The following is a 71,065-nucleotide window of genomic DNA, read 5'->3' as shown; positions in this document are numbered from 1 at the left end:
TCAGAGATAAGATGGGGAAATCAGATCATCTTGGGACTCTTGTCCTGTTTTTTCAAGACACTTCTACGGAGATGAGAAGCCTTCAACTTAATGCCATGCCTCACCTGGCTTAGTAGTCACGGGGTTGGGGGGGTGGGGGGGGGGGGGGAGAGAGCACCTAAAAGGTAGGTAAACTTGAAGGCAGTCCTCAGACCCCACAGATCCCAGTGTGCAGTGTGGTATGAAGAAAGCACGCAGGGGGCCAGGCCTGGGCACTGGGGAATGCTCCTCGAACCTAGGAGAAAAAGCCACAAAAGGCAGAGCCTTGGTTCTGAAGGCTTTGTCTGTCTCTGAGCACTTTGGGGGACCAGCCGCTCTCAGTGGATACCAGCGCGGGTGCTCAGGGCCAGCAGCTGATCACATTGCAAGAAACGCCTCCCCCACACAAAAGTAAAGTTGTGTAAGCTTGTATTTGCAATGGCTGCTTAAGAGGCATAAGAAACATTCCAGCCCTAGCTGTTTGGCTCAGTGGATGGAGTGTTGGCCTGTGGACTGAAGGGTCCCCGGTTCGATTTCAGCCAGGGACACTTGCCTGAGTTGCAGGCTCGATCCCCAGTAGGGGGTGTGCCGATCGATGATTCTCTCTCATCATTGGTGTTTCTGTTTCTCTCTCCCTCTGTTTCTCTCTCCCTCTTCCTTCCTCTCTGAAATCAATAAAAATATATTTTAAAAAAAGAAAGAAAGAAACATTCCAGTGGTTTTACCTGGGACCTGGGAAAGGGGCTTGCAGGATTGAGGGTCTGGCAGGGTCTGGGTAGGTTCAGAGCATCCCAAGGGATGGGTCATTGTCATCTCCATTAGACAAGGCACTCACTGAGCTCAAGGTCACTGTCTGTCTGTCATACTGGGGGCTCTGTAAAGGAAGGAATATGTCCTCCCCAGCCACTGCTGGGTATGGGGGTGGGGGATCCCTGTTGTGTCTGTCAACCTCGATGATCACCTCACTGAGTCCTCCCCTCTGGCCACTGACACCTGTCCCAGACTCTAGCACTCTTAAGCTGCAGACCATGGTGAGCATGAGCTGCGTGGGAGCTGAGCCACGGCTGAAGTGGAGGCTCCAGAGTGGACCTCACCAGCTTTGCAGAAAGCACAGTCCCAGTGTATGCCTGTTATTAATAGCATCCTCCTTTACTCTTAAAAGTGTCTTCAGTTGTTTGTTTGTTTTTAAATATGTTTTTATTGATTTTTTTTTTTTTGAGAGAGAGGAAGGGAGAGGAATAGAGAGATAGAAACATCAAAGATGAGAAAGAATTATTGATCTGCTGTCTGCTGCATGCCCCCTGCTGGGGATCAAGCCCGAAATCTGGGCATGTGCCCTGACCAGGAATTGAACCTCCATCTCCACGCTCAATCACTGAGCCATACCGGCCGGGCAGAAGTGTGATAAATTTTATGGTCACTACTTCTAAATAACATGCAAACAGAGTATTTCCTAAAGATCCTGCAAGGGAGAGTCAAGACTACTCCATCTTTGGTCTCCCAAATGCCTCAGCTCTCATTCCGCAAGCACTAATCCAGCACTTCCCAGGAGGCAGCAGACAGGCCCCTGGCCTCAGGGCGCTTCTGGTCCAGCCAGAGAGGCAAGCAGTCATGCACAGAGCAGCGAGCCTCCCCAGGAGGGGCTGCCTGAGTGCTCAAATGAAGTCACAAGCGCCTGAGAATTCCTCCTCAGCTTCCCCCAGGACTTTCCCTCAGGTAGAAATATGGTCATTGCAACAATGACCAGGACGACAATAGCTGCCCATTTGTGTGCCCATGCTCAAGAGGTAAGCACCTTCCTTGGGGAGTTTCCGGACCAAGGTGGGGAAATGACTTTCACTCTGCCCTGGGAGACCACAGTCTTGTGGGAAATGCAGAGCTACAATCCTGGTAATTCCCAGACTGATTAGAGAAATTAGCCAGGCACATCACCAAGAGGTGGATATACATTCTTTACAAAGCCCTGTGAGAGAACGGTCCTCATGCCTGTTTCACCGATGAAAAAGCGGAGGTTCAGAGAGGTGATATACCTCACCAGGGCCACAGAGTAATTCAGTGGCATGGCTGGCATTCCAGCTCCAAGTCCCATCATGGTTTGATGGGCAATGGAATTTGGTGACTGAGCTTAAGGGAACGACTGTACATTTCAGTCTGTTTCCATCTGAAAGACAAAGGTTTTCCATGCCCTGAGGACTGCTGCAGTTGCCATGCCTGGTACGTTGTGGCCCCGTGCCCATCACAAGTCCTGTGCATTCAGGTGACTGTTTCCTCACCGGCACCAGGTACTGCCTCCCAGACATTCCATTTGGCACCTAAGCAAAGGCTGGGCTGCCAGCAGCACTCAGGGCTAGGCTCCATCCCAGCTCTCTCCACAAACACCTTAGCAATTCTAGTGATGCTGACTGAGGTTCCCTTTGGAATAATAGTTTGATTTCCTCACCTTATTAATTTTTAAATCTTGTTAAATTGTCTGTGTCTCTCTAGGAAGACTCAAATCTTTTTTGGAGCAAGTTAATAGGGAAGCCAAGTGGGTGGGGAAGGGTCAGAGACCGGCGTGGGTTTGCCTGTGTACAGAGCACGCTCCTCACATCTCTGACCAGCACCCGTGACTGGTCCCATGATATTATTGCCCTGGTTACTGATCAATATCCCTGGTGCTCTGGCTATATAGGCATGAGTCAGCAAACAGCGGTCCTCAGCATTTGCTTAGCTTAGGGTGTTAGCCACAGGACAACCACTACCTAAGGAACTTGTTAAAGAGATAAGAATCCAGGCTCTGAAACAATCAAGGTTATGTACAAGGAGCAACCAAGGATCATATAGGAGAGCAAATAAAAGCCATTTCCCTTTTCAGAAGAATGTTCTTTCCTCCAGAACAGAGGGAAGTGGGTTTTGACAATGATCTTGGCTGAAACTTCAGGCCACAGATCACTGGGAGGTCATGAACGTAGCTCTGGCATCCTGGAAACCCAGAGTGCCTGTCCACATTGATCTGACAACTCAAGAGAACCCAACTTCCTCTATTTTTAAAATTTTTATTTGTTGATGAGAGAGAGAGAGAGAGAGAGAGAGAGAGAGAGAGAGAGAGAGAGACATCAACTTGCTGTTCCACTTGTTCATGCACTCATTGTTGATTCTTGAGCATTTCCTGACTGCAGATTGAACATGCAACCTTGGTGTATTGGGACGATGCTTCAGCCAATTTAGTTCTGGCAAATGGCCCACAAACACAAGCTCTCTGTAATTAGGAGTGGGTAGTGAGTGCTCCGTTCTCTCTTGCTCTGGTGCAGTGACTCGGGAAGCCATGTGCAAGAATAGCTGAGTTACAGGACAGAAAAAGTATGAATGGTCAGTCATCACATGAAGGACAGCTGTCCACCAGGACTCTATGATGAGCAAGAGACGAACTTTGGTTGGGCTAAGCCACTAAGACTTCAGTATCAATTTGTCACTGTAGTGTGACCTGGGCTTTCCTGACTCTGAAACACCCCAGAGCACTGATGGGGAGCAGAAGCTGGGAGAATGGAGAGCTTGTGACCCTCTCCATACCCCCTTCCCCCCTCCAAATATCCACTCGTCTTTCACTATCGACAATGGGACTTGTTTGATAGCCTTGCTTCATCATCTAAAGATGAGGCCAAAAGCAAATGGGTCAGAGACTACCTAGTCAACATGCCATGGAACAGAGAGCAAATCTATGGCTTAGGAGGTAATGCGACTCCTCACCCAAGCTCACATAACACATGGGCGATAGGACTGATACCCAGGTCTCCGAGGTCCTAGGCCCAAACATTCTCCTTCCTCTCTTCCCATTGGCCTGGGTCTTCATCACACCTGAAGGCCGATAGGCATGCTATTCTGCTTCTTTTGTGATAAGAAGAAACTGATCAGAATCTTGAAAATCAAAAGAAAGTACAGCATAGCTTCAATGTGCACCAGGGCATTATTTAAGAAGCCTAGAGGGTTATTAATTCTCTGGGAGAATGCGCCTGTGCTTCGTTCTATTTTATTGGAGCCTAGACACTGTGAATTAGCTGTAGATTTCTGTTGCCAAAGTAGACGATAACCCCAGTGGTTATATTTTACTGCTCTATAGGACATTAACCAATTTTAATTTAGCCCAATAATATTCTCTCTCTCTCTCTCTCTCTCTCTCTCTCTCTCTCTCTCTCTCTTCCTCCCTCCCCACCTCTCTCGAAATACCTTTCTTAATGGATTATATCAAACTAAGTTCCTCACACACTCTTAAAACTAGTTTTACTCCCTTACCAGTTCTCTCATCCAATAGTTACTTTTTTGAATAAAATGTGTGACCCATGTTCATTCTATATTTGTAATGAAAATCACAATTTTAAGTTTTTCAAAATTATATTTTGGCACTTAGGTTTTCACTCCTGTACCACCCCCACTGCCTTGCCTGGTGCCCCCCTAGAGCTGGAAATCATGAATGTCCACTCAGCGAGGGACTGAACTGGGGCCTAACCATCAAATTCCCAGATCACAGAGCTGCATTTGATCAGGGTCTTTAAGGCTTTGATTCAGAGAAGGTCTGAAGCAGAAATCTCAGGCACCAGGAAATGTTGGGGCCTTTGTGAGCCTTGCCTGAATTCCCTCACATGCACTAACCCCATCTTCACATAGAAACGTGGTACTTCCATCCCTGGGGGACACACCTCTAGCTCAGTGGGAGAGGGTGGGAGAGACACATTTCTCTGAGGGCCCCTCGAACAGACCCAACCGTGACCTGTGCATTCCCTCCAAAGTTCAGAAGGAGAGTAAGTGCCCCCCCCCCCAATTCCATCTACATAGCTGGCCATCTCTGATGACTCACCCTGTCCCTCTCCTACTTGCTCGAATTATAGTCCTTCAGAGGGACATGGCTTATAATGGTGTCATTCCCTTCTAGAAGGTCTCATAGGGGCTTCTTGTTCTGTTTTCCCTTCCACCTATAGGCATGGCCAGGACCTTACAAACTAAGACAAGTTCTCATTTCACCCTCCAACGAGGAGACCCTCACCCCCGAGGAAGGTCTGCTGATGCTGCTGAGCAGTTTCTTCCACAGGCGCCGTGTCCTTGCTGAGTCCAGAAACGCCACTGGAGCTGCAGGCAGCTTCGTTTTGGTCTGTCCTTACCAGCCACAGCCCGGTGCTTAGCATTCAGCACGAGGCTTGGGTGGACGGGGTGCATCGGATCTGAAGCAGCTGCTTTATATTCAGAGTGGAGATTAAATTAACTGCGCAGAAGTCAGATCTCGCATTGCTCGTGTTTGCTTTCCCTGAGCAGTGCGAGGACTTGTGCTTTGGTACATCCAAATTCCTGATGGGCCAAGCGCCCGATTGTACTAGTGATGATTTTGTGAACGTCGGCAGCTCCTGGCAGCTGTCAAAGGGTGATTCAGGAGAAACCTCGTGTCCTTCAGCTGGTCCCGGGCAGTGACAGGTGGGAAGCGGCTGCCCTGGGCTCAGAGGGCCTTTGGCTGGGTTGGGTGACTATCCCAGCTCTCCACGCCCCTGCCCCAGCTGGGCCTTAGGGAGGCAGCAGGCCTTCAGAGGCCTGTGTGCTGGACAGAGCTCTTTAATGGGGTGGATACTGGAAGGGGGTGGGGGGGGGTATCTAGATGGAGCAGGCCTGGCCCCTGCGGGTCAGTGTAGTGATAATGTGGATGAGTTGGGAAATGACTACATGCGTTTATCATATCTTTCTCTCTACTTGAATATGCTTGAAATTGCTGTGGTTAAAAGTTATTTTGTTGCTATTTTTTTAAGAATAGATTCTATTTTCTTTTTTAATATATTTTATATATTTTTAAATACATTTTATTGATTTTTTTTTGACTTTTTTTTACAGAGAGGAAGGGAGAGAGATAGAGAGTTAGAAACATCAGTGAGAGAGAAACATCGATCAGCTGCCTCCTGCACACCTCCCATGGGGGATGTGCCGGCAACCAAGGTACATGCCCTTGACCGGAATCAAACCTGGGACCTTTCAGTCTGCAGGCCGATGCTCTATCCACTGAGCCAAACCGGCTAGGGCTGTTGTTATTTTTTTTTTAATGGAAGAGACTTTTTTGTGGACCAGAGACCTGGGAGATGAGGAAGAAGGACCTGAAAGTTCATTGTTAGGGAAGCCCCTAAAGCCCAGGCAGGCCCATTTCTTCCCACTGCCTGCCGCAGGGGCTAACAACCTGCTGGAGGAGCCCCAGGGATTAACAACCTGCTGGAGGAGCCCCAGGGGCTAACAACCTGCTGGAGGAGCCCCAGGGGCTAACAACCTGCTGGAGGAGCCCCAGGGGCTAACAACCTGCTGGAGGAGCCAGGCGTCTGGAGCCAGGCTCTGCCGCTGATGACACTGGGCGAACTGCTTGAATGGGAAGTTCCTGTGTGGCTGTGATCCAACATGTGTCACCTACCCAACATGCACCCTACTTTTTGCCCTTGCTGTCAGAACCCACTGTGTTCAGCAACATGCTGGGCAGAGGTGAGCTCACACCCTGGGAAGGAATCCTGCCAGTGATTGGTTCAGGGGTGGCCATGTGACCCAGTTCTGGCCAGTGAAATGCAAGGAACAGTCTTTGGGGTGGGGCTGGACTGCTGAGCAATGGCCCAGTTGCACTAGGAGCTTCCTGCCGCTGCCGCCTGTGTGAGCTGGCATGTGTTTGCAAGGGCCGGGGCCTCCTTTTTCTCTCTAACCGCGCCTCCTGTGACCTTTGCCCGCATCCCACCTCTCCAGCTCCGGGCCTCCTTGCTCTCCTAGGACATGCTGAGCAGGTCCCACCTCGGCGCATTTGCACTTGCTGGTCCCCTTCGCCGAGCGTGGTCTCCTCGGGGTCTTCACTGGCTCCTTCTCTCACGTCCCTCAGCTTCTGCGCTCAAATGTTAGGTTCTCGGGGAGACCTTCCCCTCCACCATTTAAACATGCCCTTCTCCGCCTCCTCCTCTGTATCTTCACCCTCCCCTCGTCATTGTTCTCTGCCACACGCGCCACCAGCACACGCGCCACCAGCACACGCGCCACCAGCACACGTGCAGTTTTCTTGTTCATGTTGTTCACTGTCTCCCCTCTGCCCACTGGATGAAGCTCCCCAAAGGCAGGGTTCCTATCAGTTCTATTAGCTGCCGTGTCCTCAGTACCGAGACAAGTGCCCCACACATAGCAGCCTATTAAATACTGGCTGAAGGAATGGATGACCGGATACCATACCTGAAGCGTTAGCAGCCACCTGTGACCACGAGGGGACGCGAAGGACATCACAGAGAAACAGCCCCTCATCACCGGGCTGACTTCACTGCCCTGCCCGAGTTCTCGTCACTGAGGCAGTAATGTCCTGATAGTTTCAGCCGCTTCAGCTGGGGAATTTTTTACTGGTGACTGAGAACATCCTAATGGATGCACCCTTCGGAGCTGCGGGGTTGCGAGCCAAAGGAGGCTCCAGCACAGACCCTCCGAGGAGGGTGGGATGCGGCTCTGCGTGTCACAGGGTGGGCGGCTAGCGCCGCGCAGCTGACTCCCAGCTGGTGCCCAGTGCGCGCAGGTCTCCGTGTGTCCACCGATGCAAGGGGCATTCATACCTACTCTCACTGTGGACCCAGTGTCCGGAAACTTCAAGGGATGCATGCTTTGGTGTTCAACAAGCCGCCTGTCTGTCAGCAGGGTGCTTTGTAGATGAATAATAGCGGTTTGGTGGTCTTTCCGGGGCAGGTCTGATTGTGGGAACACGGTCAGAGGAGCGTCCCACACATCACGTGTAAGTGGGGAATTCCGAGGGCGGGGAAGCAGAAACCCTCACCTTGCTAGGGGTGGAGTTTGCAGCATCACAAAGATAACTACTAAGGTGACATGCACCTTTCTCCTCAGGCCCAAACCAGCAAGGAAACGGGCTCACACAACACACACGTGCACACACATACACACATGCAACACAACACACAATGCACAATATACACACCCTCGATGCACATACATACATGCACACATAATACACATACATACACACACAATACACACATACACCTCCCACACACATAAAAACGGTTACTTCCACAAAAAGACATATTTCCCTCTCTTTGAAAGACTGCAATGTTTCAGGAAAAGGTATTCTGAGACCAGACGCTCCCTGGCCTGTCCCCTGGCCATTAAGGAGTCAGAGTGGCCACACAGGGTGGGCCTCAGCTCCGCAGGCCAAAATTCTGTCTCCACAGGAGGTCCCAGAGAAGCAGTTAGTGGAATGATGGGATGTTTTTCCCGCTACCGAGTACTGGGTGTTCCAGATGTCCCCAAATACCCAGCTACCCTGAATCCATTCCAAGCTCCGTCTGTCATCCTTATCTTAAATCTAGTTGCAATTTAGCTGTCAGTTTATTTCCCCAAGTAAGAGCAGTAAACAGGACCGGAATGAATCCATCAGCAAGTGCTCTGGTGCACACAGGAGCTGTGGACGGATGGATAACACACTGGAAGCTAAAGGCCAGCTCCTGGGCCTCACGCATGGCTCCCTCCGAGACTTGGGGCACGGCCTCCAGAGGCCTGAGATACCGACACTTCCCTGCCTGGAGGGGACCTGCGTTTTCTGCCTGGAGGGGACCTGCGTTTTCTGGGTGCTGAACTGCTTGCATGGCTCCGCATCTGACTCCTCCTGCGGGGAGCTAGCCGGGGTGTAGAGGAAGTTCCTGATCTCTGGGTGTGGTCAGCCCTGCTCTCCTAACTCCTGGAGAGAAGGACGGGTGCGTGAGACTCAAGCTCTTGAATCATTTTACAGCGAACACGGTTGGGCAGCTTCACAGGTGTGTCCCCCTCCTTTCTGGGAAACAGAAACAGGGGGCCTTGTGCTTCAAGAGAGGGTGGTCCCCTCGTGTGCCCCGGGGAAGGAGCTTGATTCTGTCAGCAAAGCTATGTTGGTTCCTTCCCCCACACACACACACACAGTTGAGTGGGCATGTGACTAAGTTCTGGCCAAGGCAGCGGGAAGGAGCCTCCACTGGGGAAGGGGAAGGAGGGCTTGGAAAGGTTACTCTCATTCTTATAAAGGGACATTCTCCCTTCTGACCCCTGGGTCTGAGGGGCCTTTGGTGTGAGGATGTGATGTCTGGAGTTGCTGGTGCTATTTTGTCCTGCTGAGAGGAGGAATTAAGTGCTGAGGATGGCAGGTGGGAAAACAGCTGGGCCATTGAGGGCATCATGGAGCCTCAAAATTGCCCAAACTTGGAACCACTCTATTTGCCACTGTGTTACCGAGAGATAAGGAGGCAGCCAAAGGGATGAGTGGGAACAGAGCAGCAGAGGTTCCCTCACCCAGGCACTGCGGACCACCCGCGAGGCAGACAGAGCTCAGGCTTAGGCAAAAGCAGAGTCGTTACAGAATTATTGTGAAAGTGTTTGATTTTCAACCTTTTCTCCAAAAAGAATTCAGGTAGCCATCAAAGAGGCAGGGGCATTTGTTGGACCTTCTTGTGGTTGCTTTGCAGTTTCATTTGGAGGGGGCCTCGGGACCATCCTGGGGCTGCAGAAGGGCTCTCCTCCCCAGGGAGGCAGGTGAGTCGATACAATTCTCACGAGGGAAACAATCAGAGGTGATTCAGTCCGGTCAGGCCTCACACATTCACCTGCGCAAAGCATCCAAGTGATGGATGGGCAGGCCTTGGCCGCCTGGCGCCAGCACCCACTCGCTCTGAGCCCGGAGCACAGCCCCAGGCTGGCGGGGCTCACAGAGCACTGGCCAACACTGACACGGAGCCAGGAAGAAGCCATTTTTATTGTTACTGTCATCATTAATCCTTTAATTAAGGTCTCCTTTATTCAGGTCAATATCCTGCCCCTTCCTCCCCGCCCTCTCTTCCAACACCCTTTCGTTGGGCTGGTTTCTACCAGTTCTCCCAGCTCAAATTCTAATTAAAGGGAGCGACTAGCCTTGACTCTCAATGAGCCCCTTGGGCAGACCGCGTCAGAACCCAGTCGCTGCGCTCTTGGTGGTGCTGTTTAGAAGGACGGTATTACTGTTTGAATACACAGCCCCTATTCTGGGATTTCTTTTTTTAAATTGATATTCAGATATGAAATCACATGTTGCACAGGCATTAGGGCCACATCACTGACGATATCAAGACAAAGCAAGCGAAAGCTACATGGCAGAGACAACCACATCTTGAGCCGATTCACCGTTGAGCTTGCATCATTTAAGACTGGGGGTCCCAGACTGGGGGCTCCCAGACAACTGGGAGCTCGTCTGCACATCAACCTTCTTCTGTTTTATTCCATTCATGTTATTTTTCTAAAATGCCGCCTCCTCCTAAACAGAGGCCAATGCTTTCTTGGTGCCTGGGACTCATCATTGTGGTGAGCAGTCAGCCAAGGGTTGGTACAGGACACCCTGCCTTCGCACGCTAGGGTGTAGCCCTGCTCACAAGCCAGACTTTCAGAAATGTCTGCAGGTATGGGGTGCAGCTGGGAGAGAGCCGGTTGCTGCATTTGCTCTTTATCTCATTATAGGAGGTGGTATTACCCTTGTCCTCTCAGTTGATAACTCTAAGACAATTAGCAACTTTATTTTTCACCTATTCTTCCCATCCCCTCTTTTAGAGTTGTATTTTATGTACATCATCAGAACATATAGCACTGCCTGCTGTGCTGTGTCTCTCACGGCATCATTCCTTCAGATCCACAGTGAGCACATAGTCAGCACTTACCGCCAGTCCTCGCGTTGGTGTCTCCCAGTCAGTCAGCCAAACATTTTGGTTGCTTGAAGTTGTTTTCTAACACATTCCTATGAAATGAGACAGGCCGAGAACATTGCTGTCTCTCTTCCCACCTGGTGAAAACTGCTGCTGCTGGTTTCACTCTAAGAGCAGTTGGATCTCAGGTCACTTGGGGACCCATCAAATGTTGAAAGTCTGATGACAATTGGACTTCCTTTTCCTTATGATGTCTTCTTGTCTGGATTCCCAATGGGTTTTTTCCTTTTAAAGTCCAGTAATTTAATAGACGGTGCCTCAGTGTTGTCATGTGTGGTCCATTTGCCTAGATATGTGCTCTGTCCTTTCACCCTGCTTCCAGCCTTTTGGTATCTTAACCCAAGAACGTCCTTTGATATTTGTTCTGTTCCATTGTTTTGTTCTTTCCATACTTTTTATCTCTCTCATGTTTCCTGGATACTCTAAAAGATCTCTTTCTTGTTGGTATTTCCATCTCCTACTTGTCTTAAGGCACTGCCTGCTGTCATTTGTTCCTTTTTTCTTCACTGTAGTTCAGTTTTCATTTATAATTTCTCCTCTTATTTCTAATTCTTTCCTGAACGTCAACCTCTCTTTTCAACTCTTCCTTTTTTCTACTGATTTCATTCCTGGTCCTTCCTAGTTCACTTTTACGTGGTCCTGTCTGTCACTTGTAAGTTCCTTTAGTCACTTGGAGGGGAGGAGTGTGGCTTCACCGGGTGTGGGGGCGGCCCGCTGAGCCTGCTTTCATCATTGGCGTGGCCACGTTATTCTGTCTCTCTGTTTCTTCTTATAATGACCTCGTATGTATTCTTTGGCAACCCTTTTCTGTTGCTCATTTTAAAGGAAAATGACATTTCTTACACTTCTAGGAGTGTGAGTGGGCCAGCGCTTCACAGCTCCAGCTCCCCCTTTCTGTTGCTTTTAGGAAGCAATCAAAAGCTTAGTTTCTACCTTGTGATGTTTGCCTCCTCTACTTCCTTTGTCTTGGATCTTTGCTCTCCTACACTCCTATCTTTGCTCTGTGGCCCCTGTCTTGCTCAATTCAGTTTGAATTCCACCCTCAGCACTTTCTCCCCAGGGTGGGGCTTCCTCCCAGAAGGCTTCCTGCATGTGGTTTTTGTGTGTTCACAGGCCACAGGACTCCTACTACGCTGGTGCCTCAGGGAGGCCTCTGTGTGCTCACCCATCGACGGATTCTGCAGCGCCCTCTGGTGTCTGCTGTTTTGCCCTGAGCACCGTGGTGGACTGGAGTTCTGCTCTCAGGGCTGTCGGGCCTTGTCTTCCTCCTGCTTAGATGCTGATAATAAGCAGGTCTGGTGGCTGCCGGTTACCAGACCTGCTTGTCCCCACCCACTCACATGTCCGGTTTTGTGCACATATCTTTTCACTCAGTTTTGTTGTAGATCTGTCCTGGGTTTTTAAGTTTGCAATCCTGGTTGCTGTATATGCCTTAATAGAGGACTTACAGAAATGTTAAAACATTTCTGGCCCTGCTACAGCCATCTTGCTAGAATCTATCCCAAGTTACTTTGAACATAGTTAGTTTGCTGTTTTTTTACAGTAAACTCCTCAGAAGACAGGGGCCCTGATAACCCACTGCTTAGGGCAGACAAACAGTGGGTAGGTCTACATCCTTATTAATAGATTTAAAAGCAATACATGGTCATTTCCCTCAATTAGGAAACTAGAGACTAGAATATAAGTCTTTCAGCTTTAGCTCCTACTCGAATGAACTCACTTTTTGGATATTTCTTCATTCAAATTCCTCAGAGAACACATCTGATTGTCCCATATTATTTTTTCATGTTTAAGAAGCCCATCTTAAACAATCAAAGGATCAAAAAAGAAATCACAAAGGAAATTAAAAATATCTGAAACAATGAGAATTAAAATACAATAATCTAAAACTTATGGGGTACAGGGAAAATAGTGCTAAGAGGAAAATTTATAGCTATAGACACTTACATCAAAAAGAAGAAATAACTAAAACAGGGTGGGCAAACTTTTTGACTCGAGGGCCACAATGGGTTCTTAAACTGGACCGGAGGGCCGGAACAAAAGCATGGATGGAGTGTTTGTGTGAACTAATATAAATTCAAAGTAAACATCATTACATAAAAGGGTATGGTCTTTTTTTTTTTTAGTTTTATTCATTTCAAACGGGCCGGATTCGGCCCGCGGGCCGTAGTTTGCCCATTGCTGAACTAAAATCAACCACCTAACTTTACAGCTTAAGGAATTACAAAAAAACAACAACACTAAACCCAAAGCTAGAGAGAAATAATAAACATTAGAGCAGAGATGAATTATGTAAATAAAGAATACAAAAACAATAAAGGAAATGAACAAAACTAAGAGTTGGTTCTTTGAAAAGATCAACAAAATTGACAAACCTTTATCTAGATTGACTAAGAAAAGAAGAGAGAAGACTCATCACAACTAATTCAGGAGTTGGGGGAGAGGGGCAAGGATGGGGGAAGCATTTGACAAAATTCAATAGCCTTTCAGGATTAAAAGAAAACACATTTGACACAGTAGGAATAGAAGAAACTATTTCAGTATAATAAAGGCCACATATGAAAGGCCCACAGCTAACATCAGACTCAACGACAAAAGACTGAAAGTTCTTCCGTCAGTAAGAGTAAAACAAAGGAGTAAAACAAAGGTGACTGCTTTTATTGCTTCTATTTAACATAGAACTAGAAATTCTAGCCAGAGCAATTAGACACGAAAAAGCAATAAAAGGCATCCAAATAGAAGAGGAAGAAACAGAACTATCCCTATTCACAGATGAGTTGATTTTATAGGTAGAAAATCCTAAACAAATATTCTAACCAAAAAAGTGTGTTAGAACTAATAAATAAATTCAACAAAGATGCAGGATACAAAATTAACATGCAAACAGGTACATGTTTATACCCTAACAAAGAATGATCTGAAAAGAAAGTTAAGAAAACAGTTTCATTAACAATAGCATCAAAAAAAGACTAAAATCCTTAAGAATAAAGTCAACCAAGGAGGTGAAAGACCTGTACAACGAAAACTATGACGTATTTATCAAAGAAAGTGAAGAAGACACAAATAAATGGATGTTCTGTGTTTATAGATTAGAAGACTTGATATTTTTAAATGCCCATATTACTCAAAGCAATCTGCAGATTCAATGCAATCCTCAAAAAAAAAAAAAAAAAAAAAAAAAAGGAATCCTAATAGTATTGTTAGCATAATCAGAAAAATCCACCTCAAAATTCATATGATGTCTTAAGGGGCACCCAAAGCTAAAACAATCTTTGGGTGAGGGAACAAAGTTGGAAGTCTCATGCTTACTGATTTCAAAACTTATTACAAAGCTATAATAATCAAAATAGCATTGGACCAGCATAAAGACAGACCCCAACCCCTAAGAAAATAACCCCACAGTGGAATAGGTTAGAGAGCCCAGAAATAAACCCTCAGACATATAGTTAAATGATTTTCCACAAGGTGTCATGACCATTCAATGGGGATAGGAAAGTCTTTTCAACAAATGGTTCCGGGAAAACTGCATGTCTACATGCAAAACAATAAAATTTAACCCCTACTTAACACCGTATACAGGTTAACTCAAAATGGCCCAAAGACCGATGAAAGAAGTAAAATTACATCTTAGAAGAAAATAGAAAGGAAAGACTTTATGACATTGGATTTAACAATGACTTTTTGGATATGACACCAAAAAGCACAAGCAACAAAATTAAAAAAAAAAATTGTACTAGGTAAAAATTAAAAACTTCTGTGCATCAAGGGACACAACTGAGTGGAAAGGCAACCTATGGAATGGGAGAAAATATTTGCAAATCATATATTTGATAAGAGGTTAGTATCCAGAATGCATAAAAAATATTACTCAACTACAGCCAAGAAAAACCCCACTCAACTAACAACCCAATTTAAAAAACTGGTAAAAGAACTTGAATAGACATTTCTCCAAAAAAGATATACAAATGGCCAAAAGGCAAATGAAAAGATGTTCAACATCACTAATCATTAGGGAAATGTAAATCAAAACCACAGTGAGGTACCACCTCACACACATTGAGATTGAGATGGCTACTATCAGTTCTGTGATTCAGGATTTTTAGAAACATGTTTAAGCAGATCAGGTTATCTCAACCTTGTCACTCTTGACATTTTGGATCAAAAATGTCTCCAGACATTATCATATGTCCCTTGGGAGACCAAGCTGCCCCCGGAGAGAACCACTGACTCGGTCACACAGAAATAAGTGAAGAGCCTGCTTATCCCATAAAATGTATGAGAAATTCGTCCTTAATAAGAGCATCCTTCAAAGTGTTGTGTTTAAGGAATTGCACAGAGCTATTTTGCATTCATTATCAGCAAGAGGTAAAGTTTTTCTTTAGAATTCTCTTACCCTCTCCTTAAGAATAGCCTTGTATTTTTCTCTTATAAATGATGGATTCACACACACACACACACACACCCCTTACCTAGGCATAGAGTGACTTTTCTTTCTACTGCCATTCAAACATGATTTCAAGAAAAGAAAACAACTGATTGAGAATTTAAAAGATCGTACAGGAGTAATATGACGTATGAAACTAAACTGGGACCCAAGCAACCTGGGTTCTAGTCCTCACTCTGTCACACCCAACCCTGCAACTCTGAGCAATTCAGTTATTCTGGGCCTTTATCATTTCCTCTGCAAAGGTGAACATTGGTCAGATGGTTTTCCTTACTTGTTCTCATTAATAGGTAAATGACTAACACAGCAAGCTTTGTTGGCTGCATACGTATTGCAATAAGGTGGTTGCAGCAAAGCAATAATGTGCAACAAAGTAGTTGTATCACTGTTGGAAATGATGCTTTCCCTAAAGCAAGAAAACATCTAGCCTTGAATGCCAGACTGAGGGTTCTACATCTGTGTAAGGTGAGAAACATAGAAGGTGCTAGAGCACACATTCCATCATGGAATGTAAGGTCATCACAGTGGGAAGGCATGTTAGAGAACACCCTGTCCTCTTCTCTCATTTTATTTTATTACTAGAGGCCCGGTGCACAAAATTCATGCACTTCGGGGTAGGGGGGCGGTCCCTCAGTCTGACCTGTGCCCTTTCGCAGTCTGGGAGTCCTTGGGGGATATCCCTGTGGTAGGTGGCCTAAGCGTCAGTTGGGCATCTTTACCGCTGCCATGGAGGCGGGAGAGGCTCCCACCACCGTCCGCTGCTCTCACCCGCTGCTCTCACCAGCCGCTCTCACCAGCCGTGAGCCTGGCTTCTGGCTGAGCGATGCTCCACCAGTAGGGGTAGCTCCTGTGTTGAACATCTGCCCCCTGGCAGTCAGTGCGCATCATAGCGACCGGTCGTTCCACCATTTGGTCAATTTGCATTTTTATTATATAAGATTTTTAAAAAATATTTTTTATTGATTTCAGAGAAGGGAGAGGAAGAGAGAGATAGAAGCATCAATAATGAGAGATAATCATTGATCAACTGACTCCTGCATGCCTGCAATCAGGAAACTGAACCTCAGCCTCTGGTTCATAGGTTGATGCTCAACCACTGGGCCACTCCAGTTGGGCCTCTTCTCTCATTTTATAGAAGGATCCCGAGGCCTAAAGAGGGGAGGGGACTTGTCTGCTTCTTATTGCAAAATGCCTAATCAACACGGGACTTGAAAGCATGGGAATAATGGGTTTTTGGAGGCTGCACATATTACTCAGTTCTGTGCACCTTCAGGGTCAGTTTACTGACACCACGTAGCACTCATCCGTGTCTCCTGCCTTTGGCAGAGGAAATAATTTATTTCCTGATGTATTTCTACAAACAAGTCCCTTGATGAGCAAGCCAAACACAAAAAGAATGTCAAGGGCCGGTAACGACTGAAAGACAGAAAACCTTCACTGGTGGAGACAAAAGACCAAGACTACACAGGACATTTAACAGGGAAAATTGAGTACAGAATTATTAACGAGTGTCAGGGGGGTGTTGCCGCAGACATTGCTTCTGAGGGTGAGGAGGACCGGGAGGTGCAGGAACAGCTGGCGGCAGGCGCGGCTGGGAGCTGAGGCGAGTGCCCTGGGTCGCTCGGAGCCCTGCTCACGTGCAAGGCTGGGATTCCAATCTCGCTGGAGAGTTGGGGCTGTGGCCACTGGCTGGCGGGGTTTGCTGAGGTGACACAGGTAAGGATGGTCAAGCAGGAAACTGTCCTGGAGTGACCATGCAACTTCCAAAAGGGAAAGCATTGAACGGTCCGGAGCACCGGAGGGACTCGCTAGGGAGCTTCCGGGAAGCCGCCCCATAGGTGCTGTGAACTCACTGGGAGCCAGATGAGGTGCCTGCGGAGCTCACTGGAAGCCATCAGCTGGGCTGAAGGACACTCCAGGGAGGCCGCACACTTCAGGAGCAAGGAGGAGGCAAAGCCTGAGGAACCCAGAAGCACCTCCTCCTGCGGTGTACCGCCGGCGCCCTCTGCTGGCACAGCGCAGCATTGCGCCAGTTGGGAAAGGAGAAAAGTTTATGAGATTTCGGTTCCAGAATCACAGGAGGGCTAAGAAGGATGGATTAGGAAAGGCGAGACAATAAACTAATAAATGACACATTTACAATCACTGAGGTGGTAGTCACACACACACACACACACACACACACACACACACACACACACGTTTCCAAATAACACAATACACCCACAGGTGTCCAGGTAAAACTATAAAATAAGCACTTGTTTTCTTTGGTTCCCAGTCTCCTTGGAGGCACAGACTCTCCACCTGCCTGGAGTTACCGGGAGGCAACCACACCCCGTGGCCCTCAGCCGTGCCCTGAGGTCCAGCCTTTCCAGTTGTCTTACCATCTTCTCTCAGATCTTCCGTGAGGGCCGCTGCACTGGGTGTTCTCACAGATACTACAAAAGCTGGAAACAGTCTTGTTGGGTCTCAGAAACTTGCGGTATTGGAGACGAAAGGAAGCTTAGCTCGGGGACCTCATCTGGGCCTGCTCCTGCTATCCCAGGTACAGCCTGTGAGTGCCTCTTCTCACTCTCAGAAGTCTCCTTCTTCAAGTGATAAATCACAGGACCCCAGTCAATCCACTCCCCACCTCCATTTACAGGAGAGGAACTCTCCCACGTTGATGGTAAACAGGAGGCCCTTGGGTGGTGGAGAGGACTGGACTTGGAGCTACTGTGTGACTTTGGCGGATACTAAGCCCCTCTCTAAAATGACCACCAGGCTGTGATGCTGGAACGACAAAGGGAGATAATGTACGCGGAGCACCAGGCACAAGTTGTGGCCAGAGGGATGAACCAGCCCCCCTCCCATAGTTTCAACGTCTGCCTACCTCTCCCATCTCCTGTCACATCTTCTCATAGTCTCAAGGTCATCTTTCAGAACAATCGCTGCTAACAGGAGAGCTGAAGGGGGGAATCCCAGTGTGTTTAGAGAGGAAGGTTGGGACTGTAAGTGCACTTGACTTGCTAAGCCGGAAGGAATGTTAAACACTCTTTCCAGTTCATGCCTCTCTCTCCCCCTAAATTCCCTCTTCCTGAAGCCTACCAGGTGCTTAAAGCAATGGACGGAAGCAAAAGCCTCCCCCTGGGAAGACTGGCCCAGCTCAGGTGCAAGTTTTCCCTGGGAAAGAGCATTCCAAGATTGCCACCTGGTGGCCAAATTATAGAACACACTCCTTGGCCAATTTGATGACCCACCAGGTGGGCAGCTACCCAAGGGCCGTGTCTAAGAGGACAAACACAGGCGGGGATCCCTTGCGAGGGACACGTGGCGATGGCTGCTAATGGGGGCTGCTTGGGAGCACGTGTCTGTGGAGCACATCCCTCAGGACACACTGACGTTCACTCAAAGACTGCTCCGCCAGGTCTGCTGCCCTAACTTCAGGACAGGTTAGTCTAGGCTTTCTCAACCTCAGCACCATTGACATTTTGGGCCAGATAATATTTTGTCATAGGAGAGACTGTTCTGTGCATTGTAGGAAGTTTGGCGGCATCCCTGGCCTCTACCCACTAGATGCCAGTAGCAACCTCCACCCAGTTCCCAGTTATGGCACCAGAAATGTCTCCAGATGTTGTCAAATGCCTTTGGGTGAGGGGACTGGTGGGGGCGGGGGGTGCCCCAGGTTGGAAACCATTGAACTACTCAACTGGTTAGATGTTCATTTCACAAACTTCCCAGTTCTTAGCAAAATGACGCGGAGGGCAGTGGACTCTGTCCAAGCCGGATCGGCAGGTGAACAGTGTGTGGGGTCTGAGAAGGGGAGGTAAACCCCTCCCCCAGGCTCCGCCCTCCAGACCACCCCTCTTTGAGCTTTGCCCATGGCCCTCTCTTCTTAGCGCGCCTACTGAAGAGATCCATATCATCTCCGCCTTCCTCTCCCTCCGGTGGCAATCCAATTAGGCTCTTTCTACAATTAGCCAGTCATAATTAAAGAGGAGCAAAGCCCACGTGTCATCCTAAACCTCATCCATTAAGTAACAATGTCCAATTTTGAAATCCCTCTTCAGACAGGGAGACAGGGTACATGTGTGGGATAAGAATTCTCCAGATGTGAACCTACATTTAATTATGCTGTGATTAAAGCTCAATCAGGGGCAGTGCTGGACAACATCGTTATTCGGGTGTCACCTTATTGAAGAGACAAACAGCTCAGTGCCTCTCACAGGGATGCTGCCTGAAGCCTTAGGGGAAAAAAAGGAGTCGTTTGGACCACCCTCTGGGTTTCAACGGTCTTCCAAAAGCACCGTGTGGTCCATGGCTTCCTTGTCACTTAGAACTCTTCAAAACTGTTCTGTCCAAACATCCAGTCAGGGCAGGAAAGGGCATTTACTAGTAGATGTCTTGTCTAGTAATTTACCAAGTGCTTTGAGGGGCAGGTGCTTTCTGCACAGTCTCTCATTCTTTAACCATAGGCAGTGGGAGTCGCCCGTATTCACAGGTAGGAGAACCAGAGTGCAGGGAAGTTAAAGAACCTGCCAGTCACCCAGTGTGAAACGGTAGGGCCAGAACCTAAGCCAACCAGCCACCCCCAGAGTCTGTGCTCATTACGTTATACTGGCATTTTGAAGTAGTTTCCCAAATGTCTGATATTTGACAGAAGAAATCTTACTCTGTTTTTTATTGTGAAACAAAGAAAACCAGGCTATTCCGAACTCTCTTTGCATGCACTATGTTAGCAGGGACGCCAGGGAGCAGGGAGGCTCCATGTTGAACTCATGGGGTTGGAGACAGAGTGGCTTGTTGGGTCATTAATTAAGGTGAAGGGCAAGGATGTGGGTGACCCCAGGGAGCTGAGACCTGCACCTGAGCCCTTGCTTAGTTTTATAACATTATCACATTCTAACCCACTGGATGGGTCGCTGCCCGCAGCTGACCTCTGAGCACCAGCTGGTGGTAGAGCTGAGAATGGTGCCTGGGCTGCTCTTCCTCTGCAGAAACGGGCACCTGCTCTCTGCCCTCCCAGTGGAGGGAACTCTGTCTCTTTAGGATCAACTTGCCTACATTTCCGGCCAAAGCTCTGCTCTGTGAAGGTAGTTGAAAGCCAGGGGTAACCTGGGGGGTCTGAGACTCGTGGTGCGGTTTGCTGCCCAAATGGAGTAGCCATGAGCTGGAGAAGGGGAGCAGGGCCCATGTCCAGCTCATGCAAGGTTGGAGGATGAGTGGCTTGTTGATTCATTCATTCATGCATTCATCAAAAAAACCTACTGTCTTCCAAAAGGTATTTGAGGCAGCTTAAAACATGTCTAATGTTGAAGATTAAACCAAAGAGAACATAATACAACCACATTATAAAAATGAAAGTTTCTACCTTTCATATGCCTACCTTTGGAACCAGCAATTTTATCTCTAGGTCTTTAGCCAAAAGAAATCTATACTAATAAAAGGGTAATATGCTAATTAAGCTGGGAGACCTTCCAGGAGACTGGCCGGGGCGGGCAGTTGGGGGCCATGAGGCTGGCAGGGGAGGGAAGTTGGGGGCAAGCAGGCCAGCAGGCAGAATGGTTAGGAGCCAGCGGTCCTGGATTGCAAGAGGGATGTCTGAGGGGTCCCAAATTGGAGAGGGTGCAGGCTAGGCTGAGGGACACCCCCCCCTCCCCTGTGCACGAATTTCGTGCACCACGCCACTAGTAAGTCTATATATGTCCATAACACACTTGACAAGGATATTTGTAGCATCTTTATCCAGATTAGCCAAAAATGGAAATGTCCAGGTTTCTATCAAAGGAGAGTGAATAAAAGAAACTATAGTACATTCATACAATACATTTCTATTCAGTAATAAAATGGAACAATTTTTGGACCAATTTACTAACGTGCATGAATCTCACAGAAATTACATGGAGTGACGGAAATCAGACACAAAAGTGTGTGCATCTATGAGTCCACGTATAAGCGGGTCAAAAAGCAGCAAAACTAACCCATGGTGCCTGCGGTCAGAGCAGCAGCTGCCTCTGGTGGGGGAGCATGCAGGGGAGTGAGTGTAGGGAACGTTTGGGATGATGGAGACGTTGCATATCTTTTTATTTATATTTATTTATTTATTTAAATATATCTTTATTGACTTCAGAGAGGCAGGGAGAGGGAGAGAGAGATGGAAACATCAGTGATGAGAGAGAATCATTGATCGGCTGCCTCCTTCACGATCAGGGATGGAGCCTGCAACCCAGGCATATGCCCCAAGCGGGAATCAAACTGACCTCCTGGTTCACAGGTCGATGCTCAACCATTGAGCCACTGCGGCCGGACTTTTTAAAAATATTTTTAAAATTTATTTTCAATCATAGACGCTGCATATCTTGATGTGAGTGTGAGTTAAACAGGTAAATGCATTTGTCAAAACTCGCCAAACTGTACACTATATGCTACATGAAGAAACCGACAACAAAGCGGAACGAGGGAAGCAATGAAACCTCTGTGATTGCTTTGAAACCAAACAAGTAAAGGAAGGTGCAGTCTAGAGCCAGCCGGGCTGCATGGGACCGTGGCCCAGGCCTGAGAGCTGTGGGCCTCAGGCACAGTGATGGCTGGCCAGCTCTCAGGGCTGGTAACAAGACACACTAGCCATTCAGGAGCCTGCCCCTTCCATGGAGACGGAGGACAGCCTCCCCCGTGGGGCGCTGGAAGTGTGCGGAGCACAGTCAGACCCCGAGAGAAGGGCTCCAGGCCCCGGATGAGGTGATTCCTGCCACCCCGACAGAGGCATCTACCCCCTAGGAGTGAGCCACTACATGCCGCTCAGCCTTCAGGGGAGGGAGCTTCCTAGACGGGGCTCTCAGCGGCGCCCCCTGCCGGTGGGAAGAGTATCAAACATGGCTTCTTGGGATTTCAGTGAAAACCAGGCTGGGGCTGGGCTTTCCCAGCCTTGCCAGGGCCATGGCGCTCATCAGAGTGGACCCCTGAAGCGGGCACACAGAGTCCAGGGCTCGTCCTGGGATGGAGGTGAGAGAAGTCTACCAGCTTGTGGAGAAGCTGCGATTCAGGTTCAGGAAGGAGTGAAGGGGGCCTGGGAAGGGGTGGAACTGTGGAGTGGGAACCCAGGCCCAGGAAAGGGGGCGCCCCTCCTGCTCCGCTCCTGCCCTTTTCCTCCAGCATCACCTCCATCCTTGCCTCCTGGCTTCTCGCCCAGGGAGAAGGCTGCTGGCGACTCTGCTCAGAACCGGAAGAACATCCGTGGAGCTTGCTCTGCCCGCTGTGAGGTGGGGCAGCCCCTGGGAAAGGCTCACGTTGAGGCTTTGGAGAAGGGCTGATTGGGTTAGAAGGCGCCTCCACTACACAGTTGCCGGGCAACCTTCAGGAAGGCTCTTTGCTCCTGTGCACCTGAGTTCACCATCTATAGCACAGGAACAAGAGTCTGTCCTTCCTAAGGTTCCGAACTGGGTGGAACCTGACAGTAGGGCTCTGCACACATTAGGCGCTGCATTGAAGCTCCCACAGCGAAGACAGACCCACTGGGAACTTCTGGCCTCTTTATGCTCTGCCGGCTGATGAGGTCAGTGAGTGCCATTGGGTGTTTTACTTCTTTCAGCTAATGGGCCAGGTGAGCCCCTATTAAGAGCCAGGTGTTGTGCTAGGACCCTGGCACACAGTGGGGAATAGAGTGGGTATGGCCTTGCCCTTGTGGGGCCCACAGGCATCTCTGGAGCCACTGGGGTCTGCTGGGGTAACAGCAACCCCCACTTCCCTCCAGGGACTTCTCAGGAGAGACCCTGACACTCCCCTCTCCTCAGACCGCATGGCACACCGGGGTGGGGCTGTGGCACACGGGGCCTGGGCTGGCGTGGGAGCTGCTCACAGGCATCAGCGGGTTCGGGTTCGGAGAGTTCTGGCTGAGACCGCCGCTGATGCAAGTGACAGAGATAACTGCCTGGTTATCTGGTTACTGCTGGCTCTTGTCAGCCACCCTGGCCTCCTCCCGGCTCCGCTTGGGGCTGGGAGCCACAGTACACCCAGCAACCCAACGAGAAGCCACCCCACACTGTGAGCTTGGAAAGCAGCCCAGCTCCAGGGCTCCTGTGTGGGGAATTTGCCCTCCTCACAGCCTTGAGAGCCAGCAATGGCCTTTCCGAAGATGGGGCTCATGCAGCCGCCAGCGACCAGGTGGAAATGATGTCTGAGAACCAGCAGGTCCTGGGAGAAGGGGGTGGGGAGGGGGCTTTAGTCCTGACACACCTCCACCACCAGAATAGCAACTAGATGTCAAGCATTCTTTATATAAGGCCCCTGATCCTCTGGAGCCAGCTGCATGTGGAAAGTCAGAGTGTAGGGTTTAGGGAGGTAATATGGTGTAAACACTGTGCAGAACCTGGCATCCCAAGGGGTCTGAGCAGGACCCCACAGTCAAGCACACAGACAGATGAGTGTGCAAACCAAGCCAGGGAAGCAAAGATGACAGACTTCACACGCTTTCGGGGAGGGTTGGCTGCCAGGTGGCTGGACGGCGGCCACACAGAAGGGAGTGTGGAAAGTGCTAGTTGCAGAGATGGTATTAGCAGCAGTGGTGTTGTCTCTACGGCTGTTTCCTAGACCTTGTTCAAGTGAGGGAAGAACCTCTAGAAAACTGCTTTGTGTTGCTCTGCGATATGCAGTTCAGGTAAGACAGCGTTTTGCTAGGTCAAGGCTCACCCCACCCACCCCCTCCCCACAGTGCCCTGCAGATATGGTGGCTGGGGCAAGGCCTGTGTGAGGAGAGGTGCCTGGAGTCCCCCCGCTCCCTGGAGCACCTGTTCCCCGAGGTGGGCAAGGACCACGCCCCGCCTTGGTGGAGCCCCGCTGGAGCTGAGCACCAGCCTGGTGCTTCTGCCTGAAACAGGAAGAAAATGCAGGCTCCCTTCCTCCTCCCGCGCTGGGGCTGTTCTTCTCTAGCTTCAGGTGATTCCAAGTGTGTGAGGGGGCTGGAGGCATGGCCTCAAGGAGGGGACATGGGGACACAGCTGGGCAGGGGGCCTTGAGGGGACTTCTTGGCTCCAGGGCAGGACCCACAGAGCAGCCAGCTGGGTGCACAAAGGGCATGATTCTTTCATTTACCCCTGACCTTGAATAAGGGCAGGCAAACGGGAGGCAGGGCCCATGCTCTGGCCAGAGCCTCAAGGAGCAGCTAGGGCCCTGGTGGCCTCAGCCCTGGCCTCGGGCCACGGGAGAGACTCCAGGGCAGGAGGGGGTTACAGGGGGGTCTGAATTTCCTGGGGACTGGTCCAGACACTAAATGTTAACTGCATTGCTAGAGAGCATCTTCGCACTAAAGTGTAGGAACTGTGACAAAAGAGAAGGGCATCTGAGATGCAGGCAGTCAAGGATGGCAGTTCCAGCCTCCTCGGGCAGCATCTCCACCACGGCTAGTCTTGGAAGACCAGGGCTTTCTTAGTGAGACTTCTGACATGCACGCTATGCTACGTTCACGTGATTATTGCATTGCGTCATTCAAAAGACCCTTTGAATAAGGTCCTGTCATTCCCTTTTCACATTTGCACTCAGAATGGCAAGAGCCAGTGCTGGGGCTGGGATTCGAGACAATCTGCTGAGTCTGAGGGCTCGCCTCCTGCTGCTGCCTGTAACCTGGACCACAGGAGCGTGTGGCATCTCCTCAGTGTGTCTGAGAGACCAGGGAGGTGATGAGACGACCAAGAGAATTCTGGGAACCTACTCGTCCCTTAACTTTACCTTCTGTTTTTAAAAAACAATGCAAGGCCCTGGCCAGTGTAGCTCAGTTGGTTGGGTGTTGTCCTGTACACCGAAAGGCTGCTGGTTTGATTCCTGGTCAGGCACAATGATTCCCGGCCAGGGCGCAGTTCCAGATCAGGGCACAGTTCCAGGTCAGGTCACATGCCTGGGTTTGGGGTGGGGGACATGCAGGAGGCAGTCTCTCTCTCTCTCTCTCTCCCTGTCCCTTCCTCTCTCTCTAAAATTCGATAAAAAATATATTTTTTAAAGTCATTCCAAGGACTGCTAGTCCAAGTCACACAGCCAGCACCTGCTTGTACTTGTAGATTTGTAGATAACTTACAGTTTTCAGAGTCCTGCACATTGCCTCTGGCAGTGATCCTCTCAGTGAGAAGGCAAGATCGCGGAGGAAGACTGTGTCTAGTTCCCGAGCTGGAAGAGAGGCTCCCTGAGAAATGCGCCTCCCCGCGGGCAGGCCAGCAGCAAGGACTCCACACCAGGCTCCTTGTCATCCACCCCTTCTCCCCACCTCACCTATTCTGAGTGGTGGAGGTGTGTCAGGAATAAAGCCCCCCCCCCCAACACGCACACACACCTCTACTCCCCCCACCCCCTTCTCCCAGAAACTGCTGGCCCTCAGACACTGTTTCTACCTGGTTGCTGGCGGCTACATGAGCCCCATCTTCAGACAGGCCATTGCTGGCATTCAAGGCTGTGATGAGGGCGAATTCCCCATACAGGAGCCTTGGCGCTGGGCTGCTTTCCCAGCTCACAGTGTGGGGCGGCTTCTCATTGGGTTGCTGGGTGTATTGTGGCTCCCAGGTGGAGCTTCTGATGCTGATTAACATAGAAACTGACCATTCAGAACCTAATCTGGGTGGTCAGAAGGCAGAAGGCAGAACCTAAGGTGGGGGCTGAGGAGGGGTTTTAAGGGCAACAGCTGTTTGGTGTAAGGTGTAAGAAAGTGGTTCAATTTTTTAATGACCGGTTTGGCAGTATAGGGCATATGGCTGGCTATCAGTCCAGATATAGGGATTATGTATTTTTGTCTGCCAAGAGCATCTCCTCCTGCTGAAAAGGCTTCCCTCCCTCCCCCATTTAAGCAATCCTATCCTATATAATCTATCTACACTAATAAAAGGGTGGGGCTGAGGCAGTTAGGGGTGACCAGGCCGGCAGGGGAGGGCCGTTGGGGGCAAACTGGCCTGCAGGGGAGGGAAGTTTGGGGCGAGATCAGGCCTGCAGGGAAGGGCCATTGGGGGCGACCAGGCCAGCAGGAGAGGGCAGTTGGGGGCGAGATCAGGCTTGCAGGGGAGAGCAGATGGGGATGAGATCAGACCTGCAGGGGAGGGCCATTGGGGGCAACCAGGCAGGCAGAGGTGGTTAGGGGCGATCAGGCAAGCAGGCAAGTGAATGGTTAGGAGCCAGTGGTTCCAGATTGCAAAAGGGTGCAGGGATCGGGCCTAAACTAGCAGTTGGACATCCCCCAAAGGGTCCCCAATTGGAGAGAGTGCAGGCTGGGCTGAGGGAACCCCCCTGTGCATGAATTTTGTGCACCGGGCCTCTAGTATATAGATAATGGACTGATACTGTCATAAATCACTGGGCTCTAAGAGTCAGTTTCAGGAAATTGACATCAAAGGGAACCAGGTAGCACAAGCATGTCAAACTCTCGGCCTGTAGCCCGCACGCAACCCAAACAAATATTTTTGCAGCCCAGTCAATATAACAGTATGTAAGAAACATTTTAATAAAAATTTGTAACTTAATTTTTACAATATCCTGTTACACATAATTAATAACAAACTACAACGTTCTCTAATGACTGATAGCTATAATCGTGTTGTATTCATTTCCCTTATGCACTTTACGCTCAGGAGCACCATATCTCTCCACTAATACTAGCAGTGAATATTTTGTCAGTGACTGCCATGTCATTAGTCTTGTACTGACTTGTTTGGTGTGCACAACAGGAAATATTTCACTTTCGGAGAACAAGAAAAATAGGTTTATTTGCTTTACGCTTATTAATTTGTGCAGTTATTTAGTGTCTGGTAAGTTAATGTTCAAGAAAAAATATTAATTTTTATTAAAATGTTCTATTATTTTAGGTTAACAATTACTCATTTATTTCAGCCCTTTGTATTCAGCATGTCTCCATCGAAATAAACCCACATTTCTATGAAAATTGAAGCTTTTGTTTTTTTGCGGCCCACATATACTTAAACCTTGCTTATCTGGCCCGTGTCAGCCTTTGAGTTTGACATGCTAGACTCTAGCATAACAGTGATGTCTTCTGACTCCAGGGACAAGGAAATCCTTGGGGGATTGTGCTTTCATCAAACCAACCATCGTAAAAAAATCTTAATAGTGAAAAGTGAGCTCATGTAAAATCCAAAAGTCAGGTGATTTCAAGTATTTTTGTATCTGGTAACTAGGTGAGGAGTTCATTTGGGGAATCTTTTTTTAAAAACCTTTTTTATTTTTATTTTTATATTAAGTTGAAAAGCAATATTATATTAGTTTCAGGTGTATGACATAGTTATTAGACATTTATATAACTTATGAAATGATCCCCTCCATAAGTCTGGTACCCACCTGATATACATAGTTATTATAATATTATTGACATGCGATATTTTATGTTTTCTTCCCGACTGAACTTCTCTGCTGCAAACTATTAAGGGCACAAATGTTGATTTAAGTACCTGCACTGGAACAGCTTCTATGCATGCTCTCACTCCTCGACACAGTCGAGCCCCAGCTGGGGACGGAGTACAGACCCAACCCAGCCACTTCATTGACCTCCCAAGAGTGTGACTTCACATGTTCTGTGACTGGTTTTTAAAATGTTTTGATTCACTGAGTACACTATGGCAGAGTCCTGTTCATACCCGTATATAACCTCATACAAAAGTTTCATGAAATGATTCTTACCCTTATTTGTAGTTGCACTCTGTCTTCTTTCTTTGTTTTTAATGCCAGGCATATCCCACTATGTTGATTTCAGAATTAATTGATAGATTAGGAGCTATGGCTTGAAACACTGGCTAGATAGGAGCTCTCACCCACCCTCTGTCCAGTCGCCACCTGTTTGCGACATGAGTCAGTCCTGAGTCTCGACTTCCAGTTTTGCTCTCTGTCCTGAGCTTCGAATTCTAGTCCCCAGCTGCCTACTAGAGGAGCACAATGTGAAGGTAACTCAAGCAGAGCTCAGCGCCTGCTCCCCCCTCCCTGCCAAGTCTCCCTCCCTGTGTCCCCATCTCCTGAGAGGATCACGCTTGACCCAGATGGCCAAGCCAGAAACTTGGCTGGTGTCCCCTCCTTCCCCCTCCTCACCAATATCCTTTCTCAATATGTCTTGAATCTACCTGCTTCTTCCCAACACCACACCCTCTCCTCCGTGTCTCTGAATGGCTCCAGCAGTTGCTAACCGGTCTTCCTACTTCCCAGCACGGCTCCCCAAGCCAGCCCCACAATGGAGAGGAGCTCTTCTCCGCTGTGAGTGTCAGCAGCCGCCTCCTGGAGCTGGTGGCAGCATGGCTCCCTGTGCCTGGGGCCCTCTCCCCCCCTCACCTGCCTGCACATCTGCCTCTGCGTGGCCCCTGCTCACCCTTCATGTCTCAACCACTCTCTCTGCTCACTATCATGGCTCCAAGTCCACCAAGACAGCAAAGTCCGGCCCCGTCTGACCCGGACCCTCCGTGTGTTCCTGCAGTGCCTTGCCCTGCTTCCCCAGCCCTTCCCACCCCGGGCTGCATTTTTCTTTCTCTCTCTTTGACAAAGCCACATGAAGACAGAGCACACCTGTCTAGTTCCCCACCAGAGCACCAGTGCCCAGCCCAGTGCCCAGCAACAGAGATCTGCTGGGTGAAGAAATGAATGTGGGCACAGCCTTCATTCTATTCATCATAAACATTCTTCCACAACATCATTTTAACACACACTGCCTGGTTTATTCAACTGTTTTTCAGGCATTTAGGGAGTTATTTTTTTCTGATTCTATATATATCATGACAGTGAGCATTTTTGCACACAGTTCTCAACACACAATCTTATTGGGGGAGAAGAGGCTAAAATTCTTAAACATGGAATTGCTAGGTCAATTTACATTGTCAGACTGCCCTGGGAAGTCTGAGCTAATTGGCAATATTACAACAATATCAAAGAGTGCTCATTTTTCCTCATTCCCAGCAACACTGGGTTTCATTTTTTAAAACATCTTTTCCAACTTGAAAGGTAGAAATTCATAACTCCCTCTTGTTTCATATGGGATATTAGCATTAGCCGGTCTACAAAATCTATTTATGTATTATTCATTGTACGGAGGCTACAGTACACACGAGATGATAGCTGTGGTTTACCGCGTGTCTGCCTGTAGGCACTCACACGGAGAAGGGGGGAGACGTTACCACAGGCACGAAGAGAAGTTCCATCAGCAGACTCCTCACCACAACTCTGCAGAGGGTGAGTTACATCTCGTCTACAGAAAGCAGACTACAATAATGTAATCCTAAATTAATAATTACACATGATTATAAACGTGAAGATATCTATTGTGCAATTACTACGTGCCAGCTATTGTGCTTAGCGCTTTCAAAGTCCCATTTGATACTCACATCAACCTTATTTTACATACATAATATGTAATCATTTTAATTTATATATACACACATATTATTTCTATAAAGTCATATATGTGTATATAGATGTACATTTTGACAAAGATACTAAGGTAATTCAAGGGGAAAGGATAGACTTTTCAACAAATATGCAAAAAGGTATTCCTTGACTATTAGGTGATACTACATATAAGATTTAACTCGTAATGAATCATAGATCCAAATGTAGTAGCTAAAACTATAAAAATTATAGAAGGAAACATAGGGATAAACTTTGTGGTTTTGGGTCAGTCAAAGACTTCCTAGCTAAAACACTAAAATACATGAACTGTGAAAGAAAAGATTTTATCAAATCGGGCTTGATTAAAACAAAAAAAAGTGGGCTCTTCAAAAGACACAACTAAGAAAATGGAAAGACAAGATTTGATTGTATGTAAATTCTACCTCAATAAAGCTGATTGAAAACAGAAAGAAAGCAAGCCTATCATAATCCAGGAATTCGACGTGGATTTATGAATAAAGCATCTTCTGTGATGTTCATCACAGTCTTGTTCGTAATAGCTCCAAACTGGAAACAACCAGAATGTCATCCACAGTAGGACGATGGCTGGGACACATCACCAGTGCGTTATTACTCAGCACCGCACCTCCAGGCCCTGGTGCACCCCGCAGACACAGGACCTGGAGAAGTCGCTGCAAGGCAGTGCCTGGGATAGCTTCCCTCCATGGCCCTGACCTGGGGTGACCGGAGCCAGAACACTCCATGGTAGGGATTCGGCTGCGAGGGCCCGAGGGAGCAGGAAATGCTGGGTTCCCACGGGCCCACCTGTGGTGCTCGCACAGGTGTGCACACGTGTAAAACGTCCGTAAACTGCACACTCCGGATTTGCACATTTTACTGTCCTTGCTGTACCTCAGTAAAACAGTTAAAACACCTAGAAAAATATGAATTGCCTTCCATGCCAATCCTTTGATTTTAGACTTGGCAGACTTGCAGACCAGCTGGCCTGGCAGGCCTCCTGCTCTCTATGGAAATGAGCGGAGGGGTGGGGCACAGGGTAGCTTGGCTGCACTTCCTTATGAGTGAAGACTTGTCTGAGAATTGTCCTGAAGGTTTGGAGAAGCACTCTGTGCGCCATCACGTGCCCCTATGCATGTGCTAATTCCAACCATTTCTTATCTGTTCATCGGATCAGATTTCCCAGCCGGCAGGCAGCCAGGCCCTGGAGCCAGGAGGAGGCCTAATTGCCATCTCTCGGTCTGAGGACCTATTAAAAGTCCTTCAAGCAGACGCTGGAGCTGCAGGAGTGGTGCCTGTTCGGGGCAGCACTCAGAGGGCCCTTCTGCCCTTCTGCTGCCACGCACTCTGGGTTCTCGCCTGGAAGTGCCAGCTCACTGTCGTCGGGAGCCCTCTTTTCGGTCTGCCCATCCCAGAAAGTCTTTATGGAAAGTGCAGGCCCTGAGTCCCAGCTCCCAGAGCCTGAGGGGAGGAGTCAGAGCTCACAGAGCTCACCACAGGCTCCCTGGAGAGACAGGCCCTGGGCTGAGTTTGTCACTGCATTACCTACTGTAATCCCCTCGGTGACCTTATCTGGGAGAAACAGGAACAGTCAGCATCCCACTCTGGAGAGGTCATGTTTGCCCAAGGCCACACAGCGAGAATATGGCAGAGTGGGACTTAACTCCAACTTCCCGATATGTGGGTCCCACACTAAGGGTTCCACTCACCCAGTGCTAAACCAAGCCCTTTCCGCAACCTCTTCCCTTCATGCTCAGCCCCAGGCCCCTCCCAAACAGAGCAAGTGCTGGGACGGAGGCTGGAGCTGTTGGTAGATGAGCTGTCTCGTGGAGCAAACAAGGGCTTGGAGACCCTCCCTTTAACAAGCCCATATTTTGTGGGGAGCGGAGGCGCCCAGGTCCTCTCCTGGGAAGCACTAACACGTTCACTTGGTAGCTGGTGAGTGAATCATGGGACTCCCAGCGCCCAGGCCTGAGGCCCTGATGACAAGGCCAAGCAGAACGCCATCTACAGGGGACAACAGCCTAGGAAAAAGGCTCTGTTAAAACAAATTACTGGTGCAGTCCAGCAGCTTAGAGCAACTACTGTTGGGTAAAAATGGTGGCCCTTCTAACTATCTGTGCAACCTGGGGAAAGTCACTTAACCTCTCTGAACCTCAGTGCCCTCATTTGTAAAACAAAGATATTAGAAGACATATCATATGTTCATAGATAGGAAGACTCAATATTTTGAAAATGTCAATTGTCCTCAAACCAATTCATGGAGGCAGTGCAATGCCAATAAGTTCCCAGCAGGACTTTTTGCATAAAACTTGACAAGATTATTTTTTAAAATATATGGCAGTGTGGCTCAGTGGTTGAGCTTCAACCTATGAATGCGGAGGTCACGGTTCAATTCCATTCAGGACACATGCCACGGTTACAGGTTTGATCTTCAGTAGAGGGTGTGCAAGAGGCAGCCGATCAATGATTTTCTCTCATCATTGATGTTCTTACCTCTCTCTCCCTCTCCCTTCCTCTTTGAAAACAATATAAAGATATTTTATATATATATATATATATATATATATACTAGAGTCCCGGTGCACAAAAATTTGTGCACTCGGGGAGGAAGGGGGGGGGCTTAGGCCTGCTCCCAGTGGCAGAGGGCAGGCCCAATCCCTAGGTGCAGCCCCTGGTCGGGCTCAGAGCAGGGCCGATTAGGGAGTTGGGGCGCCACCCCCTGTCATGCACAGAGCAGGGCGGATCGGGAGATTGCGATGCCACCCTCAGTCACGCTCAGGGTAGGGCCGATTGGGGGTTGGGGCACCGCCCCCTGTCACACTCAAGGCAGGGTCGATGGGGAGGTTGCGGCGCCACCCCCTGTCACGCACAGAGCAGGGCCAATCCGGGGGTTGGGGGCACCGCCACTCTCACCCACAGAGCAGGGCCGATCAGGGGGTTGGGGCGCTGCCACTCTCACACTCAGGGCAGGGCCTATGGGGAGGTTATGGCTCTACCCTGTCACACACAGAGCAGGGCCCATGGGGGGGGGGGTTGGGGCCCCGCCCCCTGTTACACACAGAGCCGCAGGGCGATCAGGGGGTTTGGGCGCTGCCCCCTGTCACGCTGATCCCGGTGCCGGGAGGCATATTACCCTTTTACTATATAGGATAGAGGCCTGGTGCATGGGTGGGGCTGGCTGGTTTGCCCTGAAGGGTGTCCTGGATCAGGGTGGGGGTACCCACTGGGGTGCCTGGCCAGCCTGGGTGAGGGGATGATGGCTGTTTGCAGCTGGTCACACACCCTTCAGGGTGGGGGTCCCCACTGGGGTGCCTGGCCAGCCTGGGTGAGGGGATGATGGCTGTTTGCAGCTGGTCACACACCCTTCAGGGTGGGGGTCCCCACTGGGGTGCCTGGCCAGTCTGGGTGAGGGGCTGAGGGCTGTTTTCAGGCTGGCGGGTGACTGAAGCTCCCAACTGCTCCTTTTTTTCTTTTTTTTTTTATTCTGGGCCAGCTTTAGCTCTGGCTCCATCTCTGAGGCCTCTGCTGCTGAAAGCAGGTATCTGGTTTGTTTGGGTTCTATAATCGAAACAATGTATAACTCCAGCTCTGAGATCCCAGCTCGCTGAAAGCAGGTTTCTGGGGTTTTGTTTAGCTTCTATATTTGTTACAATGTTTCAAACTGCAAGCTCAGAGGCCGGCAAGGCAGGCGGGAACGTTGGAGTCCTCCGTCACTGAAGCAAGCAAGCCTCATGTTCGCTTCCAGCTGCCTGGCTGCGGGCGCCATCTTGGCTGGCAGTTAATTTGCATATCGCCCTGATTAGCCAATGGGAAGGGTAGCGGTCGTATGCTAATTACCATGTTTCTCTTTTATTAGATAGGAGATATATATATATATATATATATATATATATATATATATATATAGCAGTCCAAACGAGGGCTACAAATGGTGAAGACAGGCGTCGAAAAGAATAGGTTGGGCGTAATTTGATATCAAGGCTTATAAATGACATATGAAACGAACTAGACCAGCCGTGGGCAAACTATGGCCCACGGGCCGAATCTGGCCCGTTTGAAATGAATAAAACTAAAAAAGTAAAAGACCGTACCCTTTTATGTAATGATGTTTACTTTGAATTTATATTAGTTCACACAAACACTCCATCCATGCTTTTGTTCCGGCCCTCCGGTCCAGTTTAAGAACCCATTGTGGCCCTCGAGTCAAAAAGTTTGCCCACCCCTGAACAAGACTCTAGCATTAGACTTGCCTGTATTGGGTTGTGACATGACACAGTGGTGTTGCAGGCAGCAGGGAGGAGGCCCTGGGGTTGGGACTCCTGGTTATCCAATCAGACAAGATGCAATTGGATCCCATGTCTCCTGGACTTGGGGTAAATTCAGGTGTATTGAGGCTTTACAGCTGAAAGGCATGACCTCCAAGGTCTTCAAAGAAAATATAGGAAGTCTCTTCCTGACTTTGAGTGTAGGAGGATTTCTTCCACAAGAGACAAAACCCACTAACTATAAAGGAGAGATTACGAAACCTCACTACATGAAAATTAAGAACTCTATTCAGCAAAAGATACCAAAAAGAAAGTGAAAAGACAGGCCATAAACCCAGAAGAAGACGTTTGCAACATCTACAAGTGGTAAAAGTAGTATCCAGGATATATAAGGAGTTCCTGCTAATGCATACGTATACTCCTCCGCTCCCCTCTGGCCTGTGACTGATGGAGCTGAGTGGCTGGAACAGAGACCATAAGGCCCACGAAGACAAAAACATTCACTGACCAGCCTTTTACAAAGTTTTCCCGCCCTGGTCCACAGGCATTCTTTACAGCCTCATTTTGTTCTTACCTACAACTTTTTTCTTAATGCACAGCACTTTAAATAGACTTTATTTTTGGAACAGTTTTACATTTACAGGGAAATTGAGGACACAGTACCAAGTTGTCATATGCCCCTCTTACATCAGATGGTGCATTTGTGACATTCACACATGATTAAGAACTAAAGTTCATGCTTGGTTCACATTCCTTCACTTTGACCCATTGTCTCCTGTCCAAAGACCTCATCTGGGAGGCCACATTCCAAGTTCCTGCCTTGTCTCCGTAGACTCTCTTGGCTGCGACAGTTTCTCAGACTCTCCTTGATGACCTTGACCTTCCCTAAGAGTGTTGTCAGGCATTTTGTAGGCTGGCCCTCTACTGGAGTTAATTTGATGTATTTCTCATGGGTTATGGGCTTTGGGGAGGAAGCCCCAAGAGGTAAAGTGCCATTTCCATGATTTTATCCAGGGTACATGCTAATATGACTCATCACTGCTGACATTGACCTTGACCTCCCGGCTGAGGGAGTATGTCAAGTTTGGTCCCTAAGTGATTCTCCCCCAGCCCCTGCCTTTGCACCCTGCACTCTTTGGAAGGAAGTGCTGTGCACAGCTCACATTTGTGGGGTAGGGATGTGTGGTTTTATTCCTTGAAGGTGAAATTATTTGGAACTTTTATGCAAGGGAGAGTTGCCTCTTCCCCCCATTCACTTCTTTATGCAATCAATTTTTTGGGTCAGTATGGACTCAGGAATATTTCTTTTATACTTTGGGTTATGCTCCAATATTACTTTTTAAAAAATCCAATAGTACTTTCTACTGTAACTCAAATCATTCCAGCTCTTTCTGCTGCTCCTTTGTCCCTTTGACACACCCTACCATGTCAGCTGTTACATTTGTGTGAACCCTTCCTTAATCTCTGGCAACACAGGGTGCTCCAGGTGTACCTTGTATACTTCTTGTCCTGGTTCTAGAATCAGCCACTACTCCAAGGAACCCTGGCTCCTTATTAGAGATGGTATTGGAAACCACCATCTGTGTGCTGGGATGCTTATTGCTACTGGGGTGTCACTAATTCTAGACCTGTCCAGCTTGGAAACGTGTGTGTACTAATCAATATGTATACACATATCCTATATAATAAAAGAGAAACATGTAAATTGACTGTACCTCCGCTACACTCACCAGCCAATCAGGAGTGGGTATGCAAATTAACCCAACAAAGCTGGTGGGTTAATTTGCATACATAGGCGCTGGGCGGAGAGCAGAGCGGGAGAGCCAGCAGAGAGTGGAGCGACTTGGTGAACTTGGCTCTCCAAGCTGCCAAACGGAGAGCAGAGAGGGAGAGCTGGCAGCTTGGAGGACTTGGCAGAATGTGAGGCCGTGGGATGGAGACAGAGCAGGAAGGGAAAACCAAGAGCGCAGGGAGCACCAGGAATGCTGGGAATCATAGTTCTGGTGGCAGACGGATCTCCTAGACACTAGAGCAAAGTGAGCCTGGAGCAAGTCACTGTTGTGGTGGGGGATGGGGGGAAAGCAAAGGTTAGATACATAAATAAAATCAGAATGTCTAGGAAAAATTAAAGGGAAGATATCCTAAAGCTTCCAGGAAATCTCCACCAATGAAGCAAAGAAAAAAAAACACCTCTATTATTCTGTGAGCAACAAACCAAACTGGGTTGGGGGTCTCAGATAATTAGCTCATATGATTGCAAAGACAGAAACTCCCGGATTGGAGAGGGCTCCCCCTGAGGGCTCCCAGATTGGAGAGGGTGCAGGTTGGGCTGAGGGACCCACCCCCAGTGCACGACTCTTCATGCACCGGGCCCCTAGTCTATAAATATTTCTATATGTAACCATCTGTGTGTATATTAAGGTAAACATAAGTTCATACTGAGGTCTCCAACTCTAATCCATTATTACATGGATCATTCTAGTTTCCTCCCTCTGATTACCTGTAAGTGCCCTCCAACAGTGGGAAACCTGCCTCTCACCATCTACCATCCATTCACTTAATTGTTCCACTCCAGTGTGTATGTGACGCGATATCGGAATTATCCATGTATGCCTGCATAGAAACGACTTTATGAAACAGGGCGCAGTGTTCCTGGGCTTAGTCTGACTTACTTCCAAAGTTGCTTATGTCAGCACCTTTCCCCCACCCCCATCAGTGCATTCACCCATTTGTAAATAGTTAGATTCTCTTGTCACTGTCTGTGTTCCTTCATAGAATGCCCAGCCTTCTAAATGATCTTTACAATTTTATATATATTAAGGTTCGCTCTTTGTGCCATAATGTTCCATGGGATTTGACAAATGCATACTGTCATGCACCCATCATCACAGAATCACACTTTTCGGTAGTGAAACAACTTCATAACAGTTCCACCACCTATTTGAGAATAGTTTCACCACCCTAAAAAATTACCTGTGCTTCACCTACTCACTGCTCCCCCTAAGCCTTTAGCAGCCTCTGGTCATTTATTGTCTCTTAGAAACACTTTTACATCTGTAGACTAAGAGATATAAATGGGATGCTCACAGAAGCGAAGAACTTAGAAGGACTCAATGTCCACGGACAGGAGGGTGAGTAAATCAATTGAAGTCTATTCCAATAATGAACCTCACACTCCAGTCCAGTTACACGCAACAGGGGTGAATCTTAGAAAAGAATAGCAAGTGAAAAAGCAAGTCCCATTAGACCACATGAAATCATTTCTTGAACCTCAAACACAAGTAAAACTAAACAATATACAACAAAACCAGTATTTTTAGAAGCAATGAAATAATAAACACATAATTTAGGGTAGTGATTCATCTGGGCAGAGGCAGAGGAACAAGATGGGGGAGGAATGAATATGTGGGACCGTGTTCCGACTGATGCTCTTGTTCTTGGGGGTAGTTCATAGGTGTTCCCCACATAGCATTACGATTTTAAATTCACATGTGGAGAGGAATAAAAGAAGAGATTAGCAGGAGGAGATATTCTTCTGTGAGTTTAGGATTTCTGAGTGATTGGCTCATCCTGTGTGGTAACTCCAGCAAGTAGGGGACTGGGGACCTCCACGCAGCCTGTGGATGGTGTAGTAGCAGGAAATGGCCGCACGATGGAAGCAAAAGCCAATTTTTGGAAACAAGTCAACTAGGACTCCCAGCATTTTCTCTGCCCCAGTTCCTATTGAGCAGAAAGGGAATATTTCTGAAGCTCTGTAGTTAACAAGAAAAGGAAACTAATGAGCAAGCCCTCAAAATAGTTTCAGAATGGAAGGGAGTACCTAGATCAGCACCATCTGATAGAAATATAATGTGAGCCCTGAATTCGAGCTGTGTAACTTCAAATGTTTTAATAGCCACATTCAAAGAAATGGAATTAATTTTAATAGTACATTTTGTTTAACCCAACGTATTAAAAATATGATCACATCAACATGCAATCCACATAAAAATGTTAATGAGATTTCTACATTCTTTTTGTTGTGTTAAGTCTTTGGAACCTGGTATGTGTTTTACACTGACAGCCCAGCCATATTTCAAGGGCTCCACGGCCACAGGTGGCCAGCGGCCACCATACCGGGCAGAGCCCAGACAAAGTCACATGTGTCAGCTCTGAGAAGCAGTTCACAGACCAGGGTGAATGTACCCCAAGTGCAAGGATGACTGATCAGAGAGCAGCAAGACAGCCTGGACAACCCGCATTCTTTGCCACCCTCTGGATGATGCCTAATTTTCCACCTTTTAGGCTTCATATCCTTTAATCCCTAAATGTGGCACATCCTTCCCCTCTTTCTCACGGGTCAGATATGGGATCTGAGTTTATGCCAGGATGTGAGCCAGGAGGTCCTCCCTCCATGGGAAAGGGTGCAGACCGAGATGGAGAACCGGCTTCCCTGGCCGGCCAAAGGCCAAGGTGACCCTCTCCACCTCCCCATCCCGATGAGCTTCCCTGACTGCACGGGGGATGCTCTGGAGAGCGGGATCTGCAGTCCACCCAATGAGCCCGGGGAGGTGTGCTGGAGGAGGCCAGCCTGCCTGCTCTCCCGGCCCCAGACCCTCATCTACACCTACACGGGCTTGAGCAATCTCCACTGGGCCGATGGGACCATTTCCACGTTCCCCACCCCCTCGAGGCTTTGGGAGAATTTCAGTTGGGTGGTTTCTACAGGCCTTTGACCTTTCTACTCTCTGGACTCCTGCAGGGAGGGGGGAGGAGGAACCCAGTCTCCCAGGCTACTCACTGTGGGCCCTGACTTCCTGCTTTATCTGGAGGAAATGCTGAACATGTCAGCTCCCAGGGCCCAACAGCCCACAGTGGGGAAACACCCGCATTTCTGGAGAGACTGTTTCCATGTCTGCCATTGTGTCTACAGGCCCCTGGGGGAGAAGGACTCACCAGACCCGAAGACAACCCCGTTTCCTGAACAGGCTGCTCAGATCAGTGTTTGTGAAAGAATTCACCAAAATTATTCAACAAAATACGTGGGTACCCACAGCCCATGGCAAACCAGCAGGCAGTGAGGAACTGCGGAGGCTGAATACAGATCCGGAGTCCTGAGCGTGGTGTTGAGGAGAGCACTAACTGAAGCCTTCGAGCTCGGCGTCAGGGCAGCGCGGGAGAGCCCCCCACCAGCCCTTCCCCCACCTCCAGCCCTTCCCCCACCTCCAGCCCTTCCCCCCACCTCCAGCCCTTCCCCCACCTCCAGCCCTTCCCTCACCTCCAGCCCTTCCCCCCACCTCCAGCCCTTCCCCCACCTCCAGCCCTTGCCCCCACCTCCAGCCCTTCCCCCACCTCCAGCCCTCCCCTCACCTCCAGCCCTTCCCCCCACCTCCAGCCCTTCCCCCACCTCCAGCCCTTCCCCCCACCTCCAGCCCTTCCCTCACCTCCAGCCCTTCCCCCACCTCCAGCCCTTCCCTCACCTCCAGCCCTTCCCCCCACCTCCAGCCCTTTCCTTCCCCCTCCCTTGCCCGAGTCACGCCCAGCCTGCCCAACCCTCCTGGCTTCTCTGGCTAACCCAGCGCCTGGCCCCAGTCTCCCTCCTGACTGCACTCCCTACCACCAACCAAAAGGAATCAAAATGCCAAAAAAAATTTAAAGTTTGATATAAAATTCTGGAGGGGGACTGTCTTCTGGTGAACAACATCTTCATGAAATCAAAAACGAGCAGACAGCAGTGTGGGGAAGGCTGGGGTGGGGCGGGCTGGGTGGAGGGGGCGGGGCAGAGGGGGCATCTGTGATACTGTCAACAATAAGAATAAGTGACAAGAAAGGCTCAGTCAGCACCTGTTGCTACAAACTTCTCTGGGGTGTCAAGTGTCTCACTTGGGGACTTAATCTGATTTGGAAACAAATTCTTTCTGATGCAGCAGGAACTTCAGGGGGTCTGAATGACACAACAATGACAAAATCCCCAAACTTGTTAAAAAGTAACAAAAATAGTGTATGTGCATTTTAATCCTCACTTTCCCCTTCACGAAGGTGACTGTTGGGGTGCAGCCTCCACCCAGAAAGTAAGCTGGGAGTGGAGGGGGCATTGTCCTGGAGCCGGGGCCGGACACAGTGGCCCAGCGCACACGTGCCTGTGGTCGCCTTCGAGGCTGCGGGAGTGGGCAGATCCTACGCTGGAGCCGCAGGATTGGGGCTGTGGGGTTGTGCATATGGATTTTCCTCCTCATGCGAAGTGGCAGCGTGCGGCAGGGTGGTGTGGCAGGAAGGGCAGGTGGGCAGCCTCACCTGCGGCTTGCTGGCTCGCTGGCCTGGCGGTGTGAGCTGCCTGCGGGGTCACACGCGGCTGCCTCCCGGCTGGAAAACAGGTGTGGGCGCTGCGCACGGTGGCACCCACGCTTCCCACCGTCAAGCATTTCAAAGCAAAGCCCATGTTCACACAGGGAAGAGTAAAATGGAAAACTACAGAACCCGTTTCACCTGTGTGTGCGGTGCCTGTGAGCATGTGCGTGGTCAGTGCCTGGCCTTGGAAACCTCCTCCGCGGCGGCCTGAATCCCCCACAGCCAGACCCCACCCGCACACTGCCCTGTTCATTACATTCAGGCTTGGTGACTTAAACAAAGGCTAGCCGGGACTCACCTGCTCCCTTCAAAGGGAAGGCATTTGGGTTATTGAAGCCTAATGCAAACAAAACAAACATGTTGTGTTTGAAGCATAATGGAGGTGACACTTTCTTCTTCTGAAGATAAAAATGTCAGCTATTCTCTTTGTGGGTGAGAAGGGGTGTGGCTCCAGGGAGCAGTAAGAGCCCAGCCATCCTGGAGGACGGCAAGGGTGGAACTATTCTCTGAGCCACTGAGAAGTGGAACGGGGCAAGTTCAAGAGTGGGGAGTGTCAGAGTGTCTGGGCGACTCTACAGAATCCCTGAAGGGCCCGGCAACTTCTGGGGTGAGAGTTCCCCGAAGCCTCAGCGGTGAGTCCCTGCAACTTACGGCCTCAGAGCACGCGCTGCCCCAGGCCTCCAGTCCAGCGGTGCTGGTGCTGGTGCTGGTGCTGGTGCTGGTGCCGGTGCAGTGCCAGGAAGGAGGCTGCGGAAGAGGACGAGGGTGGGGGGAGGAATGGCGGTGACAAAACTCCCTTAAAGGGCAAAGATAAGTCCTGGGGAAGGTTTGGTGGTCATCAAACTAGAAAAACATTACAGGGAAGATCCCAGACCCCCGGCTCCTCCCACTCTCCCATCAAGAGTTCAGAGGGAGCTGAGAGCAAGGGCTGTGTTTCCTAAGAGAACGTCTCTTTCAAGAGAAGGACATGAGTGGACACTGGAGCCTGTCCAGTCTTAGAGGAAACAGGATTCAATGTGCAAGGGGGACACAACCCACGAATCACATTTCCCACTTACCGGTGATGCGTCCAGTGTTAGAGAGTGAGGTAACCTAAGGACTCCGGGCCAGGATGAAACCCAGCCTGCCTCCCAGGTGAGGGGCAGGGAGGGGATGGGGGCATGGCCTAGAGCTCCCACTCACGTCTGGCCATTCCCCATTCCCGCTGGGGCTGGGCAGCAGACAGGGTGGGCGTGCCAGGATCCCCCAGACCAGTTGAGTGTGGGCTCAACGTGGGCTTCCTGGCACATAATCAGCACCATCAAGATTATTATTAGCTTTAGGCATTTACACGACACTTAGTATTTTCAGAGTGTTGTGCTGCAGTTTAATTAGTTTTTCTTTGCAACATTCCTGTCAAGTCCACACTTGATAGCTGGGAGACGGACAGACAGGGGGAGAGATAAATGCTAAAGGTTGACCAATCCTTGGCTTTCCATCTCTCTGGTGACCCGGCCCAGATAACCCCCTCTACTTCCTGTGTCTGCACCCCAACCCAGAGCCCCACTAGCAAGGTACCCTAACCTCCAAGAATGTCGGGATCTCTTCTTCCATGTATTTTGGCTCAAGGTCCAGACACCTTTCCAAAAACAAGTGTCAAGTTCAAGTTCACATTCCTTCAGAACCACTGACACTTTCCATTAAAGCTACCTATAAAATTCCGGGCTGTGGTTCCCAAACCTAAGGAGACTTCCGAGGGGAAGGCGTCAGCCTTTGACGAGTCCTAATTAGGATTATTAACCTAGAGAAGGGGTGCGGGCCAGGGGCTGCCTCGGCCTGGCAGCAAGGCATTTTCCCACACCCTGAGCGCCTGGCAAGGCCTGGAGAAGCCATAGGTCCTACCTCCGAGACAACGCGACTTTCTCACTGCAAGGCCTCTCAGTTCTGCTCCCCTGGTAAAAGGCGAAAGCTCTGGGAAGAAGTAAAAAGAGGAGGGGAGTGAGAAAGGGTTGGGGACCGCCACCCTGAGGCAAGGCCTGCACTTCCTCTCCACACCTGTGCTCTCCCAGAAGCAGCGAGGGCGCCCCCATTCCCTCCCCCCACCCAGTCCTTTCCCAGGCCGGTGCACTGGGCCAAGAGCACTCCCTCTGCGCAGCACCGATGCAGATTCTCGGGCAGAGGAGTTTCCCGCAGGCCTGCAGGCGACTGGGGTGAAGGTAGGGATGGGCAGAACCAAGACTCCTGGCAATGCTGGTCCCGGTCTCCTTTCCTGCCTCAGGTGTTGCATCCTTTCCTCACCATCCCACTCCCGTCCAGTCCTGGAGGCTCCGCACAACGTAGTGACCCCCATGCCTGCGGGCTGCTGGGACCTCATCACCCATCACCAGGGCCCTGACAGTGGAGGCTCGTGTCTGTGGAAGCCTAGAGATGTGCCGCCTCCGTGAGACTGAGTCCCTAGGTGTCCCAGCCAGGGACTCACCTGCTGGAAAAGCCTGGGTCTTGGCAGTCACCTCGCAGCCTCTGAGACCAGCCAGGAAGCGCGGAGACCTAGGTGCAAAGCTGCACCTGCCCAGGAGCCCCAGCCTGGGGACCGCCCAGATCAGAGTGTCTGCTGCCACCACCAGTGCAGCCAACCCAGGCAGGTGCCGGCCTCTTCCAGGGCAGGGAGCCAGGAAGCGCTAGAAAGAACAAGGACAACACCAGCAAGGAGAGGCCAGCCTGGGCGGCAGGAAAGGAGGGCATCTCTTCCCAGAGGCCAAGGCTCAGACTTCAGCCACGCGGAGGGCCAGGACCTGCTGAACGGCGCTGGCCTGGCCACACCCAGGGCCCGCCTGGGAGGCAGGGGTGCAGGGCTCCCCAGACGGACCCGTGGCCACTGAGAGAACACAGCCTGACTTGGGCGACTGGGGGCACGGATGTTAGAATGCCAGTCCTCCCTCCCAAAGTCCCCTGAGCCACTGGTCTCCCTGCCACCTCCAGAGCTGGGCACCCCTGGGGCTCTTCATTTCCCACCTGCCAGGGGCATGCCCTGGGGTGAGGTTAAGACTCTCCTGCCTTGGTTTCCTCCTTTGTAATTTGGAGAGGAAGATATTACTCACCTCAGTGGGTTCCTATGAAGACTAAGGAGCTAAACCAGAAGAGCTTGGCTCAGAGCTGGCCCAGAGCAGGCACCAAGCACCCTGGGCAGCACACTTTGCCCTTCCCTCCACTTCTGGAGGAAGGGACTCCACCTAATCCCCCTCCCGCCCTCCTTCCTTTCCTGGCTCTGCTCTCCTCTCTTTCTCCCTCTCTACCTTCCCCCATCTCGTTTTCTCCCTAAACCTTCAGTGCCCCTCCGTAGACCCGGCAATATCCGAGTGAAATGTGAGAACTGTTTAAAATAAATCCGTTTGGCCTAACGGTTTGGCTCAGCGGATAGAGCATCGGCCTGCGGACTCAAGGGTCCCAGGTTCGATTCCAGTCAAGGGCATGTACCTTGGTTGCAGGCACATCCCCAGTAGGGGGCATGCAGGAGGCAGCTGATCGATGTTTCTTTCTCATCGATGTTTCTAACTCTCTATCCCTCTTCCTTCCTCTCTGTAAAAAATCAATAAAATATATATTTTTAAAAAATAAAATAAATCTGTTTGTTTTCCTATGTTAGTCCCACCCCTGAGATTGGTCTGAGCTGCCCAAGTGGGAGCAGGCACTGTGCCCTGTGCTAGGCGGTTCCGTGTGGGTCAGCTCTCACAGCATCATGGGCCTTTGGCATCTTGAGCTGGATTCCTGACATTTGGGTTCCATGGTTGCCGGGGGAGTGGCGGGGGCAGCAGCGGTGAGAGGACACAGAGTCCCTGCGGCTCCTCAGTCAGACCAGGCGACAGTGTGAGACTGCTGCTTCTGCCCACAGTTCCCTCCCTGGGCTACAGTGGACCCCAATGTGCAAAACGGGCTGGGAGAGGCCTGAAGCTCCCCATGTCCTAGGCCAGCCTGGCTTAGCCGGGGCAGCTGGCCCCAAGGCTGACACAAGGAGGCCGGGGCACGGAACTCCAGCACCCATGGGTCTGTCTGAGGGACTGGGAATGAGACCAGGTCACAAACGGTGTGAGTCCCGAGGGGGTTGCTGAGAGCCGAGGCAGCAAACCCATGCAGGCCACAGTGGGATTCGACCTCATGGATGCTGGCAAAAGACTCAGAGCCACCAGGACTGCCCGGAGGTCAGGGCCACTGACCCCTCATGTCTTGGTTCGTGTTCAGATCAATGCTCACACGGACGAGAGAGCAGACCTCCGGACCCTTGATCATCCCATCTCTAAATGGAAACATGGCCCTGAATCCCTCTGGTTGTCAAGATTCTGAAGTTCAGAAATTCAGTCTGAGGTGCCAGAGCAATTCCTGGGGCTGCAGACGGAGGGGCGGAGAAACGTCCCCTTCATTTCCATTCCGAAAGCAAAGGGTCCTGGGTTCAAGGTGACAGCTTCCCCAGAGAGTTTCAATTCCCAGGGGAGGGAGGGGCGCTGGCTAGCTCCTGCGGGAGGAGGCCCCATCCAGCCCTGCACATCCACTGAGGAGTAGGAGTCCAGGAGAGCAGGCCTGTCTGCTGCTCATTTAACCACCCGCCCTCCCCGATCTGGGGCTCTGAAACCCACATGCCTAACTCGAGCTCCAGGCCTTTGGGAAAGCGCCATGGTGTGGAACTCCAGCTCTCTGGAGCTGTGCAAACCCCTGACTATCCGTCACAGGGCAAACAGCTCTTCGTGGATTTTTCCCTCAGGCGTTGGTCTTATGTGGGCAAAGGTATCCCAAGGAGGATGCCAGTCCCTCCCCTGCCAGGACAGCTGTCAAGACAGAGGCGGAATGTCCCCACTCCCCTCTCCCCACAGCCTGGCGGACCTTAGAGAACCAGGCAAGTACAGTTCTCCGATACACCGACAGGTGGCGCGTTTCTCACAGGAAAACACTGCCAGGATCCGCCGCGCCCAGGAGACCCCCACTCCCTGCCAGAACCGCTCGCCCAGAGTCCCTCTCCCGCAAAAAAAAGGGGGGGGGGCAAGAAGAGGCTCAGGCTGGGTACTGGATGGTTGGGGGAAAAGGACCCTAGAACTCTGATTCTTGCCCTCTGACTCAGAAGGGCCTCACACTCTATCTTTTAAGGGTCAATGAATATTGGGTTCAGAGAGCAGGGCTCTGCCGGTTTGGCCGGAAAAAACACCAGGCCCCACTGGAGTCACTCCTATGGGGCGCTATCCCCCCTCAACAAATATGTCCGCACACCCGCTCATTCACGCATGACGGAATGATGCCTTCTTCTGCCACCAACCCCAGCCCCCGTCCTATCCCCTATTTTTTTCTTTCATATATGGGGGGGGGGGAGAATAAGGGCCAGAGGGGTCTTTTTTCATTGCGATAGTTGTCTGCGACATGGGTTTCTTAATCTGCTCATCCCTTATTGTCTTCTGCTCTAATATCTGGCTGGAAGATCACGCCCCGGACCCTTTTGCACAACAGTTTTGGGCAGGCCTCCTGGCGGGCTGGAGAGGGAGTGCCTGGACCGGCTTCGGAGTCAGCATCCACCAGGCATCCACCACCCCACACTACCCCGTGAGAAGTGAGGCCAGCCTTCCCCGCTGACCTCCCCCCTGACTACCGTTCAGGCCTGGAAAGTTCTGAGGCGAATGGGGTGGGAGAAGAAGCAGCTAAGCCCTTGGGGCGGGGGGTGGGGGGAGGGGTGTCAGGAACCATGAAGCCTCCAGTGGAATCCAAGAGGAAGGATGGTCTCCCCACTTCTCCCAGGGCTTTCCCAACCCCTGGAGACCTCGCCTCAGCCCCTCCCACCCCAACACACACACTGACACACACACACACACACACACACACACACACACACAAGGAAGGGAGTGGATGTTACTTGGAGGTGCATGGGATGGGGTTGGGATCTGGGGGAGGAAACACCACCCCCTGAGTTCCCACCTGGGACTTGGGCCTGGTTTGGGGAGCCCTGAGGCCAGTGGGACCCTGACCCAGTCCTCTCTCTGGGTCCCAGTTGCCTCATCTGTGCAGTGGGCTTTTGGTCGATGGGTTCCCAAAGGTCCCTTTGATCTGGACCTGCCACTTGTTGCCCACCCTGCCCTCAGTCAGGGTTTAAGGCTTGAGGATTGCACAGGTGGAGAGCAGAAAACCAGTGGTGGTTTTCAATCAGGTTTGAACAACTGCCTCCTACACCCTTTCAGAATTCAGTGATGGGGGTGGGGGAGTGAGGACAGGGTGGGAGTGAGCCGTGGGTTTGGGGTAGAGCCCTCTGGTCGTAGCTACTTCTCACACCTCACTTCCAAAGTCTGGGTCAGAGGGAGCTGCTCTCAGGTTCCCAGCTGGGGACAGCCGCACCCACGGGGACTGTACACCGGTACCCCCGCCGGGAACCTCCACCAGCGCAGAGCCCAGGCACAACATTTGCACACTTGGGCACCGTGCAACGGCAGGAGAATGAGAGGGACACACACAAAAGGCACACGATCTTTCTGTGCGCTGTCCGGTACACACATGCCTGCGAACTCCCCTGGAGCTTCTCTCACTCAGTGCGGGTACAAACACCCGTGCGGGCGGCCGCTCACCAGTCTCCCACCGCGGTTTCTGCTTCTGCCGGAGCAGGCGGACAGGGCCGGGACGGGAGGCCCGGACCTTGCAGGGACTTCCTCATCCCACTGCACCCTCGCGGATCCGCTCCGAGGCAGAAGGAGGGTTGGGGGGAGGGACGCACTGGGGTTTTCGCCCCTCGAACTCTCACCACCGTGAGGTTGGTGAGACGCCCCTTGCCCCCGTGCCATCTCCACTCGGGACTAACTTTTCCCTCCCCGCCAGCCCTTCGCTGCGCCCACCACGCCTGGAACCCAGAGCTTTTCCTGCATCCTTCCCTGGAAGGGGGTCCGGAGGCTGCACCCCCGCGGACGAAAGGGGGGGGGGCGAGGTCTGGCTCCGGCTCTGGGGCCCGAGGAGAGGGAGGTGGCGGGCGCCTGCCGGAGCCGGAGCGCCGGGAGCTGGGAGAGCGGACGCGTGTTGGCTTTGCCCAGGTCGCGGGAGAGGCGCTCGGGCAGCCCTCGCTCTGCGGCCGGGGAAGGGCAGTCACCCTCGCGCCGGCAAAGGACGCGGTTTGGGAGCCGCAGGGGCGCTCCTCTGGCCAAGGACTTGGATACTGTGTCTTCTCCTCCTTTTCTAGAGTCATTGCTGTGTGTCCACAACTTAGTAGTTGGGTCCGGACCTCCTAGGGAGCCGGAATGAGCTGAGGGGGGAGCAGACCCGGAAGCCGCGCCCGCCCCTCCTCGTCGCTTGCACCGCGCACCCCGGGGCGCACGCACACGCGCTCGGAGGCCAGGCGGCGTGGACCCAGCCGCGGCCAGCCGGACCAGGCGGGAGCCGCCACCGGACAGGTGGGGACAGGGGTGTGCAGGGGCGCCTTCGGTCTGAGGACACCTGCCTCCGGGGACCTTCTGGGGAGGAGGAGGGGGCCAGAGAGGACGAAAAGCAAAATGAAGGAGAGAAGAAAATTCGAACGCAGACGCTGCATGTCCTCCGGGTTTGGGGGCTGGGTGTCGGGGGAGAATGAACGGGAGGCTTTCAGGTCCGTGCTTTGGGTGCGATGCAATTTAAGGGGAAAGCGGGTTGTTTGATTAAAGTGACGAAATGGATTTGGGAATGTGTGTGTGTCCTTGCTTGGCTTTTGGGAGCCGCGAGCTCTGACACCCTCCGCTTCAGGGGCCTGGCTCGCTGCGGGGTCAGCTCCAGGGGGGGTTCGCGGACGCAGAGAAGGTAACGCTCGGTGCCCTGCAGCCGAGGGACCTTGGGTCTCGCTCCCCTGCATCCCCAACAGCCCTAACGCGGCTCCTCGGGCGCCGGCTGCGAGGCAGCGACAGTCCGGGCGTGCGTCGCCGGTGTGACCGGCGGGCGGTCCGCAGGGCTCCGATATTAACCTGCCCCCCCCCCCCAGCCCTCTCGAATCCCGATCACCAGGTGTGATTTACAGAAATCACCGAAATGTTCCCCCGCTTTCCCATAGTCAAGAGGAAAAAGGACTAAATTATCTTCGCTTGTCCAGGCATTAGCGGAAAAATGAAAGAAAACGCCAAATTGTTTCTAGAACAAAAAAGATATGTGCTTCGAACTGCTCCCTCTCTGGGGCGAGGGTGTGTGTGTGTGTGTGGGGGGGGGGGGGGTTCGGGGAGGGAAGGACCCCAGAGAAGGCAGGATCTGGGAGCAGAAACCCAAATATTGCAACCCCAGAGGTGACAAGCTCCACTAGCAGGCTTTTTTGGGGGGCTTTCTAGCAACCTGGATATTTATTTATAGGAGGATTTCATGTGAGCAGAATAAAAGAAGTCCTCCCTCCCTCCCCCACCCAAGTCTTCTGGGCCATCTACAAACAAAGCTGTCCTCAATTTCCAGAGTCATCAGAGTATTTTATTTTCCATGGTTTGCCTCCCACCGCCCCCCCCACCCCCCTAGGTTTCCCCCTTTCCCCACCACCCCAGTCTCCAAGCTCAGGCAGAATGGCTTAGGATCCCTAACCACTGCTCAACGAATCCCCTGCACCCAGCCACCCCCCACGTTACGATAGCCTACAAATGAAGACCGAAACCCCAGCGCTAATTGAATTAGTCTATTGAAAGGACTGTCAGGTATAATGACGTGGCTCGAGGCCTCACATTTCCCAAGGTCTATAGGCTTTGGGGACCTGCGATGTATAGTCTGACCTTCCGCCTCATAATAATACCGCGGCACTTGTAGTAGAAATCTCCTCGCATTCACTCCCAACAAAACCGCTGGTCACCCAGTCCCCGCAGGAAGGCTGCGCGCTATTGTGTTGCGACAACTTATTCATGTCCCGCACCACCGAGGCCCCACCGCCATCTGATCTACACTCGAAATGCGATTACCACCGTGTGCATGCACACGCTCGCACTCTCGGCCCTTCGCGCACACGCATGCAGAGGCTGCGAGGTGTTTTCACAATGCCCCTCCTCACACCCAACCTCAGAAGAGAGGTGGGAGCAGGCAGGACCAGGACATTCGTCTCTGCCTAAACGAAATCCAAAAGTATGTGGCAATGCAGGCTGGTGGCCGATTTCTCCTTTCCAAGCAGCACACACCGAAACTCTTAGCAAGCACAGTGCTCTGCACCCAGCTGCGGGGGGAAGACTCGGTGTACACACTGATGTCTACATAGACCAGCCAGCCTTCTGCCAGGCACACAAATACACACAAAGAATGCTTCTACAGACCCTTACCTCTCTGTGGTCCCCACATATAGAGCAAAAGAAACAAATGCAGGCTCTGGCCCCCCACGGCTGCAGGCCATTCTAGACATTGGTAAGTGGTTTTGGCAAGATTGGGCAAGGGCTGAAACAAAGGTGCCATTTCTCAGCCTTCACCTTGAGAAGCATTCACCCATCTTCCTACTGCATGATCCCCAAACTTCTCGGTGCCCTCAAACATCCAAACACACGCTCCCGGTCTGGTTGGCCAGGTGCCTCTTCCGTGCCTCTTTCGTGGAAGCCCCTGGGTAGGCGCAGAGAATGGAGGAAGTCTGAGAATGGGAGAGACTTGTGGTCTCTTCTTGTCCTGCTTACCTCACCCCCCACTACTGAAAGCCCCTTTGGGACCCGTGGGCCTTCAAATGAAGAAAGAAATCATAGGCGGTGTTTGGGGGGTTTTTTGCCCCCCTTTGGCATTTAAAATAAAACAAAATCGTTTTCTTCATTGTCATTCTCCACTTTTATGTGGGCTGGGTATGGAAGTGGAACTTGGGGACAATCAATTTATTGCAGAGACATGGCTATAGGTCAGTGGCCGTCTGTGGGGCTCTTGCTCCAGGGGAACTGCACAGCCCAGAACTTCAAGGCAATAGAAATGGGCACTGGGTGTCCCCAAACTCCCATGCCTTTATCCCCAGACCAGAGGGCTTCTGGAAAAAGGGGCTCCATTCCATTCCTGGTAGATCACCCCACTGCTTCCGGTCAGCCCACCTCCCTGCCACCCCCACCTGGGCAGCTATCAAATTGGAAGAAGTTCCTTAATTTCCAAAGACAGAAACGGTACCCCTAAAAGAACTGCGCACACACCGCTCCACACACACCCAGTCCCTTCACCCACATAGTTGTACACACAACTCCCCTGCTGGTACTTCCTCACCACAGGCTAGTCTTGGGCTCCCTCCGACTCATCCGGGTCCCTCACACACCCATCTCGGCCAACCTCTGCTCACTTTGAGCACTCGCGCCTCACTCGGGCTTGCCAGGACACCAACCCCTGAACACCGAGTTCCAATAGTCTATTCATTCTCAGGCCTGAGAGAGGGCGTGGGCTCGGGTGGGGGTCGTGGAGGGCGGGTGGCGCTGGGTGCGGAGCATCCCGCGCGCAGGCCCGGCCTAGGGGAGGTGGGGGGACCAGCCAGCGCGCAGCGCACCTCCTAATCCAGCCGGAGCTCGTGGGCCGCGGGTGCATTTATCATCCCATTACTGTAACAAATCCGGGCTCCACTACATGAAAGGTAAAATGAATTACCGACGTTAAGCCGTCAATAAAGTCATTTCTGTAAATGGTGTCTCCAAAGGGCCGCCGCATTATTCAGCTGGCTTTATCAGCTGGCTGGAAATTACGTGGAGGAGCCGGGCGGCGCGGCGCGCGGGGCCGCTCACTTTGATTAAGCGTCTTGCCAGCGCGATGTGACAGAGCTTTTGACCAGGGTTTTATTCACAGGCCTGTGATGAACGCCAAGCTGATCAGGCGGAATGAAGAGTAATTAAAACCTATAAATTATCTTCCGCAGCCCTTCTCGAGGCGTCTCCTGCAGGCGAGATAAGGCGTCGAGACCCTATTTACGGCGCTGAAAGGGACCGCGGCGCACAAAAGCTACGCGGCTAAATAGGATATTGATAGTGTCCTAATTAGAATTTAATTAAGTACCCACGCTCGCTTGCGGGATAAAGATTTCAATTTTGCGAACTTAAATATAAATAAAATCCCAACCCCATTTCGGGGAGAAGGGGTGGGGGCACCGAGAGATTTCGGGGAGCCCTTGGGTGTAGAACTGAAGAGGACCCGAAGACCTCGCGGTGGGTTAGGGTGCGGCTAGGGAGGGTTGAGGGGAGCGGGGCTGGTCTGCTCAGCGCAGGGCTCGGAAAGTGGCTCTGGCCGCCTCGGGCCCCGGGGGCAGGTCTAGAAACTCCAGAGCCGGGTTACGAGGACCCTCGGCTGAGCGAAGGCAGTCCGCCCCGCCAGGCCCTCGGAGAAACTTCGGCTACTGCGCTGGCTCGGCTGGTTGTGTATTTCCCTCTTCTTTTCCTCCTAACCCCTGTGACTTCTGAGCAAGGGGGATTGTTTTGTATGTTCCCATTAGGCAATATCCCCCAAAAGATGCTTTTCTCCGCCATCCCAGTTGAGGATGGAGGTCAGGGCACCAGGTTCTCGGGAGATCCAAGATGACATCCCCACCAAGGCCTCAGCTGCCCGAGCCTGTTAGCCGCCACCCTCCAGAGCGGGTTTTATCACATACACAGTCGGACCCTCGTCTTCCCAACCCCCTCAGCCGACAAGTCCAGCCAGTGCCCAGCACCTCACATCCCCCTACTTTCCCACCCCCCAGCCCGGGAGATGGGAAAACAGAGAAGATGAGCCTAGCGGGCTGCGGGCGATCTCCGTGAGCTCGGGAGAAGCGGGACCCCGCCATCCCCCAAAGAAGAACACGGGGCTAGTGCCAGAGGCCTCCAGGGAGTGGGGAGTAACCTCAGGAAATCTGGGCAACTGGGGTGCACCGGCTGTCCACAGCGTCAGCTGGCGAGGGCAAATACCGGGGGGCAGTACTAGTATTTGTCTGATTTCACTTTGCAGGGAAATTTAACACGGAGGTTGACTTGGACCCAAAAGCCGGAGCCTTGGGCGCATCCGCACCCTGACTTGCTTGGCCCAGAGGCCTGGCCAGGGTAACTCTATGCTGACGGGAAGGCTTAGACTACGGCGGCCCGGGAAGGAATAGGCGCTGGCCCGCCGGCGGTGGGGCTCTCTCGCGCCCTCGGGGCCGGGCTTAATGGCGCCAGGACGCCTCCTGGGGCTTGCAGAAGGTCGGGACAAGGAAGGGCATGGGTGTGGATACCCCGGAAAGGACACCCAGTGCAACCGACTGGCATGGACTGCAAACCTACAAACAGACGGTTCTAGAGAGGCGCAGCTGGCCCCCCGGGTTTGCTATTTGTGAAAAATAAACTGCTTCTCTGAAAATATTCAACTCTAGGTCTATTTCACATCTCCGACCCTCCTGGTTTTACCCCTCCCTCTCACTACACACACGGACAATGACAACTTTCACCTTCATAACAGCAAGAAGAAAACGAGGAAATACAAGGCTGAGTTCCTTAAGCGTGTGAGTACAAAAGCGCAGAGGCCGCAGCCTCCTGACCCTGCACCCGGCGCGCACACACCCATAACCCTGCATTTTTCCAACAAGTTGTTTACAGAGTTACTTCTCTATTTGCCTACCCCGAGATCTACCTCTCCTGGGTCTCCTTTGCCCCTTCTTAGGTCCTGGCCTGAATGGGGGGAGGGGCTGGGGTGTGGGTTGGGGAGGGCTGGCCGGAGGCCCCGGGCCCGCGCCGAGTCGCCCCCTCAGCGCCCGCAGCCGCCGCCCCCGGATTATTTATCCGCAAAGTCCCGCGCGCGCCCATTGGGCCGAGGCCCGGGTGTCAGCGCGAGTCCTGGCTCGCCATTGGCCCCGCACACGTGCGGCCCTGACTCACGTGCTTCCGGTTTGAAGGCAAAAAGTGTGCCTGGGTGATTTTTTTTTTAAGCGAGAGAGTTTGTGCAAAGATCCGAGCTGTCAGAGATTTGAAGAAAAAAAAAAAAAAAAGGCAGCCCGGCGCTGGCGGAGACGCGCTCTCCCTGCAAAAAAAGCAAAGGCGATTAAAGGCGCTGCCAGCCTCGCGCTCTGGGCACAGCTGAGCGTGACACTCGGGGAGTCAAACCCCTCACTACTGCCTAGGAAGATGGCTAGACTTTAAAGACTATTTTTTTTCCCTTTAAGAAAAAAAAAATCTTGGAGCTTTAAAATTTTTTTTCTTGCTTTCTTTTTTTCCTTTCTTGTCTTTTTTTTTTCTTTTTTGGCCGTGGCTTACTCCCCATTTAAAACCAGTCGTTTAATTTGGTTGCAGAAAGAAAAGAGAAATAGCCAAGTGTCTCCATATCTGGATGTCTACAAATTAGGGAGAGGTAGAGACAGCGAGATCATCTGCTCGGTAAGAGCGAGCGATCCAGGCCGGGCGCCTGGGCTTTTTCTCTCCTGCACCCGCCCTGTGCCTTCGCGGAGGCTTCTCAGGCCTCCTTCGTCCGCGCACCCCCACGGGCCGCTGGCAAAGTGGGGTGGGGAGCGAGACAGGGGGGGCGGGGGCCGGCGCGGCGGCCGGGGCGGCGGGGCGGCCGAGTATGGAAGAACAGCAGCCGGAACCTAAAAGTCAGCGCGACTCGGGCCTCAGCGCGTCGGCGGTGGCGGCGGCCCCGGGCAGCCTCAGCCTGAGCCTCAGCCCCGGCGCCAGCGGCAGCAGCGGCAGCGATGGAGACAGCGTGCCGGTATCCCCGCAGCCCGCGCCCCCCTCGCCGCCCACGGCGCCCTGCTTGCCGCCCCTGGCCCACCACCCGCACCTCCCCTCGCACCCCCCGCCCCCGCCGCCGCCGCTGCCGCCGCCGCCGCATCTCGTGGCGCCTGCTCACCAGCCGCAGCCCGCGGCCCAGCTGCACCGCACCACCAACTTTTTCATCGACAACATCCTGAGGCCGGACTTCGGCTGCAAAAAGGAGCAGTCGCCGCAGCAGCTCCTGGTGGCGGCCGCGGCCGGAGGAGGCGCAGGAGGAGGCCGGGTGGAGCGTGACAGAGGCCAGACCGGCTCAGGTAGAGACCCTGTCCACCCGCTGGGCACGCGGGCACCAGGCGCCGCCTCGCTCCTCTGTTCCCCGGACGCAAACTGTGGCCCACCCGACGGCTCCCCGTCAGTCGCTGCCGGAGGCACGGGTGCGTCCAAGGCTGGGAACCCAGCAGCTGCGGCGGCGGCGGCGGCGGCGGCAGCGGCCGTGGCGGCGGCGGCGGCGGCGGCAGCAGCAACAGCCAAGCCTTCAGACAGCGGCGGCGGCAGTGGCGGCGGCGTGGGGAGCCCCGGTGCGCAGGGTGCCAAGTACCCGGAGCACGGCAACCCAGCCATCCTGCTTATGGGCGCAGCCAACGGTGGGCCCGTGGTCAAAACGGACTCGCAGCAGCCTCTCGTGTGGCCCGCTTGGGTCTACTGCACACGCTACTCCGATCGTCCGTCCTCCGGTGAGTACCCAGCCCCGGGCTGCGCCTTGCCTTCCAGCCCCGCGGATGCACCAGGACTCTTAACCGCGGCGCTGGGGAGAGCAATCCCGGCCTCGGTCGCTCTCCTCTCTCACGCCTGCTGCCTGTTTCTCAGCTCTGGTCCCAGGCACAACCGAGTGTGCACCCAGTTTTGCGCTCCTGGCTTTTGCGGAGGCTACAGCACTGGAAGCTCGAGTCTCCATCCTTCGATTTTGAACTCCGAGCCTCTGGGGTCTTCTTTGTGTTTTGCCTTTATTATTATTATCAGGAAAGACACAGTCAGTCATTGATTTTCCTTCCAGAAAAAGAGGTATTTAGAGCCGGCGGGAAGGTGGGCCTAATGATTGGGGTCTGCAATCCCGCCAGCGTGGTCCTGCAGAGGCTGAAATCCAGCAAGGCTTTGACCAGAGAAATAACCTTCCCCTGGGTGTTCTTACAGACACAAACACCATCGTGATGGTGTCTGCGTAGCGTGCATTTACATAGGGACAGATTTGAGGACGCACAGGGAAAGAGAAAAGCGTCTGATCGCTGTCCTTCTTCCCCAGGCCGGTAGCAAAGAGAATCCAACCCGGGTGGGTAGAAGCCAGGGAACGGCCGTAGACAAAACGGCGCGTGACGAGAGCCACTGGCTCCCGGTTCCCCGGAGCTGATGATGACCTACAGACAGTGGGAGAGGGGAGGACAGGTCAGGCTCAGTCCAGAAAGCCAGGCGGAGGACTTAGAGGCGGCCTCCACAGCTTCTCCGCGTCGTCGGCTTGCACATCTTCCTTGCTTAACTCCTTCCTATCAACTCCTTCCTACCGCACAGCACATCTGCCGGTTAGCAGACTTCCGCCAGCCTAGCCCCTGCACTTTTTATTTTTTTTTTACTTTCCTCTGGCCCCTTTTCCTAGTATACCTTGCGCTTGGAGGATCCAAGGCCAAGATCTGTCCTAGGAGAGGAGACTGCGGCCAATAGGCCCAGGAGAGGAAGCTAAGGCCGGCCTGCCTCTCTGGCTCTCGTAGCCCGCATGGCCGGCAGGGGCTCTGGCCTGGGATTGGGTTGGGGCACCCGGCCCGGCAGGAGGCTGGGCAAAGCATAGCCATACACCGCTCTACTCCCGCTGCAATGGCCAGTGCTGGCCAAGCGCGGATCGATGCGTGCTATCAGCCCCTGCCATCTCAGCCCGGTTATTGACACGTCGGGCTCCCTGAACCTCCGAAAAGCTGCTTTGATTGACTCGCCTGATGGATAGAGTGATTGAGCTGTCAGGCCCTACAGCTCAGGCTGGCCAAAAGGCTACGATTTTATTACAAGTGTCTGTGCCTCTGCACACACACACGCACACACACAGGCACACACTACACTAACAACGTCCTGGACACACAACACAGTGTGGCCTTTCTGGGATGCCCACATTTCCTGGGCCATCCCTGCCTGCTCCGAGAATTACTAATCTAAATCAAGGCCTTCCTCCTGCCTGGCCTGCCTCCCATTCCTCTCTCACCCTGCTGGGTAGTGGGCCTCGTCTTTGTTCTTGGCCTCAGTCCCTCTTAGGGGACGAGGAGGCAGGGTACTGGCTCCTGCTCCTGCGTGGACAGTTGAGGGAGATGAACCTTAAGCCACTTGAGTCTCTGTGGTTGGCCAGGCCTAGACTCTTTTGTCACAGGGTAGCTGGCGACTCCAGGCCTTGGCCTGCCCAGGAGCCCGCTGCTGCTTATCCCTTTGTTGCTAGGTTTGGAGACACCGGTGAAGACCCTTCTTTCCAGACAGTTTTAGAGGTTAACAGGCCTGTCAGGGTCTTCACTGGGCTCAGTAAGCTCCCATAACCAAGACAGGGACCAGGCGGTAGATGCCAGCAGACTTGGGCATGGAGGCTGATGGACAGAGGTGCAGGTTCATGGGCTTCCTCGCTCCTCTCTCCAGGCTGAGTCCATGGCAGCCCTCTTCCCAGATCAGGTTTGGAGGGAGATGGATATGGCCTCCTTCCATATCCATCTCAGGGGCAAAGCACACGTTTTTTGTTGCGACTGCTCCCCTCTCTGTGTTCCTCTGCCCTTATTTTGCTCATACAGGGCGGCAGGAAGGATGTAGTCTCCTTGCAAATGGCATAGGTGGGCAAAGAAAGCAGATCTGATTTGTTTTTGTTATTCAGAAGTTTTCAATCCTGACACTGCAGCCGATGTGTTCAAAAGAGAAAAGGGGACGCTGTCCCTGCATCTGGGGAGGGCCCTCTCTTTCTTACCGGCACTATCCAAGGGGGCATGTGGGTAAGGCTGCTACTGAGTGAAGGCCTCATCTCCCTCTTTAGAGAAGGGAGAGATCTCCCTATACAGGCCTTCTTTAGGCCAAGGGGGGGAAGCGGAGAAAGGAAGAGTAGACAGAACAGACACTGAATACTTGGAAACCAGTTAAGCCTCTCACAGCCCTTGCCTATCTCCTTGTTTTCTGGGTAAATAACCACAGCAGATGGGGTCTTCTTGGAGGTGCGGGTGTAGTTGTGCTTCTTGAGGAGGGAGACTGACAATTCCCGCAGGGTAGTCCTGCCCTAGTGTCTTCACTGCCCCAGCCTTGAACCTCATTTTATTTCAGGGCTGAAAAGGCAGCAGGCCCCTGACCTCCAACTTTGGCCTGGACAGGATGGGGCTCCAAATCTCTCTCCATCTTGGAGTCTGTGATTTAAGCCTGTCATTAGGCTCTCCTGTTCTGAATTGGGGTGTGGGCTACACAGACAGCCTTGGCCAGTTTTCCTTGTGCCTTTCTGGCGCCGGAGAAAGGAACCAGGCGACCCCAGCGGCCCGCTGATGGATGCAGGGGTTAGCCGCTGCCGGGAGGGAGCCGGGGGCCAGGGGCGCGGCAGGGCCTCCGCTATCGCCGCGGAAGCGCGGGGGCGCGATCCCGCTCCACTCCGTTATTCTCACGGCTTCCTCTGCCCTCTCCCCCACCCCCCTCCCTTCTGCCCTCTGTCCCCACCCCCACCCGGCCCGGCCCGCCGCTGCAGGTCCGCGCACCAGGAAGCTGAAGAAGAAGAAGAACGAGAAGGAGGACAAGCGGCCTCGGACGGCGTTCACCGCCGAGCAGCTGCAGAGACTCAAGGCGGAGTTCCAGGCAAACCGCTACATCACGGAGCAGCGGCGGCAGACCCTGGCCCAGGAGCTCAGTCTCAACGAGTCCCAGATCAAGATCTGGTTCCAGAACAAGCGCGCCAAGATCAAGAAAGCCACCGGCATCAAGAACGGCCTGGCACTGCACCTCATGGCGCAGGGACTGTACAACCACTCCACCACCACGGTCCAGGACAAAGACGAGAGCGAGTAGCCGCCCAGGCTGGGGCCGCGCGGTCCGCCTTTGCGCCCGCGCCCGCCGGGCACCGCCGTGGCCGCCTCGCCAGCCCAGCTCCGGGGAGAAAGAATCTGCGCAAAAGAGAGAGGGAGCAACAGGGGAAAGAGAGAGGGCTCCCCAGAATGGAGAGTCACGCTCGAAGGCAACGATTTTAAAAAGGAAGAGAGACTCGGACAGGTGCTATCGAAAAATAAGATCTATTCTCTATAAACAGTATAAGGGACGTAACTGCAAACTCCTTAAAGCTCTATCTAGCCAAACCGCTCACGACCTTGTATATATTTAATTTCAGGTAAGGAAAAGAAAGATGTGTAGCGATCTCTATTTGCTGGACTTTTTATTAATCTCCTTTATTATTATTGTTATAATTATTATAATAATTATTATTTTATCCCCCACCTCCACCCCCCGAGCTGCCCCGGCCCAGTTTCGTTTTCGTTGCCTTTTTCTTTTGATGTTATCGCTTCTCCGGTGCCTCCCGCCCCGCATCGCTGGCCCTCGTTTCTCTGGGACTTTTCTTTGTGTGCGTGAGAGTGTGTTCCCTCGCGTGTCTGCTCCTCGCTCTCCCCCGCCTCCCCAGCCCCTTTCTGTCGCTCTGTCTGTCCTGCCCCCCTTTCGTTTTCCGGAGACTTGTTGAGAAATACGACCCCACAGACTGCGAGACTGAACCGCCGCTACAAGCCAAAGATTTTATTATGTTCAGAAACCTGTAGTCTGAAATAAAGTGTACACTGTGCTCACGCGCGCCGGCGGCCCCCTCTTTTCGGTCTGGGGAAGGCGTGGGCGCGGGCGCAGGGCCTAGCGACCCCCGCGCCCTGCGCGCACAGTGCACCCAGCGCTCGTCGCACAACGAATGGGGCGGCCAGGGGGCAGCGGGGCGGCAGCGGGGCGGCGATCCGGGGACCGACTCGGGTCTGGAGAGTCTGGCCGGACTCGCCGGGTTTCCGATTGCGTTCAAAGGAGCCCGAAGGCCGGAAACTCCGAGCTGGGCTTCGGAAGCGCTGTCCGGCTGTCGGCTGTCGGGCTGCTCCTGCGCTGGGCCAGGGTCCCCACAGCAGCCTCCTCCTGTTCAACCTGCTTCTAGCTCCGGCCGGCACATTTCCTTTTCATGTTTGTTCTGGTGCGGGTTTTGCTCCAGGGTTCGAGGTTTTCTCCTCCATGAGCAGGCCTTTCCGGGGCAGGGCAAAGGCGAGGGGCTGCCTCCGGTCCTGGGCAGCCCACTAGTGCGAGGCGCTCGCCCGGCCTCTCGGCCGCCTGGGCTTCGCTGCCTTTCGTTTAGAGGAGGGATTCCTTCCACCCGGCAGCAGGGCGAGGGCCGCCTGGAGCCTCCTAGGGCTCAGCCCTCCTGTCCCGCAAACCGGGAGGAAGAGGCCTGGGTGCTGGGAAGCTATGCAAAGTAGCAGCCGCTGGGTCCTGCTGCTGGGGTTACAGGGCCCGGATCAAGGAGGATGTGGGCAAGGCCTGTCTCACCCCACCCCAAACCTGAGGAGGGTGGTGGAGGGGCGGCTTTTTCAGAATTCCCAACAAAGTCCTGCTTGCTTCCTGATGGTGAGGACTCAAACACAAGCTCCCGGACCCTTAGACGCCTGGACTTCCCAGAGGGAAGTGTCTAGATTTTTGCCCCTGACCCTAGGGCATATCCTTCCTGGGCAGACCCTGGGACCCTGGCATTCAGGGACTAGGAGTGGGAAGAGGAGGGCCCTCTGTAGGAGGTATCATCTCCCTTTTGTTCAGGATTTTTAAAATAGTAAATTCTGCCCTCCCCCCTTTCCCTTTCTTCTGCAATATGTATGTGTGTACCTGTACATGTGTGGCTAGATATGGAGGTGTCCCTGAAAACCTGTGTGCATATGTGACCATGTGCATGAGTACCTACCTGGTTTTGTGTACCTCTACACCTGTGTCGTGCACCTGGGTGTTCATTTCTCTGTAATTAGATGCACACTTGGATGTCTGAGCAGCTTACAGTGTGTACTCATGTGCTCATTTGTGTTACATACCAGAATGTTTGTGTGTGTGTGTGTGTGTGTGTGTGTGTGTTGTGCAGATGCGCGTGCATGGGAACTCTGTTTCTATATACTTCCTTTGGGTTTCTTTCCTGTTGTTTTTGCAGAACTGATTTTGGGAGAAGTAAGAATGGCCAGTCATGTTGCCTCTTTATAAATTCCCCCTGATTGAGGCCTAGGTCTAGGGAAGTGACAGTGCTAGGCTCCAGGTCCAGAAAGCCTAGGGACCCTGCAAGTTGCTGCTCCAGGCTTGAGGGCTAGGTGTTTGGGGGCCTGGAGTTGGAGAGCGCATTTGACATTGCCATAGGCTCCCAATGTATTGCAGTTAATCTCTTCCTTCTATCCCTTTCACACCCAATCCTTGTGTGAAGAGTTGGGAGCAGTGAGATGGGCCTTCTTTGGGTGGGCTCAGGTGAGTGTTTTTCTGGTGGCTGGAAGTACATATTTTATTTTCTTTGGGGGAGAGGGGAGCCTGGAATATTCACTCTCTTCAGGCCTTCAGGTTACAGGGTCTCAGACCTGGGGCCCAGGGCACTCCTTTTGGAATCCAGACAGCTCAGAACATTAAGAAGTTTCCTGGTCACATCCAGATCCAATGTTAGGAGGTGCCCAGTTCCACAGAGAACCTTACTGTTCTGTAGGCTCAGCTAGTATATACACTGGGCTACCCTTCCTTCTCCCTTCCCCACTGTGGCCCCTGAGGGTGCCTAAGCTCCTCAAGGCCACCAGATCCAGAGGCTGGAGCAGGGATGAACATAAGCAGCAATTCTAGGAGGCATCTGTTCCTTAAGGCTCCTCTTCACCTCTTCTGAGAGAGATCAAAGCCAAGAGCTCTTGCCTTTAACCCTGAGGAAGAGAGAGGAGGTGGTGACCCCGTCCCATGATTGTATTAGTAAAGTATTGAGATGTGTCATTATTATGTAATTTGATTTCTTCCCCATTTTCTCCTTTTCTCTTTCAATCACTATGAGCAAAGAGAATTTTCTTCCTTGTTCGGTAGAGGAAACGGAAGCTCTCAGGACTTAAACATCTGGTCCATGCCTCCTCTGCGGCTATGTCTTTCTCTATGTTCCATACTCCGTACTCCGGCCTTTACCTCAGGAATCTGGCCAAGACCCCGAAGTCAATCGTCCAGCGTGACTTCCCCATCTTCTCTTCCTCCCCAGCCCATTTGCCTTCTTTCTGATTGGGGTGGAGGAGAGCGGAGGAGGACTCTGGTCAGACCTCTTTCTTGCACCCCCTCTTAAGAAAGAAAGTAGTAATCACCATAAACAGGCATTGATAGCTCTGATTTATGGGGCTGGCTTAGTGAGCCGCCTGTGTATTTAAAGTCTGGGGCTGCATAGAAATAAATACTGGAGTGCGATATCTCAACTTCCTCATTTTCTACCTTTTTTTTTTTTTTTAAAGATTGAATTGAACCATAAACTTAAATCTTTCTCAGCCCAAGAGAAAATACACACTAGCTGAGTCTAAACAGTATTGATCCCTGGCATCCCTGGCTCTTTATGAGGCCAAAGGTCTTTGTTTTTCTCTTAAAAACCCTTTTTCTTCGGTAGGGTCGGGGAGATGAGGCTGCAGGTGGGTGTGGAGAGGCTATTTAGGTGTGTGGGGCTGCTTTGTGTTTCTGTGTGAGCTTGTATGCGTGTGGGTTGTATTGTGTGTGGGCATTTGTATAGGGGTGGTATTGAGTATATTTATTTAGGGTTGGGAGGTGGAAGTGTATGTTTTGGGTGTGTGGCTGTTTGGTGTTTGTGGGTGTGTGTGCCCAGTTCTCTGGCCCCTTGGGCTGGGCTGCCCTGGGAATAGAGAAGACGTGACCCACTAGACTGCCCCTACCTGGGCTCCACAGCCTTATCACCTGGGATAGGGTTTCCAGAGATGCTATCACCAGGAAGGTCACTGTGCTCCAGACCCCCTGTTCCCACCCCAATGCCCTCAGTAAGACAGGCCTAGCACAGGCCAAGGGTAAGCTTTGGCTGACTCCTAGAGGCCAAGGCCAGTGCCAGGCTCAGAGAGGCCCTGTCAGACTCCTTGCCCTGGGAGAAGGAGTCTGCTGTGCTTCTTGGGTGGCCATCAGTTCCTTCAACAGTCAACCTTGTTTTTTCTTCCCATATGGGGAATAGCCATTCCCCTGACCATACAGGCAGCCCCCATTCTCTCTTCCACCAGGCACAGACCTGGGGAGGGGGAACAGCGAGGAGGCCAGCAGCAGTTCTCTCTAGTTTTGTCTCATTTCCTAGGGCCCATCTACTCTGATGTCACCATAGGTTCACCTTAGAGATCATGTTCACTCCACCTGGGGGAGGGGTGGAGTATGGCTACATCCTGGTCACCCCCACCACAGACCTGGGTCTCCTGTCTTACTTTGAGCTCAGGTGAGAGAGATACTCTTGGTGCTGCTTGTGGAAAGGGGCAGGGCTGCTTTAGGCCAGTTGTTAAATGCACTCCCATTGTTGGAGAGGATCCTCAGGAATTCTTAAATAAAAAAGTTTTATTTTACTGGGGGTGGGGAGAAGGGGTGATACTGAGAGGGAAAGTGCCTCACTCAAAAGTACACAGTAAGTGAGCCCTGGCCATTGTGGCTCAGTTGACAGGAGGTTGTCCCATACACCCAAAGGTGGAGGTTTCGAATCCCAGTGGGAGCACATACCCGGTTACAGGTTCGATCCCTGATCCCTGGTCAGGGTGAGTACAGGATGTTTCTCTCTCCCTCTTTCCTCTCCCTTCCTCTCTCGCTAAAATCAATAAAAGCATGTCCTCAGGTGAGGATTAAAAACAAGAGTACATAACAAGTGAAAAGCAAAATCCCCAGATTTCCTGAGTCCTGTGCTCTCCCCAGTGTGTTCTGACTGTATAGTGTCAGTGCACACAGAGCCACACATCCCACATCCACACATTTCCACACATCTAAGTGCACAAACATAAACTCAACCATGTGTACATAAGCACACACACAAAATATGTGCACATGTACACAAATACAAACAAATATAAATGGACTGATGTATAGTGCTAGTATACAGAGGTGTGCTCCCAGCAAGCACATGGACATTACCTGTGCAGAAGTTTCTGGCACACATTTATACATGGTCCAGGAATACACGTATTGGCGTCCAAGACACACCTGCAGGCCCCGGTTGGTGTGCTTCATTCCTAGCCAGTATGTAGGGACAGGACATGCTACCACTGCCCAGGACGCATCTGTCTGTTCCCTTCTTTCCATGGAGGCCACCAAGGAGAACTGGGGCTGAGGTGAGTGGTTTGATTGTGTGTGTGTGTGGCGGGGGGGGGGGGGTGGCTTGATCTGAGTTACTCTGGGTTCATACAGAGATATGACTCTATAACCATCTGCATTCCTTCAGTGCACCCTGTGCCCTCCCAGCTGTACCTCCTGGGGGTGGGGCAGGCCCAGGGAAGGAGCAGGCAAACTTCTTTTTTTAAAAATCTTCACCTGAGGATATTTTTTCATTGATTTTTTAGAGAGAGAGTGGATGGGAGGGGGATAAACACACAGAGAAGACACATGGATTGGTTGCCTCTATTTTCAGGCCCCCACCAGGGCTGGGGATTGAGCCTGCAACTGAGGTACATGCCCTTGACAGAAATTGAACCTAGGGCCCTTCAGTCCGCAGGCCAAGGCTCTACCCACTGAGCTAACTGGCTACGGCTCAAACTTCTTAAACAGAGTTCTCACAGAGCTTGATAAGTTGTGGGCCATTATAATTTGATCCTGGAGTTTGCTTCTACATGCAGCCTTTCCTCACTGAGGTACTACTCTGGAGTGGAGGGGGCCCCTCTGTTCGGGCATTCTCCCCACAGATCTGGGGGTGGGTGGTTTTAAGGACCTTTGGTGAGATTTCAGGCCACAGCCATGGATGACTCTGGGTCTGCAGGAAAGCAGAGCTGCAGTGTGCATGCGCAGGTGTACATCATCCTGAAAAGCCATTCCCACCAACCGTTCTGACTCAGCTTTTGGGGATGGGAATGGGTAGGGTTGAGAGGTGGGGTTGGGAGAATGAGGTGGGGGTGCCCTGTAAAAGAGGCTCCCCTCTCACCCCTTATGTGGGGGGTGGAAATGGGGCATAAACAGAAGAGCATGCTGTCAGGGACTAGCAGCCACCAGCAGATTCCTCCCAGCCCCCGCCCCACGCCAGCACAGGGGATGGGGCAGTGCCAACTGGGGTGCACTCCCCTCCCCCCACAGGAAGACCTGACCTGCAGCACCCCAGGAACAGCAATCACAGCACAGGGGACAGAGGCTCCCGCAGGCGCAGGCGAGGTGGAAGGGGTCCAAGAAGAGAGACGCCCAGGAGTATTTAACATTCAGCCACAGCCACTGCCAGGGTGGACTGGGGCCCTGACAAAGACCCACCAATTCTGGCAGAAAGACCCACAGCCCTGCCGCCTGATGAAGCGGACGGACGTCTGATAAAGTGGGAAACTTGGCCGATGCTCTGCCGCTGTTGTCGGCCTCCTCAGGCTGGAGGGAGAGGCATCATAACCGTCTCAGTGTTGTCCACGCTGAAGGCAGTGTAGATGCTGAAGAAAACAAACCAAGTCCTGCAGCCGCCTCCGCAGATCTCCCCGTGCCCCCTAACCCCTGCACCCCAGCTGCCGGATTTGTCCATATGAGACTGGAGGCAATTCAGAAGATGACACTTCCAGAAATTTGAAATTAATAATAAAAAAACCCCACTACTTACGGAGGGCCAACTGCACACATTACAAGCCATTTGGCTTAATTTACGTCACTCAGCCTTTGAGTTGGATGTTATCATCCCATTTTACAGAAAATAAAAGTGAGGTGCAGGGCCGTCTTGCCAAGGTCATACCAAATCGCATTTAAGTTTGCATTGTTATTATATTATATTAATTATATTATATTATATTATATTAATTATATTAATTGCAATTATATTCTCCCAGCGCAGTATCAAGTCCTAAGGAGACTTTGCAAGGGTACGGAGCGGCGCTGACCTGGCTTAAGGCATAGTCTCCCTTTTCTGGAATATTAAGGACCAGCAGTTTTTAGCCCCCAACCTCCATCCCACCCCTGCTTCCCCTTCTAACTAGTCACTTAGGTCCGATTATTTCCTGCTCTGGCACCCACTCTACCCCCGTCTCAGATTAGGGTCCCAGGAGATTCCGTTCTTTTCCCCAAAAGTTGCCCACCAGACTCCCCGCACGCCCGACTCTCCCAGCCGGCGCCCAGGCTGGCTCGGAGGAAACGGCGCGCGCACCGGGCACCGCGCACTTGGCCTCGCGGGTCCGGCGAGAGCTGCCCGCGCCCGGAGCGTTCGGCAGCGGGCGCTGAGCAGATGCACTTCCGGTCAGCCCTGCCCAGGCCGCGCGGGCCCCGCCGCCCTCGGCCCGCGTCTGGAGTGGGGGCTGGGTATGGAGCGCATCGGGGGCTCGCCCTCCCACCGGGAACCGCGCAGCCCGCGTGCTGTTCGCCCAGCGAGGGGCGCGGGTCCTGCCGCTCTCTGGCTGGGGACGCCTCGGCCACCTCCCTGCACCGGACTCCGGCCAGCGACGCGGACCCGCGCTCTGGCCGCAGGCTCCCCCACCCCCTTCTCCGAGCGACTGTTTCTTGTACGGTTTCGGTTTGGGTCTAGGCCGGGCTCGTTCTCCTTCCTGTGATTCTGTAAGGGCTTCCCGGTCGGTCTCGGGGTTCCTCTTCGTCCTCTGCTCCTGGGCTTCTGTTTTTGCTCCGGAGGCCGCCCTCCGGAGGCCAACCTCTCCGGCCCCTCGGACCGGCCGCTGCTGCGGGAGTGCCCGGCATCCCGCCGGCTCCCTGCTCTCCACCTCCCATTCCCCCGGCTGCCTCGCTCCGCACCGCCGAGGGAGGCCTGGCGCTCCGACCATCCGCTCCTCCTCCGACGGCGCGTGGGGGACCAGCGCTGACTTCTGAGCCGGCCGCGCTGTCCTCCTCCCCGATGTTCTCCAGCCGCCCATGTCCCCCTTTAACTCGTGGCCACTGGGGGAGCGCCCTTCCCCTGGCGGTAACGCGCCGCGGCTTGCAGTCCTGGCTGCACAAACCCTGGCTCTGGGCGGCCTGGCCTGGGTCAAGCAGGAAGGAGGAGGGGTGGACCTCAAGGCTGTGGAGATGGACTTTGTTTGTGTTGCTTCAACTTGCCCCAACAGTTAGACCAGACGCGCTCGCGCATCCACGGGAGCCCAAACCCACGCTGGTCGGCGGCTCTGCGCCCTGCGCGGCCCTGGCGGCCGTGGGCCTGGAGTCCAGGGCTCCTGCGCCCGCCTCCTCCCTGAGTGGCTGGGCCCGACCTGGCCCGCGAAGGGCAGCCACCTGAATTTGCCGGGACTCGGACTAGGTGAGCGCCTTCCGAAACCCCCGCTGGGGAAGGAATCTTTTTTTTTTTTGGCAGAGAAAAAGTTGAAGTAGCAACCTTGCCCCCTGCTGCCTCTTCCCCCAATAAAGTGACCACTTCTGGCGCAGACATTTGCTCACCTCCCTCCCCTCTTTCTAGAGGTGTTCGGTCAATTCGCTCCCCTAGGCACAGCTGCGGTTTCCCGCTTGGGTTCACTGTTTGCTTGGAATTTCTTTAAAACTAGCGGCGCCAACTTGTCCTCGCTTTGCGTCCTCTGGGGGCGGCGGCCGCGCAGGCCCTGCCGAGCTTGCAGAAGGGCGCAGCCAGGCACAGTGGGCGCAGCCAGGTCCCGGCCAGGCTGGACGTGGCCTTGATCCTTGGCTCCATTCCCGCTCCTGCTGCCCTTGCAGACCGAGCTCTGGCCTCGCTGCTGGCCTCCCTGCTTCGGAGGTCCGTCCAAATGCCCTGTGCTCAGCAGGCGGAAGCCTAGAGCTGGGTCGGGAACGGGATAATCTAGGGAATCGGGTGAATCCAGCTCCGCGCTCATCAGGCCTGGAGTTTCCTTCTAGTCTCTAAATTCCCTCACAGGGCCCATCTCGTTGGTGATGCACAGAGAAGGCTTTTGTCTTTGCTTGGGCACTGGCTTGGAAGTGAGGGGCCCTGGGTGCTGGGGAAGTGTTGGGGGAGGGGAGAATTTGAAAGATGTAGGTTCCCTCACGCCATGCCACTCGCCTAAAGTGAACAAAGTTACTTTTCGGGCATAGGAAAGTTCCCTTACTCTTTGGTGGCACCCTCTGAATGGGCAGGAACTGCGGGGTGCAGGGTGGGGAAAGGATGCGCTGAGCGTTCTGTGCACCCGGGGTGCAAACTTTGGCCCCAAACAGAAGCTGCCACCAGGAGAAAGTAACCATAAGTGCAGAGAAGCAGGGAAGGCTCCAGGACATTCCCGCATGAAGGGCAAGGCACCTGCCCTGGGAAGAAGACCCGCTGCCCCCAATCCTGGCCTCGGCAGAGGGCAGAGAGGGCCGCCGTTGGGACTGCTCACTGACATTTCTCCAGATAACATTCGCCACCCAGCAGTTCAATAGGAAGAGAGGCGCGGCCTCCTCTGCTTCCCGGGATGGGGAGGGAGGGACCCCTCTTGCCCAGGGCCCCTCTAGAGCCTGAGTGTTGATGATCAGTACTTTAAATTAAAAGTCCCCTTTTCCTTTTCCGTCTAAGCCCCAACTTAGTTTCAGAGAACGAAGCGTGAAAGCTCTTTTATGGAGATTACCGACGCTTCATTTATCCCCTCAAATGGCACACACTGCCCGGAAAAACGGAGTGAGGAGCTCCTTGTCTGGATCCTCAGCGTCTCAGTGTGCACAGGCTCACTTGGCTGTGAGACGGGTGGGGAAGCCCCTGCGGCGGGCTTACCTGGGGAAGGGGACAGCTCCTGGGGGGGCCTTGACAGCCAGCTCCACTGGATGGGGTATGAAGACCTAGCCATGGACCCCAGCTTTGAGAGCTGAGGGAAATGGGGCCAGGAAGTGTGTGTGTGTGTGTGTGTGTGTGTGTGTGTGTGTGTGGTGCCCAGTGCTACACCTGAGGCTCCCTCAGGGGTTGAGTTTATGTGTGCTTGGGAGATGCTGGTTGCCCTCACTGCCACACCTCCCTTTCACTTCCTGTTTGCAGTGAAACCCCATGGAATTAGGGGTGATTGCAGGAGAGTGCCAGGAGACCCACAAATCACTTACTGACCTCCTTCATGGTCCCATTCTAACCCCACGGCAGCCCTTGTGAGCTCCTCAATGCTTGACCCAGAGCTGCATTCACCAGGCCAGCTGGCTGCCCCCAGGTTTATTTTGGTGCATGGATGCAGCCCCGAGGGCAGGCTCTGGAAAGGGTGGCTCATTTTGGAAATGGATCCAGAGCCTTTTCACCTTTGTGTACAGAACTCACCTAGTGACCTGGTGGTTGTCTCCTCCATAATCAAGGATCCTTTGGTCAGTTCACAAGGGGCACTTGGAAGGAAGTTGAAATGGCCTCCAGGAGAAAAATGACAGAGGGTTCTTATTCTGAGATAGAGCAGGGAAATTTGAAGACAGAAAAGTATTGGCTCCTGGAAGGAAAATTTCCTGAGTTCAGCTTGAATTCCTTTGTGACACTGTGTTATTAACTCTAACTCAGTCGCTGTCTCTACATTCCGGCCATCCCACGCTGGGAGCCCTTCTAGCACAAAAGGTATGGTTTGGGTTGGAGGGCAGAGCCAGGAGGGGCCACGAGCCCTTCTGCCTCTCACCTCACTCAGCTCACAAGTTGCAAGGGAGGTGGAAGTGCTGCTTTCATTTCAGAGAGGCTTTGTTTTCCCTGAAAAGATACCTACTGGAAGTGTGTGTGTGGGAGGTGCCCTCGGGACTAGGGCTGAAAATGATGCAGTTTCCCTTATTATATAAATAAGCTGGCAACTTGTCCATAGCTTGCAAGGGAGTCAGGCCCATGTAGCTGCCCTTTCTGCCCTTAGTAAACGATGGCTCTTTTACCACAAAGGTCCTCAGTGGCCAAGAGGGCCAGTCTAAATGGCTTTCCAAGAGTGAGGTCACCCCACAGGGCTCGGGGGGCTCCACAGACACAGGGAGGGAAGGTGAGGCTAGCTGAGTGAGGAGGGGATGCAGCCTGAAGAGTATGTGAACATACAACCCTAAGTCTGGAAAGGAGGAAGGAGGCCTGCTGCTTGCATGAACAGTTGCCAACTTTCATTAATTACTCAGTCATTTTGATGTGAAAGCAGATACCCAAATGCTCTAGTGCAGTGGTCGCCAACCCTTTGGACCTCGCGGACCACCAGTTGGCGACCGCTGCTCCAAAGGTTTCCTTAAGCCAGCGGTTGCCAACCTTTCGGGCTTCACGGACCACCTGTGGTCCGCCGACCACTGGTTGGCGACCGCTGCTTAGCTCCCATTCCCACAAGCACAGATTATAGATGGGGAGGAGACCAAAGACAGAGTTGAGGTGTTCAGAAGTATTCAACCCCCTTCTTTTAAATCTAGAGGGGCTTCCCCCCTGAAATGCCGGAGGTGGTGATCAGTGAATGAAAATTTAAAACAAAGGTAGTCCTTGGTGAACAGAGGCTGGATGCTAATGCTGACAAACACGAGAGGGAAAGCTGTAGTGGTGTCCTGCCTGAGCGACTATTCAGTCACTCACCCTGGCCTACCCCAAGTCCTGGGATGCACTGACCTGGGCAGCAGTGGCCCGTGTTGGTGTGGCATAGTCTAGATTTTCAGATTAGCCAAGTGAATTCCAGGAATCTATGCCTGGGTGTCTGGCATATTTTAAATATAATAAGGGCCCATCTTTTAACTTCAGTAATATCAGCGGCAACACCTGTGGGACCATGTTTTGGTTGGTTAATTTAGCAGAAGTTATGATTTGTGAAATAGAAAACAAAGTCAGGCTTAGGCACACCTACCTTAGTTTATTATGTCAATAGTTTCAGGGGAAAAGTTTAACTTCCTTACTTCCACCACATAGAATCTGTTTAGGTGAGAAGAATAAACCACAGATTTATATAATTTAGATATTATGTTTGCTTTTCCTTGATACTTTCTCTCCTCATCCTTGTATTTGTTCTCAGGTGCTGTCAACACATGTGCCGGCCTTTTTGATGGATTTTTCTGGGAAATGTGGTTGTATAGAATAGTCTCAAAAAGCTTTCAAAAGCATGGTCAGATTGAAGCATTTAGAGCTGGGTCACTCCTTGCATTCTGGGTGTCATATAAAGTGGATGAAGCTGGAGGGATGTCACTGAAATGACTTCAGGTCTGTTCTTAGATTATCTTCTTCAGAGTTATTAGTAAGGAAAATATCTTCATCACATGCATCACATTTCTGTATGGGCAAAACTTAGGCAGAAATTTGAAACATGCTACTGGGGCCATGTCATGTTTAACTGCTTATGGTGGGTTCACCATTGCAAGTCTAGTCCAAGTTTACATTCTTAGAATTCTAGGACTCTTTCTGTGAATCTTTTAGGTACAGTCTTTCCATGCATACCAGTTTGAGTAAAAATGACACCGTGAAATAGGAGTTGGTTAAAGTGGAACAAACAGCAATGTGGTTGATGAAGATGCTTCCCTCACCTTGCCCAGACCAGACTGTGGGTGGAGAGCAGGCCCCTGGCCAGTCCTCCTAGGAAGTGTGCCTGACTTCCTGGAGTTTGATAGGCAAAGGACAGGTGGGGATGGGAGGAGTCATGGCCTAGAATCCCTTTTAAAATCAAGTGAGTGTCTAATGAATACCTTTCATAGAGTCCAAGGACGATGAATTGGGGGAGGAATGAGAGTTGGCCTTTAAGCTGAAAGATGACTCATTTCTTATTGGTGTTCAGTTTGGGAACTCAATCCCTGGCTACTGATGAGTGTGTTTCCTTCAAGAGGCTATGGTATTTACTTACAGAGGCTGTACTTGAACCACTTCAGCCTAAAGAAAGTCCCATTTTTCTTATTAATTTCTACAGTTGAGGACCTCAGGAAAGAGATAGTTCCTTGTACCCTTCCTTGCGAACCCTAGACAGTGAGCTGTCAGCCTCTCTGTGGGGTCAAGAATTTAAGGTGCACAAGGGTGGAAAGTCAACAACCAAACTAAGTCCCAGAACCACCTAGGATTAAACAACAACAACAAAGCCCTCTTGCATGATATGACTCAATTTTCAGGGCGTCAGGAGAAACAAGTCATAACCCCTCGCACAGTGTCTCTAAACATTGGAGTCTCATCTCTGACCTTCGGAGAGGCAGGGGCCACAGTGAAATGGAAGGTTATGGCACTGTTTGACCATCCAGGTTGTTGTTTATTTATTCCTCTAAGCCGGAGGAGTGAAGGGATGGAAGAGAGAAAATTTATGGCTGATCTTTTTTTTAAAAAATAGAGCTTGCTGTTTAATAAATAAAACTGCATATGTCAGTCTGGGAAATATGACG

The 71,065-nt window shown here is 52.0% G+C and overlaps 1 protein-coding gene across 1 annotated transcript; it reads left to right on the top strand.

Annotated features, from left to right (window-relative positions):
• Positions 1-53,543: 53,543 nt before the first annotated feature.
• EN1 (engrailed homeobox 1) lies at positions 53,544-58,623 on the top strand. Its single transcript, XM_036320189.1, has 2 exons — positions 53,544-54,426; positions 57,429-58,623. Exons 1-2 carry the CDS (start codon positions 53,544-53,546, stop codon positions 57,743-57,745), a joined length of 1,200 nt encoding a protein of 399 aa, XP_036176082.1. The 3' UTR covers positions 57,746-58,623.
• The last annotated feature ends 12,442 nt before the right edge of the window (positions 58,624-71,065 follow it).

This window comes from Myotis myotis, unplaced genomic scaffold (assembly GCF_014108235.1).
Source record: "Myotis myotis isolate mMyoMyo1 unplaced genomic scaffold, mMyoMyo1.p scaffold_m19_p_8, whole genome shotgun sequence".
Classification (NCBI taxonomy): Eukaryota; Metazoa; Chordata; class Mammalia; order Chiroptera; family Vespertilionidae; genus Myotis; species Myotis myotis.
Note: the sequence above shows the minus strand (reverse complement) of the source record. Positions and strands in the feature narration are given on the sequence as shown.

Coding starts and splice junctions, on each gene's coding strand:
- EN1 (XM_036320189.1), top strand. CDS start 53,544: ATGGAAGAACAGCAGCCGGAACCTAAAAGTCAGCGCGACTCGGGCCTC. Junction 54,427..57,428: donor CTCCGATCGTCCGTCCTCCG/GTGAGTACCCAG, acceptor CCGCCGCTGCAG/GTCCGCGCACCAGGAAGCTG.